This window comes from Polypterus senegalus, chromosome 13 (genome assembly GCF_016835505.1).
Source record: "Polypterus senegalus isolate Bchr_013 chromosome 13, ASM1683550v1, whole genome shotgun sequence".
Taxonomy (NCBI): domain Eukaryota; kingdom Metazoa; phylum Chordata; class Cladistia; order Polypteriformes; family Polypteridae; genus Polypterus; species Polypterus senegalus.
The window spans coordinates 67,594,747-67,666,835 of NC_053166.1; the positions used below are offsets into that span (position 1 = coordinate 67,594,747).

The window sequence follows — 72,089 nt, forward strand, 5'->3', positions numbered from 1 at the left end:
GGAAAAACCCTAGTAGGGAAAAAATGGAAGAAACCTTAGGAAAGGCAGTTCAAAGAGAGAGCTCATTCCGGGTAGGGTGGGCGTGCAGTGGGTGTCAAAGAGAAGGGGGTCAATACAACACAATACACAGAAGAGGACACAAGTAATCCTCAATACAGTATAATAGTGCAATAGAAATATTACAAGTACAGAACAGACTTTAACAGTAGATGATATCACATAATAGGATCTGGACTCTGACTCCCCAATTTATGGTACCTCTGACTCTGAATCCAATTCCGACTCCTTTCTTTGTAATTAGTCTAATATAAACTATTTACTATGTTGATTGAAAGCACACAAGATACAAGGCATTTCATCACTGACATCATGAATCATCAGACTACTTTTTAGCACCCTAACCTGTTAAAATTTGGGTTTAAAGGCTGTGGCTTTTTAATATTCATTTATTAAATACAAGTAAAATAAAAAAGAGGCTATATTTAAAAAAAATGGTTAGGAGAAAAAAATGGATTAATTGAATTAGTATAACTGAAATTGGAAATTGTAACACATTATATTGCAATTTACATTTAATTGGAGTTGGCACTTTTTTATTGACTCCAACTCCACAGCTGTGGTTGGAGAATCAATCTAATTACTTCCATATCCCTTTTTTCTGTAAATCAACAAGTAGTAGGAAATAGCAATAAAACAAACATAAATATAAATAGGTTAATAAGGGCATAATTGTATATATGAGTTTGCATGTTCTCCCCGTGTCTGCGTGGGTTTCCTCCCACTGTCCAAAGACATGCAGGTTAGGTGGATTGGCGATTCTAACTTGGCCCTAGTGTGTGCTTGTGGTGTGTTTGCGTTTGTCCTGTGGTGGGTTGGCACCTTGCCCGGGGTTGGTTCCTGCCTTGTGCCCTGTGTTGGCTGGGATTGGCTCCAGCAGACCCCCATGACCCTGTGTTTGGATTCAGCGGGTTGGAAAATGGATGGATGGATAATTGTATATATTGTACTACAGGCTTGCCATATTACATATTATATTTTATTTACACTTTACTCTGATCCTTGAATGTTAAAGTGGTGGCATTGTTAATAGAATAAACTCTAGTTTTGAAATAAACTGCTATAGTGTTCACATTGTGAGAATACGCATAATTTAGGCAACTTGTATCTCAGTTTATTATATTTTCTTAATTAAATGAAAAACCCTGAATGTGTGGTTCTGTCAAGACGTACTGTATATTTCAGCACTACTAGTGCCAAGTCCAGTGTTATTAAAAAACTTTCACTAAATTTAATCTAATGTTTCCTTGAGATAACATAACACTTACTTTCAACATAGGGATAATATTATAACCCAATACAAATAAACTCATTCTTGTACGTAAAGGCAACTTGGATTGTTTAGTTAATAGTCAATGTAATGAAAGGTTTTATCAAAACTTTTACAGGTTAGCTACACAAGAGAGTATACATTAATATAAGAGAGTGGATTTGATTTGACTTAACAGTCCAGGTTAGTTAATCATCCATGTCTAGGTTACTTGAACTTTGAACTAGCATAATTGTGTTGACTCAACAAGCCAAGATGGTTAAACCTATGTACCCAGGTTAGTTGAACTTGTACAATTGTGTTCATTTAACTCTACAATCCAATTGTATCTAGGTTAGTTAAACTTTTCTAAATGTGTTGACTTACTTTAAAACATGAAGTGAAGCAAGCTGCCTTGGAATTTTGAGCTAAATAAACACTTTTCTTTTTGTTCAGTGTGAAGAAGGCATTTCTGGAGGCTCCACATTCGCTATTCAGAGATTTTAAGAATAAAAACTAAATTATTGGCTGCTGTCAAGGATGTGCATGTTACATACAATACGAGAGCGTAAAGGTGCAGAGTGTCTCAGAAAGGCGTTTATTTCCGAACTACTAATCCCGCCAGATATGGAGGAATATTTCGGGCAAAATGAAATAAATAAATAAATGCGTAAATAAATAAAAGTACTGTGAAATGTGAGCATAAATAAATAAATGTCATGAAATGAGAGTCTTAATAAATAAATATGTCATGAAATTAGAGCATAAATAAATAAATGTGTCACGAAATATGTTTTTCGTTGCTTATTTATTTATTTCATTTTGTCCGTAACATTCCTGCAAACCGTCATGAAATACGGCTTGAAATAAAACTGTCACTTTCACTCGTCAAAGTTGAGAGGGTGGGCTCTAACACGCCCTCTGGTTACTGATTGGTGAATCGATAGCACAAGAATTAATTAGAAAAATGCTTACTACTGCCGATGAAATGGATTCTGAAGATATTACGTATTTCAGCCGCAGATGGGGCTTTACCTGTGGTGGGCTGGCGCCCTGCCCATGGTTTGTTTCCTGCCTTGCGCCCTGTGTTGGCTGGGATTGGCTCCAGCAGACCCCCGTGACCCTGTAGTTAGGATATAGCGGGTTGGATAATGGATGGATGGATGGAATTGAAGCCCTTTTAGACTCCGATATAGATGAAACTATTTTTGAAATTATCGAAAAACGGGTGGAACGGACTCTACTACACTCCAGTTCAGGTGACAAAGTTCGCTGCTCTGGCCGTCCATCCTTTGACATTCCAGCTGAGTCAATAGAACGCCTTCTGTTATGCGGTTTAAAAGTACAACAGATTGCAGATCTATATGATGTATCAGAGAAGACGATCACAAGGCGAATGAGCCAGTTTGATATACGGTAAGCTGCAACAGCTGTATTAGTTTAGGTACTTTGACATGGAATGTCCAAAGCAGCGCCAAGTAATATTTTGAACTGAACAACTTTACCACTGATCAGAGCTGTACAGTTGTTTGAAAAAGTAGCTTCGAATATGCAACTGACTTTATACTCGTAAAACAAGGGTCAAATACTGAGTTCTAAAAGGGCCGCCAACATTGTAATTTCTTCCGATAAATCTTTAATTCTCTCTGAAATACGTAATATCTTCGGCAGAATCCATTTCATCGGCAGTAGTAAGCATTTTACTAATTAATTCTTGTGCTATCGATTCACCAATCAGTAACTAGAGGGCGTGTTAGAGCCCACCCTCTCAACTTTGACGAGTGAAAGTGACAGTTTTATTTCAAGCCGTATTTCATGACGGTTTGCAGGAATGTTACGGACAAAATGAAATAAATACATAAGCAACGAAAAACATATTTCGTGACACATTTATTTATTTATGCTCTCATTTCATGACATATTTATTTATTAAGGCTCTCATTTCCTGACACATTTATTTATTTATGCTCACATTTCACAGTACTTTTATTTATTTACGCATTTATTTATTTATTTCATTTTGTCCGAAATATTCCTCCATACCCAGACACTCACCCTCTAACCCCCAACACTTTATGGCAAACAAGAACACACTGTCATAAAATGTACATATTGCAAACATAACATTTCCACCCACCCCCTCCAAATACAGTGACTCCCAGAAAAACATAACATAAGGCTTGAACATTCAGAAGTAATTGAATTTGTACAGAAGTCTTTTTTTTCTCTTTTGTGTGCTTCTTCCAAAACCCAAATGTCATTCTAAAGTATGCTTAACTTTATTATTTAAACTGTTACTTAAATCACATATAAAAGTATCTAATAAAAATGGAGAACAATTAGTGCTGAAACATTTAAGCTTAATTATCCTAAGTATTTAGCATACTAAATACTGTATGCAAACGTTAAAGACGCATACAGTGCCACCCCGCTGCCTGCGCTTGGGAAAGCAGATCATAACCTGGTTCTGCTTCAGCCTCACTACAAACCAAGAGTGAGGGCGCTACCTACAATCACACGATCATTCAGGAAGTGGTCCCCTGAGGCACAGCAGGCTCTGAGAGACTGCTTTGGAACTACAGACTGGGATATACTGTAAGGGTCACATAGTGAGAACATTGAAGAGGCTGTTGACTGCACAACTGATTACATCAACTTCTGTATGGACATTGTAGTTCCAGTAAGAACAGTACGCTGCTATGCTAACAACAAGCCATGGATTACAAGTGACATCAAGGGCCTTTTGAACCAGAAGAAAAGTGCTTTTAAAGGCGGTGATCAGCATGAGCTCAAGCGCATGCAGAAGGAACTCCGAGTCCAGCTCAGGGTGGCGAAGGAGCAGTACAGGAGAAAGCTGGAGCAGAAGTTGCAGAATAACAGCATGAAGGACGTGTGGGATGGGATGAAGATCATCACTGGCTGCAGCTTGAAGCGGGGTGCCACCATCGAGAGAGGCGTGAAGAGAGCAAACCAAATGAACAACTTCTTTAATAGGTTTGACCACCCTAACCCACTCTCACCTCGGAGTACTGCATCCTCCAATCATCCTTCTGCTGATTCCAGCATTGGTGAGACATCCCCACCCACAATTACAGCAGCGCAGGTGAGCAGAGAGCTGAGGAGACTTCGTGCCAGCAAAGCAGCGGGTCCAGATGGTGTATCGCCACAACTGGTAAAGGCATGTGCATTGGAACTGGGGAGTCCTCTACAGCGCATCTTTAACCTGAGCCTGGAACAGGGGAGAGTCCCGAGGCTTTGGAAAACATCTTGTAGCACCCCAGTCCCAAAGGTATCACATCCTAGTGACCTGAATGACTTCCGGCCTGTTGCTTTGACGTCACATGTAATGAAGACCATGGAGCGGCTGCTGCTTCACCACCTGAGGCCACAGGTCCGCCACGCCCTCGACCCTCTGCAGTTCGCATACCAGGAGAAGGTGGGAGCGGAGGATGCCATCATCTATATGCTACACCGGTCCCTCTTCCACTTGGACAGAGGCAGTGGTGCTGTAAGAATGTTTTTGGACTTCTCTAGTGCCTTCAACACCATCCAACCTCTGCTCCTTAGGGACAAGCTGACTGAGATAAGAGTAGACTCACACCTGGTGGCATGGATCGTGGACTATCTTACAGACAGACCTCAATATGTGCGTCTTGGGAACTGCAGGTCTGACATTGTGGTCAGCAGCACAGGAGCGCCGCAGGGGACTGTACTTTCTCCGGTCCTGTTCAGCCTATATACATCAGACTTCCAATACGACTCGGAGTCCTGCCACATGCAAAAGTTTGCTGATGACACTGCTATCGTGGGCTGCATCAGGAGTGGGCAGGAGGAGGAGTACAGGAAGCTAATCAAAGACTTTGTTAAATGGTGCAACTCAAACCACTTACACCTGAACACCAGCAAGACCAAGGAACTGGTGGTGGATTTTAGGAGGCCCAGGCCCCTCATGGACCCCGTGATCATCAGAGGAGACTGTGTGCAGAGGGTACAGACCTATAAATACCATGGGAGTGCAGCTGGATGGCAAATTGGACTGGACTGCCAATACTGATGCTCTGTGTAAGAAAGGTCAGAGCCGACTATACTTTCTTAGAAGGTTGGCGTCCTTCAACATCTGCAATAAGATGCTGCATATGTTCTACCAGACAGTTGTGGTGGGTGCCCTTTTCTACGCGATGGTGTGCTGGGAAGGCAGCATAAAGATGAAGGACGCCTCACGCCTGGACAAACTTGTTAAGAAGGCAGGCTCTATTGTAGGAGTAAAATTGGACAGTTTAACATCTGTGGAAGAGCGACAGGCACTAAGCAAACTCCTGTCAATCATGAAGAATCCACTACATCCACTGAACAGTGTCATTTACAGGCAGAGGAGTAGCTTCAGTGACAGACTGCTGTTACTGTTCTGCTCCACTGACAGACTAAGGAGATCGTTCCTCCCCCACACTATGCGACTCTTCAATTCCACCCGGGGGAGTAAATGCTAACATTACTCAAAGTTATTGTCTGCTTTTACATGCATTTTTATTACTCTTTAATTTAATATTGGTTTTTTTTTTGTATCAGTATACTGCTGCTGGATTATGTGAATTTCCCCTTGGGATTAATAAATTATCTATCTATCTAAACTAAATTAAACTGTATTTGCAAGGATAAAAGTGTAAACCTTTTGTGCTTTACCAAAAGTCCTTATTTGAAGTAAAACTGCATGAACATAAAACTGCTTTTTTTGCTTACCTCTGCCACTTTAAGAGACTGTTGAAATACATGATAGTCAAGTACTTTACATATTTCCCCATGAGGGACTCCGTTTTCAGCAAGTAGTGCTTTATACTTACTGATACTCCAGTCGGTGTCAGCTGAGGTCAGGTCAGGTTGGGGAGCATGCACTGCTACAGCATGTTGCCGCGCACACTACACAACGAAACAGCTCAGGATCCTGGTTGGCAACCCCCCAGGCAGACATGCAGTCCAGGCCCACCCCTTGAAAATGACCACCTACCTGCTGTAGCCAGGTGTTACATGGGCATCCCCTTGGCCTGGTCCAGCTGCTTGGGTCCTCAACAATGAAGATACTGCGAGCCAGATTAACCACTGGGAATAGCACCATATGGCCGTAGTATCATAACTGACGCTCCCTCACAATGCAGGTATTGTGCCTCATTTGGGACTTTGTGAGCAACAGCTCATTTGACACAAAGTCAAACCAGAGGTACCCAAGGATTCTGCAAAGAGACACAGTACCAGAGGAGTCCAGTGTTCGTCTTGGGTCACTGAATAGCGTCCATGTCTCACAAAACGGGAAGCACCAGGACTCTAAAGACTTGGACCTTCGTCCTTTTGCATAGATATTGGGAGCGCCACACACCCCTTTCCAGCGACCTCATGACCCCCCATGCTCTCCCAACCCATCTACTGACTTCATAGGAAGAGTCACCAGAGACATGAATGTCACTGCCAAGGTAAGTAAACCTCTCGACAAGGTCAACAATCTCTCCGCAAACAGACACACTGCTGATGGCTGTGCCCAAGAGGCCATTAAAGGCCTGGATCTTTTATCCAGGACACTCACAAGCCCAGACATTCACTCATCCTTCTCAGTTCTCAGTACAGACCAGAATTGCTATCAAGCTGTGAGCTGCAACTCTTTGTGATGATATCCAGGGTGCCCTGCGAGATGAAACTGAGCTCACTGGAAAATAAATATAAGGCAGAGCTAGTTCTGGAAATCTGCCTTTTCACCCCTTTTCAGTACTGTGATAGCTCTATAGATGGTGAGAAGGACTCCATGTAGGAGACACAATTTATGCTGCCCACTCCTCCCATAGCTCTGAGCAGGGGCCTACAGATTGGTATATGTGTGTCTTTTCATTGCTAGTGCCTGAATGGGGTCAAACACTAACTAATAGATACACATACTTTGTAGGGTGGACATCCGAGTGCTTTGAGAAGTTAGCAAAAGCCTGATTTAAAGGCATCATGAAGGTGATCCAGTATTTTTCTCCTTTGACACACGTTCATCTTATGTAAGTGCTCATCATGTTTAGAATCAAACCTGCATGTTTTTGGCTGTCCCACGTATTAAGTATAAGCCTGTATTCTCCATAATATTAAAGCAGAGTGATGGTGAGTTGCCTCCAAAGTGATTAATGCACTGACTAGTTTACAGCAGGGCTCAGAAATTTATGCCAGATTCAAATGCAGAGCAACTATCTTCTCATCCATCTGTTTCTAAGAGCCCAAGAATATTCTTGAGAGCCAGAGATGATGAGTCCTCAGCTATGAAAAAGCACTGCATAGAGTTATAGGTGCTCAGATTGAAACACAATGGCTTTAAACCAACTGTTTCATCTGGTGTACCCCTGTTTCATGTGGAACTTTGTTTTAGGTCCTCTATTTCATTGACAAAAATGCTAACTACCTTATTTTCCTTGCCAGCTTTGTGAAAAAAGCAGACTTCACCAAGATCACTAATGATACAACCTCACTGAAATACTTGTAATGCTGCTATGTCTCACCTATCAAACTGAGGCTGTGACACATAAATACAGCACATATTACGTGATCACTTTTAGGCATTATCCCCTTAAGCACCTAATTGCATGCTTTTATACAGTATGATGCATTTACAGTGACAAAAGCCCTCACATCATTGAGGTTGATGTAATTGTTGTGAAAGGAGCCTAGTATTGCTTGGGAGAAAGTTGATTAGTTGCAGCACTCAATGAAACTGAAATCTGCCATATACAGTAGTATTACGTCTGAACTTTTGGAAAAGGAAAAAAAATGGTTGATTGGTGTGTCCAGTCAATGATGTGTTGGCAGGCTTTGCAGAATAACTGATCATCTGATTCATTGTACTTGCTGGGGTACTGCTCAGCACAAACATTGGCTGTTAGTATCAAATTCCTATTTTTTTTGATGGCTTAAAAGGTTCAGATGTCTGTTGCTTTGACAAGTTTGTCACCTTTCTAAAAGAATTCAAATAAAATTGCAAAAAATGTGATTAGATACACTTAACTATTAAACCTACACTACTTCTAGCATAGCATGATTTGATTCACTAAAGCACATCAGCAAAACACACCTTTTTTTGGGTTTGTGATAAACGGTTTGATGATTTATTACGGCATAACAGGAGAAAATGTGTAATGCAATTCCATTTTCACTTGGAAATTTCATTTTCATGTGCAAATTCCTTAATTTCCTTTGTGATTCTACAAAAACGGGATCCATAGGGCCCTATATTGTTTTGAACAACCCTACCACTTTAGAAGCAATGCTGGACGTCTTCAACTGTGATGTGATTAAGTTCTCAATTCAGGGTTTGTCTTATGGTTGGAACGTCATCTTCTTTTTGATTTTTTGCCCATTCAGCTTATGACGAAATTAAGGTTGGGCTCAGACCTCAGACCCACACTTCTCAAGTTGCTCTTTTTTTCTACAATTTAATAAGTTGTCAGTTTGTACATTAAAAGCCACTGTACTGTAAAATGAAAACCCTCGGTGTCATCTCCAGACAGAGAAGCAGCTTCAGCGACAGACTGCTGTCACCATCCTGCTCCACTGACAGACTGAGGAGATCGTTCATCCCCCACACTATATGTGACTCTTCAATTCCACCCGGGGGGGTGTAAACACTAACATTACTCAAAGTTATTGTCTGCTTTTACCTGCATTTATTACTATTTAATTTAATATTGTTTTTTGTATCAGTATACTGCTGCTGGATTATGTGAATTTCCCCTTGGGATTAATAAAGTATCTATCTATCTATCTATCTATCTATCTAAAGAGAATATAACATTTTCATTGGCATTTGGCATTGAGGTGGAATTCAAAGGAAGGTTTTGAGTTTTGCCGTCCTTGTAAGCTCATCAATCAAAAACACCATCTTTGATCCATCCATTGCATTATTTCAAAAGCCGAGTAACTTCTTTCATCCCAGCACTTCACCACATAGCCATTTTAATCTCCTTTTATTAAAAGTACATCTCAGGATTTTGTATAGCATGCTCCCATGAATGATCCTATCAAGGCCCATAACAATTTCCCAAAAAGAGGTGAGTGTAAATTAATTGTTTTCCCTGAGGAATATTTTGAATTTTGATACCATGCATTTGGTTCAAGGTCTCATTATTTCTGTGATCATTTTCAGTGTTTTCAGATCCATTTAATCAAAATAATATGGAAAGCAAGAATGCAGCTATAGCAGATTAAGAATACTTTTTCACTTTACATACCTGCGTGTGAATTTGTTGATGTTTTTTTAGGATAACACATTTGAGAGAGCCAAGCAAAGCACACTCCAAAACAGTTTGACCGGTTGTGTTAACTTACAAGATCCATTGGTTCCAGTTTCTTGTTTTGTAGATCCCGAGGGTACATGCCAATGATTCATTCTAACTTTCAGCCAGATTTATCATTTTCATTGTCTGTTAGCTTTGACGTTATGGTAGTTAAGTTGCCGCCACCTTTTGATAAACAAGCATGTGTCATCAGAAGGGTCAATTTATTTAAGTTCTGCCTGAAGTTTTGTATTTGGGGGGGAAGCTGAAAAAATGTGCATAGACTTGAGTTTTACACAACAAACAAACTGCTAAGGCAACAAAGGAGTTGTTCGAAGCTAAAAAGTGGAACATTTTGGGATGGCCAAGGCAGTCGCCTGATTGAAATTCAATTGAGCATGCCTTCCAAATGCAGAAGAGAAAACATAAGGAGACAAGCCCCCAAAACAAGCAGGAGCTGAAGATGACTGCCTTAGCAGCTTGGCACTAGGCAGCTGTTGATGTCTATGAATCACAGACTTCAAGCAGTCATTGCATGCAAGGGTTATGCGACAAAGTACTAAATATGACTGCTTTAATATACCTGCCATTTAATAGACCTACCTTGCATCAAGTGCTCCACCGAAAATCACAGAAAATCCTTCCTCCCCACAGCCATCAGACTCTAAAAGTCCTCTTCCAGTTGCTCAACCACACAGTAAGCAGTTCCCTCTTTCCTTAATGGATCTCTCAGAACATTTTCCAGCTATTTAGATGTGCAATAACTTTTCTGTTGCTTCTCGAGTGAATAACTTTTTGGTTCTGGGAATGTGTAATATTTCACTTTTGTGCAGTATTATTATGTGAAATAGTTCCAGTTTCAATGTGTTATTACTTTTTACTAAACTAGGGATGTTGTAAGAGACTCAGATGCATACTATTTATTATATTTAATTCACTGTGAACCTGTAGAGCATAGAGAATGAGAACTTATCGTATATTTTGTATATTTATATTCTATTTTACATGCTTATTTGTTCTTCATGTTACTTGTGCTTTTGTCTGTTTGTACAGTTTAATATAAGTATTTTCCGTCGGGATTAATGAAGTTTTTCTGATTCTGATTATGTCCGAAACATTATAGTACCCCGAAATAGAAAAGGACTATGTATAAAACTTAATTTTGTACATTGTATGACTGAAATGTATGCAAAATCCGTTAAATTAAAGTATGCAATGTGTACTTTATAATCACGTCTGAATTGTATGATTTGTAATTTTAAACTGTGGTGCAGAAAGCAAGGTAACGTATCTTTGTACCAAATATTATTGAGGGCACTGTGTGTGTGTTTATATACAGTATATGCCATTCAGTCAAACAATACAAAGAGTACACGTCACGTGTTTCGTCCAAATTGGGGCCCTTCAGGTATAAGCACCTTCGCTTCGCTCGAACCACAGAAGTCGGTTGAGCCAAGACAGCTGGTTTGCTTAGTTGACAGGGTGAAATCTGCGGCTCTGTCTCACCCGCTGTAATACTCCGATCATCACCCTGTCAAGTAAGCGAACCAACCGCCATGGCGCAACGCTAGAGGTTCGGTCCTCGTAAGCGGAAGCAAAGGTGCGAATACCCGATGAGCCCCAATTTGGCGAAACACGTGTCGTGTACTCTTTGTATTATTTGGCAGGTACTGTACGGCATGCCTATGAGCTGCTTGTCGCAACAGAGAGGTTGTGGCGGGTGTTTGCCGACTGGCTGACCAATCACAAGCGTTGCCTGGTGATCAGATTGCGATATATATACCTAAAAAATAGCAAAGGAGCTTTTGGGAAGAATGTTATTACAAATAACAGAAATCGATTTCCTAAAGTATTTCTTTTTAGTTCTCATCCATAGCTTCTTATCACAGGGGATTTCGTCACCATGGTAATCTTAAATCTGGCAAACTGTGCACTAACCTCTCCTCTGTTACTCCTGATTTTAGAAATCATCCCGGGCAGTGGTTCCCAACATTTTCTATGTCCCACACCACTAGAAAATGTTGATGTTTGCACCACCTTCAAAAGTAGTATCATGTTTGAAGATGAATGCATTTCTAATTTTTGACCCATAAATTGAACCACATACGGTATTGTGGGTGAACAAATTGAACAAAAAAAAAAAGATTTTAAGACTGCATAAAATTTAAATATAAATTGATCAATTTAACCATATAAATCCTCAATAAATAAGCGTAAATGTGTCCCTCATGAAGCGTAGACGCGCAGTTGATGATCCGGGGTTTGGGGTATCGCACGAAAAATCAAGTGCCGCCAGGAAATGACACATGATCAACGATCAAGGGGTTTAGGTTATTGGAGACCCCCGTGAAGCAACAGGTGCCGGCGCAGTGCAAACCAATGAAACACAGTCAACAAGCCGTATATCCCCAAGTCACACTTGCATGGAGTTCAAAAACAGATGCACCACTGCACAGTTACAATTGTTGTGCTGCTGCTGCTTGGACCGCCAGCAGGAGAAATGGACCGAGTTTAATTAGCCGCTGTTGCATTCGATTCAGTTTAACTTTCTCCCTCCTGTCAAAAATGTTAAAATTCGAAACCATTGACGTTTCACTATTAAAGCGTACTGTACTGTATACCGAAGTCAATACTAGACCGCGCCCTTCTCTACAGAGTCTAGGAATTAACTCTTCAATTACTTACTGAGCACTAACAACTGATGGCACACTGCAGGACACCAAATGCACCCGAAGAAGTACGACAACTCACCTCCTCTTGGTCGCGCTCCCTGAAATGTCATCTGGCACCCCCTTACCTGAGGTATAAGAAACAATAACAAGAATATAGGAGCAATTTTGAAAAAAGAAAAACAAAATAGGTCGTTCCTATCAACACAGATTTTCAGTCTCATTCGCCTAACGTTTTAAAAATATAGCTTAGTCGAATTTGGAGGGTCCTTAAAGAAATAATGTCCAGTACACAACTTGAAAATTTACTCCACATTCCTCTGGCTATTTGTGTGAAGTAAAAGTTTCTAACAGTTGTGTGAAAATTGTCCTAGAGAAACTTTTACTTGTGCCCCGTGTTCTTGCTGATAAAGCATTTTAAATAATTCTCTTAATAATTTTTAATAATTCTAACATCCATCCATCCATTATCCAACCCGCTATACCCTAACTACATGTCTACGTTTAACCTTTGTTTGTGTTAGATCGAAAAGATGAATCACTTTTGTCATAAATCACACCCCACGGTTTTGGAATCAGCTTAGTTGCTGTTATCTTTTTTGTAATACAGAGATCGTAGCTGCAGACAATATTCCGGATGAAACATCACAAATGCACTATATTAAAAATAAATTCATTTGATTTGTGTTTGACACGTCATTGTACGATATCTCCTAGTATATCATTTTTGTCATTCTCTCCAGTGCCCTGCATGTAAAAAGCAATAAGTCCACTATGGTTCATAAATTGTTTTTCTGAGGTATATATTCAAGTTTCCGCCCATCCAATTTTGTGTACAGATCTAACATGTTTACTTGCTACGTACTACATAATGTACATTAAATTGTGTCTATTACACATTTGTCTAAATCAGAATCCTGTCCAACTCCATTTGCAACGATTCTTCTGAGTCATGAGTATCCTTGAGATTCCATCTAACTTATTGCTAGTTAATTACATTTTCATCAATACTATTCATATAAATTAAAAAAAGAACAGTCACCCCAGCTACAATCCCAGAGGGATACCAATTTTAACATCGACTATGCAAATTGATTAGCACATTCAACTAAGTATTTCCATGTATTATGTCCCTATGACTAGTATGAAAAAAATGGAAACGAATTATAAAGTGAGTATTTATGTAAGCAAGTAATGGAAGAGTTAATTGTAAAGCAGATCTGGGATCGCCGTACAGTATGATGTAATGTACTCTCACACTACGCATGCGCCCTCAAATCGGGTCGGCAATGCAGATCGAGAAGTGGGCAGATCGGGTAGTCATAACTCCGCCTTCTCTTCACTGTAGTTTCGTTTCTCGGCACTTGGGACTGCCGGGCGGAGGTTACATCTCTGGCGTCCTGATCTTGGGTGGCATTCGTAATCTTTGTGACGAACCTTTTTTCAGACTGACCAAAATAACGGTACGTTTATCTGCGTAACAGTTTATCCAAAGTGTTTGCATATTATTATTTAAAAAAAATTGATTCGACCATTGCTTGTATAAAAGTGAGGCATGGTGAAAAATTAAAGCAGAGCGTGAAATGCAGTGATAGTCTCCGTATAAATCCAAAATATTCTTCATGAAACATACTGTATATGTGTCCTGCAGCTGATCGCCGCATTGCAATGGCTGCCGACATACGTAGATGTGTGGCACATACATTAGGGGAAAATAAGATGTTTGCATTAAAAAACAACAACAGTTAAAATGCAGAGGAGTGAAGAATCACACAGCGAGAGAGGGAATTGTACACAATTTAAATTATACATATAATATCAAATTCAACGTTTCTGAACGCTATCCATAGTTTTAGGTTCAGAATCTACTGTAAAAAGTCAGTATCACTAACAGATCAGTTACCTCTTCTGCCTGACGTCGTTAAACTTGGATAAGAGAACACAAGCAAATTCCAGACCTTAGTAAAATTACAGGAAATCTTCCACTTCAAAAAAATTTCAGTAGTTAGTGTAGATTATTAAGCATTATGAAATTTTCTAGTTATCTACCTCATCTCTGACAAGCAAAAACATTGTGACATTTAAGAATAAGCAATCTGTTTTCCAGAATGTGTTGGACCTTTTTAAAAATTAGACTGGAGGAAATGTGGCAGCCCCATAGAATTTTCTTTCTTCTTTGAAAAAGTTAGAGATTTCCCTAACTTGTGGGTGGCTAAATATCTAAGTGAAACTCCAGTACATTGCCAGTTCAGGATGTGACTTTGGTTTGGTTTGTGTTTCCAAAATATTCAGTATATTCACATCTAGGGAACACGTGTTTGATCATAAATTTCTTTGGCATACAAGTAGAAATTAATTACACTAAATTATTAGCCTTGCTGTAAGGATAGTGGACAATCAAAACTGTGGACGTACTGCGGCATTATGATTCAATGCTGACTTTTCCAATGATAATTGTAATGAGCTCATTTGGCATTATTAGTTTGTATTTGTGGGTTTTTGTTTGGCGGTAAGATTGGACAAAGTGTGCAACTAGAAACATTTACTATAATGTGATAAGCTAAACATCTACCATATTTTTTGGAATTAATGAAACATTACAACACAACTGCGTGAAAATGTTTTAACATAAATCACGTTAATAAATGTTAAATGGCCCCTTTTCAATTCAGTTTATTTTTCTATTTTACAGTTCTGTTTACAGCATTACAGCCATATATACATTAACAAATAAAGCATACGTAAAATAGCTCGTAAAATACAATGCAACATAGTTGCACTTCACATCATACATATAATAAAATATACATATGAATAGTTAGATCATTTTGTTGTTTTTTAAATTTTTGTTAAAAAATTATGAGCACTGGAAATGTGTTCTGAATTGAAAAATTATTGATAAATAAAAGTGAATATCCTGTAATGGGTACAGCAGATCATTTTGTAATTAAAGTAATGTATACTCACTTATAACCCAGAAGCACTAAACGATTTCTCACTAGAAACGTGTTGATAGAGAGTTTTACCCTTCACTCCAGCGTCTATGTGCTTTGTGTTATGGTTTGGGTTGATTTTAAATTTTTATGTCTTTCTTCTGAACTTTTTTCAACACTTGTTTATTTTCCATTGTGGGTTTTTAGGGGTGCAGGTTACTCTAAAGACTTTTTTGTGTGTTTTCTTGCTTAGGATTCCCAATTTTGATAATTTTTGCTTTGGTTACTCTACAATTTGTAGGTTCTTAGCATTCTGGCTTCGATATTTGGTTTAACTGACATACTGGTTTTGACTTTGGCTGATTTTTAATTATGTTTTATCTTCTGGTCGCAAATGAAATCCAAGCTGTCTTCTGGTATACCTAGGAAGGACACTCTGAGAATTGTGTAGAAGTTCTGTTTACACTTTAGTTACATTGGGCTTCGTTTAGTTTGCTGGGAAGTTTAAAATACTATGTCAGGCTTTAAGACTCTTTTTCATTTAAAAACAGTAGCTCTGCATTTTTTAGACACTCTGAAGAGTATGCTGAGGGATTACCAGATGTTCCCTCCAGCCTCTTTTGTGGGTCTCTTTGGTCTCGTGACCTCTCTGTCTAAACAGTGAGAAATGGATTCAGCCAGTTGACTGAGCTGTTATCTAGTACTGGCTTGCTCTGCAGAAGGTGGCATTGCTTCTGTACAAGTGGATGCTTATTTTACTGCTGTCTGTGTTCTGATATCATTTGAATGAGACATGCGTCAGAACAAGAGGGAGCACCCAGAGCTTCGCAGTTGCAAAAACGCAAGTTTTGAAGTCCAAGGATGTGTTTTAAAGATTGAAATAAAATGAATTGTAGTGCTTAAAGTGACCAAAATTTTAGGGAAGACTGACAAAGCAGCATCTTTGTATTTGAAGTGCTCATAAGTTAATGTTCTCTAATGCAGTTCTTCCTCTAATTAGTAAAATGCCACTTCTGTTGTAGTTATTTATGGTAGTGGATGAAGAGAACTGGCACAATCTGATGTTACCCACAGTAGTTTCACTAAGCATGAAAATGTGAAGCAAATTTACAAACTTTTTCAATAATTTAGAAATTCTCTTTATATCTTTAAAACCATCTTGGCAAGACTGTACTCAGCATTTGTTATAAAATGCAAAAAAATGCTGAGGACTTCCCGATTGGTTATACTGAAATTGTACAAGAACAACTGACATTCAGTTAGTTTGCTGTTTGTCAACAGTGTCAATAGATATGTCAATTATATAAGTTAACCTGGCATTCTCTCTCTGTCCAGACGATCGTTATAATTTGTGTGTGTGTGTTATATCACAAATGATGTTATTTGGTAGGCTTTTAATTTAGTATTTTACTTGGTTTATTGTCTTTTATTCTATTTATTGCTTTTGTATATCCTGTATCTATTTATTTTAGTGTTCTATTCTGGAAATATTTGTATCCAATGTTACATATACGTGCTGTTTCTTTATGAGACTTTGTGAAGCACCTCGAGCATGAGATATGCACTATATAATTAAAATGTATTATTATTTTTATGATGATGATGTCTCAAATCATTTTCTTAAAAGCAGTGAAATTTTCCATAATATTCCTTACCCATGCTTGATTTGTTCAGAGCGGGAGTGAATGCAAGGCAAGTACTAACCTTGGACTGAGTGCCACCCTAACTGCTCGGTAAAATTCAAACACATGTCCAGAATCAGTCCTATTTGGCCAAATGACCTAAACACACACATCTTTGGGAAAACCAGAGTAACTGATCCATGTAGACACACATAAAATATACAAACTTCACAGAGAAACCAGAGCACGATTTGAGCCCAGACTCTTGAAGCTGTAAAGCAGCAGTAGCCAGTATGTCTCCTGCCTAAATTCTTCCAGTTTTTACAAAATCAAAGCCAATTAACCTAACCAACTGCTCTGTGGCAGGGATGATAGTTAAAGGAAACTAAAATTTTAGGTTATTAATTTTACCAGGCTTGGACAGTACAGAGTACAGTGGACCCTTGACTTATGAACTCAATTCATTCGTGAGGGCTGGTTGTAACTCAAGTTGGTTGTAAGTCAAGACTATTTTTCCCTAAGAAATAATGGAAATACCCATAATGCGCTCCGAACCTCCCACAGCAACACTTACTTAACCTTTTCATAATAAAAAGGGGTTGTATAATGTGCATAATTTACCAAAGCACCAATAATTTTTCTAATGTACTAACCAAAAAGTTATAAAAAGTGCCTAGCCTACCAGAAACAACAACTTCATACTGTACTCACCATTTAATTTGACATCTTTGGGCTGCAGGAAGGGAGGAGGAGGAGGATGAAACGGAAGGTGGTTATTGTTTAGAAGGAGCCTCCTTATGCAAATCTTTTCTTTGTAAAATTGTCGAGATGGTGGATTTCGACATGCTGTACATATTAGCGAGATCTGTCACATGAACACCACTCTCATATTTCCGCACAATTTCCTTCTTTGTTTCGATTGTGATCACTGTTTCTTAAGTTAATAATGACAGTAGTCGAGCACTCAGTTCAATGCTGGCCGTGTTGTGAACTGCTGTAATAATACACTCCAAAGCAAGCCAGTGCTGACTCAGCCTGATGACATCATCATGTGCCGCGCCAGCCCGCTAGCTAACATCCCTTAACAATCGCTTTCTTTACCTTCTCTTCCTTCCTTAGCAATTATGAGTCTTGCTTGCCATGGTCTTAGTGAATTATATATATAGATAAATCACTGCACTGACCGAAATTACGTCCACAAACACATGTATCTGGGCTCCGAATGACGCTTACGAACGCTCTCGGCTGTTTGTTTACAATCGCACAAGCGGATACACGTGACCGCATTCGGGTCGTAACGCAAGATGTTGGTCATAAATCAAAACAAAAAGTTTGGTCGTAAATCAAGTTGTTCACATATCAGGCTGGTCGTATGTCAAGGGTTGACTGTACTTATACAGTATTGTTAGGGAATATTTTGTGATATATAATGTCTCTGAGAATTGTGTAGAAGTTCTGTTTACACTTTAGTTACATTGGGCTTCGTTTAGTTTGTATTATCTTTGGGGAATCAAAAAATGTTGCTTTGTTTTGGGATTCTGCTGGCATTGTTGCCATAGAAAACATGTGCCGCATACTAACGTCATTCCTTTAGGGAATGATGGGAGCTTGTGTTTGCTTTTACCTGTGTGCAAGTTTAATACATTTGTAGTGCCTGCTGCTAAAACTTCATGTTGATTACCAATAACAGCCTGTGGAGTATTTTTTGTTATTTTTTCCCTGTGTAGAAAGTTGTTGTTTGCTGTGTTAAGCTTCTGATTTGGAGCAGCTGAAGACATTTTTTATTTACTTTGCATTTCAAACAGAACTGGGTGACAGAAGCAGAAGCAACCAGTAGGACGATAAAAAATGTGACCAAGAGAAGGAAAAACTTAAAAAGGTAAGGAGGTGAGTGATGGCCTAGAAACATTTGAAAGTTACAGAGTAGACTTTAAAACAAAGTCTAAGTATTAGAGGGGCAAAGACCAAGGTGTGCAATGATATTATTAACAGCTGATGTTATGTATTTTGATACATTCTTGTTTATCATGGAACCAGAAAGTGTTGACATGTTGCATTTTATTTAGATGTACTGTGCAAGTAAGGATTTCAATATATTTTGCACACATGGAACAACTGCTAATACTACTACTGGAAGAGGGCAAAAGGTGCTATCAGCTACTCTAGTTGCTTACAACTTGTATTTAAAATGTTAACTTAAATAGAGGTTAAACAGCTTCACCTCAAAATATTTTTAAAATATAACGTGTCAGTCTTGTATGATACTGAACTTTTGAGAAGCTTGCTACAGGAGATCTGCTTCTGCAAGAGACGCCAATAACCCCCGGAGTACAGGATCACTGAACTAAGAGGAGGAATTTGCTTGCCTCTATTACAACAGAAAACTGGATGGACTTGGCCAGTCGTCCTTTAGAGATAGAGAGAGAATATGCAGTTCTAAAATGGTATAGAAGGAGAACAGTCCAGTGGGGTAGAAACAGATGGGTCATAGTCAGGTGTAAGTGCAAGGTAAAATTTCCACACTGCCAAGGTACATCAACTCTAGAGCTGATGCCCCATGACAGTTCAAACATTATCAAGACCCAGTGAAGCAAGAGGGTAACTCTGATAACTTTGAAGTCATATGCAGGACTGAGGATTTCCAAAGCATCTCTTCTAACTAAGTCCCCAGCAACAGCAAAATAGAGATAGGAGACAGAGATATTTTGGGGTTTGACACACAGGTGTTTCTTCCATTGGTACAGTGTGTTGCTTCCTAGGTGTATAAGTTGGAGACATTTCCTGGATATGTTAATAGGCTGGGGTGTATGCAGCTGTGATTGTCTACATCGGAAAAATTCACATAAATAAGTCTAGACTGCCAGTTCTGCAAAAGAAATATGAAGAGTTAGGTGCTAAGATGAGAACCAAATTCTGACAAGATGTTCTTCTCTGAACTTCTGCTCATCTAGGTAAGATTAAAGAGAACAGGAGGTTTAACACAATTGCTCAGATGTTGGTGTAGGAGGAATGAAGCTTAGGGCAGGCCATAGTTTTAAAAGCTCATTTAATCAAATAAGCAGTCAAATAAATGAGAATATAAAGGTGACTTCTAAGCTACTAGCTCACTCACAATAATCTAATATATAAAGCTCAATATGTGTGTGTTCTTGTTCTTTATTCAAGTCAAGTGGCTTTTTTGTTATAAAATCCATACACCGTACAGAGAAATAAAATAATGTTCTCCAGGACCGTGATGTGATATAGACAAAGAGTTCAGGGTCCAAACATGTTGTTGAGCCTGGCAGAAATGGTTTGGATGCTACAGTACCTTCTGCCAGATGGAAGTGGGACAAAGAGACCAGAGGAGTGGTGGAAACAATCCCCTACAATGCTGTAGGGGTTGGAGAAGCAGTGCTTAATGGAGTTGTCTTTAATTGAGGGCAGAGAAGTCCCAATGATCTTTTTTTGTGTCCACTATCTGATGTTAAGCCTTATTGTAAGAGACAATGCAGTTCCCAAACCAAACAGTGATGCAGCTGGTCAAAATGCTCTCAACAACAACAATATTTATTTATATAGCACATTTTCTTACAAATGGTGTAGCTCAATGTACTTTACAAGATGAAGAAAGAAAAGTTCATATGACACTAGAATAAGATTAGGCAATTCCAAGTAATAAAAAATAAAGTAAGGTCAGATGGCCAGGAGGACAGAAAAACAACCAAAATATGCAGGGGTTCCAAGGCCATGAGACCGCCCAGTCCTCACTTGGCATTCTACCTACCATAAATGATCTAAAACAGTCCTCATGGTTTTCAGGCTTCATGTGAAAGAATTTGATGATGATGGTCATTGTACATCTGGGGTACTGCGTTCAATCCGTCAATGTAGGGACTGCATCATGTTTTGGTCACATGGTGGTGGCACAGATTGCCATCTCAGAAAAATCAGAAAAAGAACAGTAGAGAATAGTAGGGATTAGTACGGATTGTGGAGCCTTGATGTAAATGATAATTCAATACACAAATAGTTTAACAGGGATACACTAAAATGAACCTGTGAGAAAGCCATGTTAAAATAATGAGTTTATAGCAGTTTTTTTTTTAAATGCTCCACTGTATTAGCCTAGCAAATTTCTATAGGTAAACTATTCCAGATTTTAGGTGCATAACAGTAGAAGGCTGCCTCACCACTTCTTTTAGTTTAGCTCTTGGAATTAAAAGAAAACACTTATTCCAAGATCTAAGGTTACGAATTGGAGTGTAAGGTGACAAACATTCCAAAATACAGGATGGAAGAAGATTATTTAAGGCTTTGTAAGCCATAAGCAGTATTTAAAAGTCAATTCTGAATGGTATAGGTAACCAACGTAATGACATCAAAACAAGAGTGATCTGCTCAGATTTTCTTTTCCTAGTTAAGATTCTGGCAGCTGCATTCTGCAGTAGTTGCAACCAATTGATGTCTTTCTTGGGTAGTCCTGAGAGGAGTGCACTACAGTAATCTAGTTGACTAAACAAAAGTGTGAACTAGTTTTACAACATCTTGCAAAGTTATAAGGGATCTAACTTTTGCTATATTCTTTAAGTGAAAAGATGCTGTCCTGGTAATCTGATTAATATGTGGTTTAAATTTTATGTCAGAGTCAATAATTACCACTAAATTCTTTACCTCCTTGTTCACTTTTAAGCCTAATGGATCAAGTTTATTTCTAATACCCTCACTATATCGATTTTTGCCAATAACTAAGATTTCAGTTTTCTCCTTATTTAGTTTGAGAAAATTACTACTCATCTATTCGGAAACACAAGTAAGGCATTGAATTAGAGAACCAAGAGAGTCGGGATCATCAGGCTCTATTGATAAATACACTTGTGTGTCATCAGCATAACTGTGGTAGCTCACATTATGCCTTGAAATAATCTGACCTAATGGAAGCATGTAGATAGAAAAGAGCAGTGTACCCAGGATAGATCATTGTGGAACACCATTTACTACAACTAACAAAGAATTTTCTACCTGTTAAGTAAGACTCAGACCAATTTGAGACATTGCCAGAGAGGCTCACTTACTGATTAAGGCAATTTATAAGAATATTGTAATGAATGGTATCAAATGTTGCACTCAGATTAGAACAGATAAGCAAATAAGACAGATAAATGGCCTCTGTCCGCATTAACCCGCAGGTCATTTACTACTTTAAACAGTGTAGTTTCTGTACTGTAATTTGTTCTAAAGCCTGACTGAAATTTGTCAATAATAGTATGTTTATTCAAGTGATTATTTAGCTGTTTAATGACTGCCTTTACTAGAATTTTACTTAAGAAAGGCAGGTTAGAAATAGGTCTAAAATTGTCAAAAACAGAAGAGTCGAGGTTATTTTTGTTGAGCAGGTGTTTAACAACAGCAGTCTTAAGACAGTCTGGGAAGACCCCCATATGATGAGTTTACTGTGTCAAGCATATTATCAATTAGCACATTGGGTACTTCTTTGAAAAAGCTTGTTGGTATTGCATAACGGACACAGGCGGAGGGCTTCAGTTGAGAAATTATTCTACATTGATCAGGTAAATCTGTCCTGGTGAAAGAATTTAATTAGCATGAAATGGAATATCGGGATTTAATAGGATCAGCTTTGGTGGGGTGTACTCTATTATTTCTAATATCATTAATTTTGTGCTTAAAAAATACAGAAAAAGACTCACTAGTTTCACTGTTAGTTTTTTGGAGGCATTCCATTGAGTGACCTGGGTTTAGAAAACAATCAATAGTAGAGAATAAAACTTTTGGATTACCAGCATTATTATTTATAATTTTAAAGAAGTAGCACCACCTCTCCAGATGGACTATGTTGTTATATTCTGTTATTTTCACCTTGAATATTTCATAGTGAACTATCAATTTAGTTTTTCTCCATTTACGCTCAGCTCTCCAGCATGTTTTCTTTAAATCCATGGTATAATAGTGTTGGTGGATTTTTTCAGGAGCGAGCATGTCAGCGGCAACTCTCACTTTAGCATTAAAATTTTCCACCTTACCTATTTACATTATTATGACTATTGTGGTAAGCACTACAAACATACTGGTTGTTTAGAATGTTAGCAAACTTTCAAGCTGTAGATGTATCCAGCATTTAAATAGAATGTAGATGTAATAGCGTTTTTTTAACAATATGCTATCAGTATTTTTTACATTAAATAATATGAAAAAAATGGTATGACAAACCGATATGCAGGATCTGCCTCATATGAACTTTTAATCCTTTAGTAATCACTAAATCCAGCGTGTGCCCCAGTGTGTGGGCTAGCTAATGTGATGGCTCAGATCAAAAGAGTGCAGGTAGTTCATGAATTGTTTTGCTTTCACTGGTTATCAATTTGAAAATTTAAGTCACCAACAATCAGAAACCTATCATAGTTAGTTATTATAATTGACATTAAGTCTACAAATTCCTCAATGAAAGACACATTATATTTAGGAGGTCTACACACAGACAATGCTAGTGACTGAGAAACTCCTTGAATAACAATGGCTAGATACTCAAAAGACGCGAACATACTAAAGCCCTCATCATTACACTTTAACTTGCTCGAGTAAATACTCACTAAGATGCCACTTATTTTTATCTTGGCAAACCAAATAAGTAAAGCTGTAATTTGAAGGTGCAGATTCAATTAAAACAACTGCACGATCAGAGGTGAGCCACGCTTCATTTAATGTAAGAAAGTCAATTTTCCAAACACTAATAAGATCATTGATGTACTGTAATGTGTCTTGTGGGTTAACACTCTAACATTTAATAAGGCCATATTTAAGGTCTCGGAAGAATAGTGCTGAATTGGTGGAGTGTCACAGCTGTCAAAATCGTAATTAAGTTATTTGTGTTAATGCTGTTTGTGCAGATTTTTTTATTTAATCTATAGTCTGCTGTTATAGTTTTAATACAGTGGACATCTAGAGATGAAATGGCAATTAAATTATTCGCATTTATGCCTCATTCTCCAGGTTTTTACTTAGCCTGAGATTGGTTATTGTAGTGTTAATGCAGTGCACATTTGAGGAAGCGCTTGCTACAGTGTTATCATACCCTAGCAAGGCATTATGGAAAGAATTTGGAATAGTATTACATAGTTAGGAGAGACAGATTATCATACAGATGTTTTTGGAGAATACCTGGGTGCCAAATCTATTAGGATGCAGACCATCTCCCTGAAGAAATACGGCTTATCCCAGAAGAGATCCCAGTTGTCGATGAACCTGATGTTTTGTCCCTCATAGAAGCCTTTCAACCAGTTGTTCACTGCCAGCAGATGACTGTAGTATTCATCCAATCTTCTAGCCAGAAGTAAGGGACCCGAAATGATGATTCTCACAGCCAGGGTCCTCTCCTTCGTGGCATTAATAAGTGCTGCGAAATCCGCTTTGAGAACCTCAGACTGTTGGTATTGCACATTGTTTATTATGGCATGTATTACGAAGGTCCCTTCTCCCTGTCCTTTTGCCTCTTGAAGACTGTCGTGCTCTTCTTGTAATATTTCATAATGAGCACTGGCAAAACAAGAAACAAAAGATTTCTGTTTAGGGCAATACATTTTGAGGTTTCATACAATAGAATCTCCAATAATAAATACATCACTTGGGGCTATCAGAACAGTGGGGGAGTGGAGAGGGTTGAAAGAGTTGTGGATGGAGATGCTTGCCTGAGCCAGTGGAGGTGATCTAGTCTTAAACCCCCGCCCACAGAGCTGAAACATGCGGATTCCCTCTTTGCTGTCATCATCATTCCAAAGGGGAGCAGAGATACATCTCACTTGACCGTGAAAGTGAATGACATGGTGTGGAGTAAAAGTTGATGAATTGCATTGAATTGCAAAGATTTCAGCTGCTGAGGAGGACTCTTTCAGCAGGTGAGCCTTCAGTTCCCTCAGGTGCATCTATCTGGTCAGGAGTTGCTGAATCTGGTTCTCGAGGGCCCAGAGTTGTTCAACAGTGCACTTCATCACAATATTGGCTGCTTAATTTATCATAAAATACAAGACTAGTTATAATAAAATGTTAACTTCTTGGTATTGCAGCAGCAGGAATGTGACCCATTTCATTTCTGTTTCAATTGAAGTGCAGAGCGTAGGGCATTTTTGTGTTTGAGATCAAGATGGTACTGCCTTCCACTGACCATTGTAGGTGCACTAAGCTGTGCTGTGACACACTGTAATGGCACCCAACAAATATCATCTCTAGGTGGCCAATGGAAAGACTGTGCAGGATAGTTTGGATGCATGAAACATTTCAGGATGTCTGATTCCACTTCACTCTTTTCACAAATCACACCAATCCAACATTTTTCATCATACATGCACCCAACATAGCCTCCAATAGGACAGTGCCCTAATGTGAGGGACACATCTGATCCATCAGGAGTGTGATCGTGAGAGGGCAGGATCTCAGCTTGCTGCTTCATTGGTGAATATTCAGACTGTCGATTGACTGTCTTCATCAGACACCCGGCTGACTTTGAGTGTGTGGTGTTTTCGAGTACCAGGTACTCTTCTGGCCATGGAGAATTGCATTCTCTGTTCAGCAACATGAGATAAGACATTGTCATTTGATATGAAAAAAGTTTGACATTTTTGATAACCTAATGATTGAAAATTCAATGATTACCATTATTGACACATGGCACATTCAGTGTATGTTTAGGATGGAAAATAAACATGAAAGATTTGCATAAAAAAAGTAAGGTTTGTGTTTTGAGAAAGAAGGCACAATGTAGAATAAATTAAAAATATTTTAAAAACGATCTGCACATTGCTGTGGGCTGGCACCCTGCCTGGGGTTTGTTTCCTGCCTTGCGCCCTCTGTTGGCTGGGATTGGCTCCAGCAGACCCCCGTGACCCTGTAGTTAGGACATAGCGGGTTGGATAATGGACGGATGGATGGATGATTTGCACATTCCCACAATGCCGTAAGGGTGCTCTGAAATTGTAACCCAAAATGATTTTTAGGATTTGGAGGTCTGCTGTTCAAACCCTCATACAGTTACTTTTCTGTTTATTGCTTTTTTTGAAAGACTATATAGTTATCTGAATAAGGAAATAAAAAACATAAAAATTTTAGTCAATTTCAAATTAAATTTTAGTCAATTTCAAGGGCCTGCTTTGACCATGCAGGGTCATCTGGACCAAATGTTTTTAATTTAGTCACATACTATACCAATTAATGTTCCAGCGTACAAAGTCTGAGCCTTCTCGATGGTTTAGTTCTTGAGCTATGGACTTGTGAAATTTGGTGAAAAAATGAGGCTGGATGAAATCGACACTCCCCTCCCCTCGTTAAACTGTTTGTATCTTGGAAAGTATTGATCTTACATCACAAAATGTGTACAGAGTGTTTCCTGTCTAACATGGGTACACCTGGTAATTTTTCCAAAGTGCATGGGCTATTGGTTGATTTGTCATGGAATGACCCTATCCTAATTTGAGTAATGTGATGAACTGTCCTGGTATCATAGTAAACACAGGATGTTAATGTGACCACTTCTAAACACTGGCCCTACTGCAGTCCCTCGGTCATGAACTGCTAGTTTTCTTACGTATTATTGCCCCTTGTCGGATAGGTTTAAGTACTTGTTACCTTAGTTTTTAACTCCAAACCCTTCCTATTTTATGTGTTTTTTTGTTCAAAAAGTATATCAAAAATAAAATACAAAGGGTTATGGTGAGTGGTACTTTTTCCAGATTAGTCACTGGAACAGAGCACAGTGAAATCCTTACTTGTGCCAGTCAAAATGCTTAGTAGTTTTTAAAATTAGTATTATTAGGTAGAATTATTGTAAAAACCTATTATTATAGGTGGAATTTCAACAATACCCTAGACTTGGCAGAATCATTACAAATGGACTCAAGCAGAATTCACATTTAAGTATATATGTGGTCAACATAATTTAACGTAAATAAATGTAAAGTGTTGTATGTCTTACTGTAAGTAAGGATCTTAGATCTTGTTGATATGTGAAATTTTAATATACAAGTTGATAAATATTTTGTATGTCTTTATTTGTAACTTAGACAAAGCAATCTAATATTAGTGTTACATTATTGATAATAACAGCAATGGTTTGATGGTTTAAGGACTCCTTCTCACTATAGGACTGAGTCTCTTTGTAATTTTATGACAGGGTTGGGGGAAGTGCCTCAAATTAGTTCTGCTAATGTTTCTCTGCTGAAGTCTCTCAGTCAACCCCCCACAGGAAAGCCAGGCTGCCTAACTGCCAAGCTTTACCTTAACACATGGTTTGGAAGGCAAGTGTGAAGGTGTTCTATTCCCATATTGGTCTGAAGTATGGCTGTTTGGAACTTTCTTGTATCAGAAGCCTTTAAGCACCATGATGCCCTATTGGCTCTAAGGATTGGACAGAAAACCTATAAATCTACTTGCTTTAGCTCACCCTCTCTCTCTTACCAAACTGATGAAAGACCATCTCACACCATGAACTGAAAAGGACAACACAATGAAGAGCACAGCTCGTCAGCCATATTGAGACAGGCAGCCTGTTCTAAAGAAAGCTGACCACAAATGATGCCTTAACTAGAGACATTTTAAATAACTAACAAGTCTGTGTGCCGCCTGAAACTACACATCACCATTTATCAGGTTGTATGGTTGCCAATATTCAAATGTACTTTGCATATTGTTATTATCTATACAAATAAAAGGCAAAGCCCTCACTGACTCACTCACTCACTCACTGACTCATCACTAATTCTCCAACTTCCCCTGTAGGTGGAAGGCTGAAATTTGGCAGGCTCATTCCTTCTAGCTTACTTACAAAAGTTAGGCAGGTTTCATTTCGAAATTCTACGAGTAACGGTCATAACTGGAACCTATTTTCATCCATATATATGGCTATAGCCTGGAGCTTGGTCGCCGTGTGAGGCGGAGTTGTGCCTGCCCATATAAGACCGTCCGTCAGCAGCTATCCAATAGACACGCTGCTGCGAAATATTCGCGGGTGAAGGACTGTGCTTATGCAAATGAAGATGAGATGGTCAGGCACAAACTCAGCGAAAGTGTGAGAGAAACTGTTAAGTGCCGGGTCTTAGCTAACATTAAATAAAGCCGTGGACATGGCAAGATCGCACGATAGCACATGCACAGCTGAGAACCTTCGATGCATGTACTCCGAGCGGCTTACATGAACTGACTTTACAGGACTGGGAAAGGTAAACCCGTGCATGCAGTGTGTGATGTAACAACCCTCTGATGCTGAACAAGCCTTTTGTACACATATCAATAGGAAAGCAAGGTGTAAAGCTTAAGTTTAAATTATGTTCATAGACACGCTGCTGCTAAATATTCGCAGGCAAATCCACAACTTAATACTGGGAATGCCTGTTAAACATGTTAAATTCACAAGTACCAATTTGGGTAGTGATCACTTAGATGAATGAAACCTGTTCAAAAAACACATTACACAATTGAGAAGGCAGCAAAAGAATATGAAGCGAGTGACGCATACAAGCATATTCATAAGTGCAGCTACTGCGGAAACAAAGCACAGTGTAAACCTTAAGTTTAAATTAAGTTCATAGACAGGCTGCTGCTGGCGTTTGACATGCCTACAACGAATACGATATTCATGAGATACAAGTTTAATGAGAAGACGCAGGGTATAAACGAGACTTTTGATCACTTTGTAGCAGAGTTAAAATTGCTGTAACGGAGTTAAAATTGCTGCTGAAGGACTGTGCTTATGCAAATGAATAGGAAAGCAAGGTGTAAAGCTTAACTTTAAATTAGGTTCATAGACACGCTGCCGCGAGCATTTGTCATGCCTAAGACGAATATAATATTCGCGAGATAGATCGCACGAGAGAGCACAAGCACAGCTGAGAAACTTCAATGCATGTACTCCAAGCGGCTCACGTGAACTGACTTTGTTCTGGCTTTAACTACTGTGAAATAAACAGACATAAACTGGAAGCGTGAGTCTGTGCCTTTTAATAATCTCGAGAGAGAAACATGGTGGCAGCATAGATAACAGAACTGCGCCGAAAGTCACGTCAGTTTGCTGTTAAAAGTTCAGGACGCGGATACGCTCACACGAAAGGAAAATGGAGGGTCTGAGACCGCCGCTAAACATTAAGCCTTGATGCTAAAGACCTGTCGAAGTCATGGAGAACATGGAAGGACGAGTTCAGATTATTCAAAGAACTTGCAATGCCAGAGGCAGAGGAAAACACTAAGGTCAGAGTATTCCGTTATCTTATTGGAGAGAGCGGCAGAGAATTGTGTCAGGCGCTGACTGGTGATGTAAGACCTGATGAGTTAACCATGAGCTTGATGATACGTAAATTTAATGAACATTACAACCCGAAAATAAACGAAACTGTAGGAGGTACAGATTTTTTTCAAGAAATCAGGCAAGGGGAGAAAATATAGACGACTACGTCACAGATCTGAGAGTGTTAGCAGACACATGCAATTTCGGGGAGATTAAAAGTACCCTTTTCTTTTTCATAACTTCTTTAACACACTACTTCTCCGCTGCGAAGCACGGGTATTTTGCTAGTTTATGAATATTATCAATAATACATTATTTAAATTGTAACTTAACTCCTGCTTGTCTTTTACTACACGTAATTGCCTAAGGTTATAAATGTAGAAGGGAAGGTGGGGAGAAGTTATATGGTACAATACCTTATAAACAGTGGTAAGTCTGAGATTTGAGGCATTCTGACAAAGGCTACATATTAGTAATACAAAAGGGGAAAGTAGAGTAAAACATTACTCTACCAAGATGAAACAGATCTGAATACACAAATGGGGGTGATCTGAAACTTAAACACCTTATAAAATCAAATTAGGAATCATAGTGGACTTTTTGCTGTGAACATCAAGACAGTGTATTGGAGAGATTAAAAATGACAATAGAATCTATACTAATAAAAGGCAAAGCCCTCACTCACTCACTCACTCACTGACTTACTCACTCATCACTAATTCTCCAACTTCCCGTGTGGGTGGAAGGCTGAAATTTGGCAGGTTCATTCCTTACAGCTTCCTTACAAAAGTTTGGCAGGTTTTATATCGAAATTCTACGCGTAATGGTCATAACTGGAAGCAGTTTTTCTCCATTTACTGTAATGGAGATGAGCTTCAATGCCGTGGGGGCGGAGTTTCGTGTGACATCATCACGCCTCCCACGTAATCACGCAGTACATAGAAAACCAGGAAGACCTCAAAAAAGCGCTGAAGAAAACATGCATTATATAATTGAGAAGGCAGCGAAACAATAAGAAGCGAGTGAGTGACACATACAACCATATTCATGAGTTCTGCTACTTCGGAAACAAAGCACGATGTAAACCTACACTTTAAATTAATGTCATAGACAGGCTGCCGCTGGCGTTTGTAATTTAGTGCCTGCCCGTATAAGGCCGTCCGTCAGTGGCAATCCAATAGCAAACTGCCACGGGTAAATATTCACGGGTGAAGGACTGTGCTTATGGAGAGGAAGATGAGATGGTCAGGGTGGTGTTTGACACAAACTCAGCGAAACTGCGAGAGAAAGTTTTAAGTGCCAGGACTAAGGTAACATTAAATAAAGCTATGGACATAGCACGAGATGGCACCAGCACAGCTGGGAACCTTCGATGCAAGTACACCGAGTGGCTCACGTGAACTGATGCAGTGCACAGATAAAAAGCAACAGTTCCAAAGAGGCTGAACAAAACCGAATTACACAATTGAAAAGGCAGCAAAAATATGAAGAGTCTGATAAGCATATTCATAAATGCAGCTACTGTGGAAACAAAGCACACGGTGGAAAAAGTCAATGTCCCGCTAAAGGAAGACAGTGTAAAAAACCCGTGCATGCAGTGTGTCAGGTCTCAGATAAAGAAGAAGACGAGCTGTTTATTGATGCAGTAAGAAACGAATCGATGAATGAAACCTGTCATCTTTACAACGATTGACAAACACGGAATGTAACTTGAACACAACACATCCTACAAATACGAACCTGATTGAAAGAAATAATGATAATCAAATCCTTGATGACAGCAACACTCAGTAACACTCACAAAACAAATACTGTATATTGACAGTCATGTTACGTTATTTTTAAAATGTTCCCTTTTCTTTTCTACCTTTTTAACACACTACTTCTCGCTGCGATCGCAGGTATATATATATGTATATATATATATATATCCCGCCTACATACTCGAATAATGGATACTTTATTCGCCATCAATGATTGTTTTGGTAAAGCCATACTCAGTGTATTCATTAGATGAACGGTAAAAAGTAAGAGCGAGGGAGGATGACTCATTGAGGCATGCAGGCTGTAGTCGCGTCAACTCTATCTGAATTTGCGATCACATTTGAAAAATATATCTTTTCAAGTTCTATTTAGTCCATATGTGTCAAACTCAAGGGCCGGGCCACATCCGCCCGGCGTGTAATTATATCCGCCCCGAGATCATTTTATATACTGTATTATTGTTATTAATGGCCCGGTATATGAAGCGCTGGTAACACAATAAACTACAGATCCCATAATGCAGCGCTTCAGCTGCCTTGCCAACGCTTACCGCTTACTAGAGTTATTGCACTGAGTTTGCACGGCGCTTTGGTGACTTTGAAGAACAAAAAGTCCGTCTACATGCGCTCGAACCTTGTGCATGTTTGGTAGCACATATCTGTGTGAGAAGCTCTTCTCAGTGATAAAGACTAACAAAACAGCACACAGGAGTCGCCTCACTGATGAGCACCTGCAATCCATCCTGAGAATCTCCACAACACAGAACCTCACACCAAACAGAAACGAACTTGTGGCCAAAAAAGATGCCAGGCGTCCAGCTCTAAAATGACATATGAGCAAAGACAACTGAATGATTTGATTTGTTATTGCACGTAAGAGCGGAGTCAACGTTTTAACAAACAGCGTATTGCACTGATCTGAAATAGCTGTGTGTGTATATATGTAGATATGTATGTATATGTATATATATGTTTATATATGTGTGTGTGTGTATGTATGTATATATATATGTGTATTTGTGTGTATATATGTGTGTGTATGTATATGTGTGTATATATGTGTGTGTATATATGTAGATATATATGTATGTATATATGTGTATATGTATAGATATGTATATATGTTTATGTGTGTGTGTATAAATATATATATATATATATATATATATACATATATATTGTCACAAAACGAGACAAAGACAGAAAAAGGTTTGGGGCAGCCACCCATGTAATTTGGTATCCTGGCTGCAACTTCGTTTTCTTTCAAATACCAGCACTGAAGTGCTTACAACAGAGTCCAAAACAAGACTGACACAGAAGGGAAAAGGGAAGGCTTTTAAAGGGGAGACAGGAAGTGAGGTCATAAGGGTCGGGCACGTGTTCATGTTCATTGGTTTAGTCCCGGATGTGACATCAGGGGCCGGAGCTGGCAAGGTCTGTCTCCATTGGCTCGGTCCCAGAAGTGACGTCCAGAGAGACAGGTGGAACCTCCCGGGTTAGGTCTACAGGGAAGTGAGAAAGAGAGTTAGTGCGCTCTGCCACATCCCGCATGGCTCAGAACTGCCTTCACTCGAGCCCTTTAGCTGCCTCCCATGCGGCGTGTGTGACAAGGCCCCCTCAGCCCAGACCCCGGGTCGGGCGACCTTAACCGAGAGGTCGTAAACCGAGAGAGAGCATCGGCGTTGGCATGGAGAGCACCCGACGATGAACGAGCGAAAACTTGTACGGCTGCAGGTCAAGAAACCACCGGGTGACCCGCGGATTCGACTCCTTGTGCAGGGCCATCCACTGTAGAGGTGCATGGTCCGTGACAAGGGTGAACTCACGGCCCAACAGGTAGTACCTCAGCTGAGTGATCGCCCATTTAATCGCCAGAGCCTCCCTCTCCACCGCCGCATACCTGGTCTCCGGTCCAACAGTTTCCGCTCAGGAACATGACGGGTGTTCACACCATCGACACTTTGGCTCAGCACGGCTCCCAGGCCTGTGTCCGGCGTCCGCCTGGAGGATGAAAGGCAAAGAAAAGTTAGGTGCCATCAAAATAGGTGCGGACGTAAGGGCCTTCTTCAAGTCACCAAATGCAGTGTCTGTTTTGCAGTCCATACCACAATGTTCGGGCCCTCTTCTTTGTTAAATCAGTCAAGGCGCCTTTCTCCAAAACCGGGTACAAACCGGCGGTAGTACCCGCTAACCCGAAAGGCTTGGACCTGCCGCTTGGTTCATGGACGGGCCATTTCAGAATGGCATCAATTTTGGAGCACTGTGGCCTTACGGTACCCGACCCACCAGGTAGCCTAAATATTTGGCCTCGCTTAATCCAAAGAAACATTTCTTGGGATTAATCCGGAGCCCGGCCTCACCAAGTGTCCGTAATACCGCTTGGACATGCTGTAGGTGTTCCTTCCATGTGCTGGAATAGATGACCACGCCATCTAGGTAGGCAGCACTGTATGAGTTATGAGGCCGAAGCACTTTGTCCACCAGACGCTGAAAGGTTGCTGGAGCCCCGTGTAACCCAAATGGAAGGACACGATACTGCCAGTGTCCGCTAGGGGTACTAAACGCGTTTTTCCTTCGGAGTCCGTTAAAGGAACCTGCCAGTACCCTTTGTCATGTCAAGTGTGGTCAGGTATTGAGCCTGTCCAAGCCTCTCGAGGAGGTCGCCCACGCGTGGCATTGGATAGGCATCAAATTGGGAGACTTGGTTAAGCCGACGGAAGTCATTGCAGAACCTCCAACTCCGCCAGGCTTACCGACGAGCACAATGGGGCTGGACCAGGGACTATAACTCTCCTCAATTACACCTAGTTCCAGCATGCGCTTGATCTCAAGCTCCACTTCAGCCTTTTTTGCCTCGGGAAGACGGTACGGGCGTTCTCGGACAACAACCCCGGGCTCTGTCACAATGTTGTGCTCAATCAGAGAGGTCCTTCCGGGGTGTTCACTGACTACCTCTCGAACGGTCCGGATAACTGTTTCCAGCTCCTGCCGCTGCCTGGGTCTCAAGTCTGCGCCAAAGTTAAGGTCGTGTGTGTGAGCGAAGAGTGAGCGGGCTGGCCGGAGGAGGGATCGGGTCCCTGTCCTTCCACGGTTTCAGCAGGTTCACATGATATACCGCTCCTTTGGCCGGCGATTGGGTTGACTCACCAAATAGTCGACCAGTCCCTTCCTCTCCTTAACTTCGTAGGGGCCCTGCCAGTGGGCAAGCAACTTAGAGTGGGAGGTAGGCACTAGGACCATGACCCGATCTCCGGGTGGAACTCCCAAGAGGCGTGCAGCGGTTGTAGTAGCGAACCTGTGCTGCTTGAGCCTCCTCCATGTGACTTTTAAGGACAGGCGAATCTTTCCAAATCTATCGCAGAACTGCGCGATATACTCCAGTATGTTAGTGGTGGGAAGAGCCTCTTCTTCCCAGCCTTCTTTCAAAATATCCAATATGCCCCGAGGTTGTCGCCCATACAGTAGTTCAAAGGGGGAGAACCCCGTGGAGGCTTGTGGGACTTCCGATAGGCAAAAAGGACGAGGGGGAGGAGCTGATCCCAGTTCCTTCCATCCTCGCTGACCACCTTACGTAGCATTTGCTTGAGAGTTTGATTAAACCTCTCTACTAATCCGTCGGTTTGAGGATGATACACCGAGGTTTTTAAATGCTTTATTTTCAGTAATCTGGCAGTCTCCTTGAACGTCTCCGAGGTGAAGGGGTCCCCTGGTCTGTCAAGACTTCTTTGGGGATCCCCACGCGCGCGAATACCCTAGTAATTCCCGTGCGATGGCTTTAGAGGTAGCTGAGCGCAACGGAACAGCTTCGGGGTATCGTGTAGCATAATCCACGAGGACTAAAATGTACTTGTGTCCTCGGCTGAGGGCTCTAGAGGTCCCACCAGGTCGACCCGATTCTGTGGAAGGGAACGCCAATCAAGGGAATAGGAACAAGAGGAGCACGGTCCCTCCTAGGAATCTGTCGCAGTTGACACTCCGGGCAGGAAGCGCAAAAGCGGCTAACCTCCTCATTAATTCCTGGCCAGTAAAACCGGAGCTTGATCCGCTCCAGAGTTTTTTCGGTGCCCAGGTGGCCACCTAGGAGGTGGGCGTGTGCTAGCTCGCAGACCTGCCGCAGGAAGGTACGCGGGACTAGCAGCAGCCTCGCCTCCTGCCCGTCATGCATTGCTACACGGTAAAGGAGGTCATTATCTAACACAAAGTAGGGGCCCTGTGGCATCGACTGACTAGTGCGCTGGCCATTGACAAGGACCACTGCATTTTTTACAAACTTCAGGGAGTCGTCATTCCATTGCTCCCTTTGAAAGAAGCCGGCGCTTTTAAATTGAAACCGCAACACGGAGAGAGGGTCAGCGCCGACCTCAATGGGCGTGGTTTTCTCCCCCGCCGCGGCGTTGGTGGATGACGTGTCAGCCTGCGACGCCCGGAGTTGCCACGCCAGCCAGGACGGCTGCTTCACCTCTCTGCCGGCTGATTACACGGCGTGGAGGCAGCTTGAGACGGTTCATCTCCGCCCATAACGAGGCCCAACTTAACCCCGGAGGGGTATGTGTCTCACCGCTTTTAATGTCAGACCAGTCCCGCCCTAGTATCACCGGGTGTGGAGGATCAGGAAGGATTGCCACGGTTACTTTCTGGACTGATCCTCCGTAGCTAATGACACAGCGGCGGTGCTGTACCAGCGGTTTCCCCGTGGACACAGGTTATACTGGTCTTGAATTTTAGCCATTGTCGCGGTAGCACAAAACGGCGGGCAACAATGGAAATGTTGCTGCCGGAATCGAGCAGAGCGGAAGTTTTAAACCCGTTAACGATCACCACGTCTGTATGCGGGACCGCCAACGGGTTTGTCAGAGCACACCAAGCCCTCCTCCCTCCACCTGCATTCCTCCTCGCCTCCAAGCGGTTTGCGTGCCAGCGCCGGACGCCGATGCAAGCTCCGGGTTATACAGGGAGGGGCTAGGTCTTGGGACATACCCCGGCTGAGTTTGGCAGAAGGACGGTTCTGCTCTCCCAGAGTGTGAGGCCGCCCTCTGTGTTTCCAGAAGCTCTATGAGCCCTGACATGTTCTAAACTGCACGCCCCAGACCGGCTGGGTGAAGCCCTGGGGAAGTGCTTTCAGGAGCAGATAGCACGCTACCTGCTCAATGACCTGGTAGGGCTTGTTTTCCAAGGGCCGTAGCCACTGCCATACTTTTGCCCATAAGGACCAGGCTTGTTTACTGGTCGGCCACTCAGGGTCCAACCTCCACTTGTTATTTTACTCACCTGCCAGTCTGGGGCACCCCAAGGTGGTAAAGGGGCTGTGGTTTCACTGGGGGCAGGCACTCTCCCCAAGAGAGCATACTGAGTCCCTCTTGTCTCCCCCTCCAGGGCAGCCCAATTGGTGAGCCCCACCCGCACACTCCCTGGCCTCTAGATGGCCTAGTTCTGCGTGCTGGGAGCGGAGCCCGCACCGGTCTCGCCAACCACGGGCACCCTCCCGCCTGAATACTCGGCCCGATGCGCTCCCACCTGGGTGTTTTGCAGGTCCTGTCCCCTTCTCTTCTGGGACTTCTCCATCCTGCCGCTACGCCACTGTCACAAAACGAGACAAAGACAGAAAAGGTTTGGGGCAGCCACCCATGTAATTTGGTATCCTGGCTGCAACTTGTTTTCTTTTAAATACCAGCACTGAAGTGCTTACAACAGAGTCCAAAACAAGACTGACACAGAAGGGAAAAGGGAAGGCTTTTAAAGGGGAGACAGGAAGTGAGGTCATAAGGGTGGGCACGTGTTCATCATTCATTGGTTTAGTCCCGGATGTGACATCAGGGGCCGGAGCTGGCAAGGTCTGTCTCCATTGGCTCGGTCCCAGAAGTGACGTCCAGAGAGACAGGTGGAACCTCCCGGGTTAGGTCTACAGGGAAGTGAGAAAGAGAGTTAGTGCGCTCTGCCACATCCCGGCATGGCTCAGAACTGCCTTCACTCGAGCCCTTTAGCTGCCTCCCATGCGCGTGTGTGACAATATATATATATATATATATATATATATATATATATATATCAACAACACTCATCACTCACAACAGTGACAAAACAATTACATTGACAATCAGGTTACGTTATTTTCAAAATGTTTCCTTTTCTTTTCATTGCTTCTTTAACACACTACTTCTCCGCTGTGAAGCGCGGGTATTTTGCTAGTAATAGATATTACAGAACTGTTTGTCAAGTACAAATTAAAGGAAGTTATTCTTAAGATTAGTGAGGCCTCGTCTGAAATATTGTGTGCACCATGGAAGACCCAAAGAGTGTCTGATCTAAACAGAACATGCTGGAGAGCTGAGCGTTAATAGAGAAAAACTAAACTGATTGTCCACTATGAGATACTGAAGGCTAAAATAACAGAATACAACAAAACAGTCCATCTTGAGAGGCAGTGCTATTTCTCTAGAATTATAAATAACAATGCTAGTAATCTCAGTCTTATTCTCTACAATTGATCGTCTGTTAAACCCAGATCACTCAATAGAATGCCTCCAAAAATCTCCCAGTTAAACTTGTGAGGCTTTTACTATATTTTTAATCACAAAATTAATGATATTAGAAATAATATTGTACATCTCCCCAATACAGATAATCTTAAACCCTGGTACTCCAATGTAAACAAATCAAATTCTTTCACCAGGATAGATTTACCTGATTTATATAAAATAATTTCTCAACTGAGACCCTCCACCTGTGTCCTTGACCCAATACCAACAAGTTTTTTCAAAGAAGTATCAGGCATGCTAATTGATATTATTCTTGACATAGTAAACTTGTCATTAGATACGGGGGTCTTCCCAGACTGTCATAAGACTGCTGTGGTTAAACCCCTGCTCAAAAAAAATAATCTCAAATCCTCTGCTTTTGAAAATTTTAGACCTATTTTTAACCTGCCTTTCTTAAGTAAAATTCTAGAGAAGGCAGTCATTATGCAGCTAAATGAGTACTTGAATAAACATGCTATTCTTGATAAGTTTCAGTCAGGTTTTAGAACAAATCACAGTACAGAAACTGCACGCGTTAAAGTAGTAAATGACTTGCGGGTAAATGCAGACAGAGGCCGTTTATCTGTTCTCATCCTGTTAGACCTGAGTGCCGCATTTGATACCATTGATCGTAATATTCTTAGAAATCACCTTAGTCAATGGGTGGGCCTCTCTGGCAGTGTCTTAAATTGGTTTGAATCCTACCTGGCAGGTAGAAAATTCTTTGTTAGTTGTAGTAATCATACTTTGAAGACACATGATATTCCACAAGCATCTATCCTGTGTTTGCTGCTCTTTTCGATCTACATGCTTCCATTTGGTCAGATTATCTGAAGGCATAACGTGAGCTACCACAGCTATGCTGATGACATGCAGCTGTATTTATCAATAGTGCCTGATGACCCCGACCCTCTTAGTTCACTGACACAAAGTCTCTCATGTGTTTCTGAATGGATGAGTAGTAATTTTCTCAAACTAAATAAGGAGAAAACAGACATTTTAGTGATTGGCAAAAATGGATATAATGAGGGCATTAGAAATAAACTTGATGCATTAGGATTATAAATCAAGACGGAGGTAAAGAAGTTAGGAGAAATTTTTGACTCTGACCTAAATTTTAAATCACATATTAATCAGATCACTAGGACAGCATTTTTTCACTTAAGAAATATAGCAAAAGTTAGACCTCTTATAACATTGCAAGATGCTGAGAAATTAGATCACACTTTTGTTTTCAGTCGACTAGATTACTGTAACACACTCCTCTCAGGACAACCCAAAAAAACATCAATTGATTGCAGAATGCAGCTGCTAGAATCTTAACTAGGAAAAGAAAATCCAAGCATATCTCTCCAGTTTTGATGTCACTACACTGGTTACCTGTATTCAGAATTGACTTTAAATACTGCTTATGGTTTACAAAGCCTTAAATAATCTCACACCATCCTATATTTCAGAATGCCTCTGACCTTACACTCCAAATGTTAACCTCAGACCTTCAAATGAGTGTCTACTCATACAGTAATTCCAAGAGCTAAACTTAAAGAAGTGGTGAGGCGGTCTTCTGCTGTTATGCATCTAAAATCTGGAATAGTTTACCAATAGAAATTCGGCAGGTTAATACAGTGGAGCATTTAAAAAATTGCTATAACCTCATTATTTTAACATGGCTTTCTCATAGGTTAATTTTAGTTTAACCCTAATATTCTGTACATGCATTTACTATAATTATCATTAACATTCATGGTGGCTCCGATATCCATACTAACCCCTATTTTCTCTGCTGTTCTTCTTTCGGTTTTCTGTGGTGGCGAGCGGCGCCACCACTACCCGATCAAAGCACCGTGCAGTCCTTACATTGATGGATTGAAGGCCAGAGGTCCACATGACCATCATCATCAAGTTCTTCCATGTGACGTCTGAAAACCATAAGGATTTATTGAGGTCATTCATGTTAGGTAGAATGCCTAGAGGGGGTTGGGTGGTCTTGTGGCCTAGGGACCCCTGCAGATTTTGTTTTTTTCTTCAGCCATCTGGAGTTTTTTTTTCTCCTCTCGCCATCGGACCTTACATTTATTCTGTCTTAATTAGTATTACCTAATTTTATTTTTATATTTTGTCTTTTTTTTTCTCTTCATCCTGAATAGCACTTTGAGCTACATCATTTGTATGAAAATGTGCTATATAAAGAAATATTCTTGTTGTTGTTGATGATGCAGTTCTGTTCTCTGTAATACCAAAAAAATACAACCCCTAGAAAAATGCAAGAAAAGAGCAACGAAGTTGATTCCAAAACTTCTGGGTGTAACTTATAAGTAAATATCTAAAGAGATTGTATAAATGCTGGTTAAGAGTAGTTATGATAGAATTATGAAAGAAATTAGTAAAGTGGTTACTTTAAAATGATTCATCAATAACATCATGGGGACACAAGTGGAAGCTATTTAAAGGTAATTTTCTAGCAAACTTTAGGATGTTTTTTTATGTGGAATAAATTAGTGTGGTAGACATAGTTCATTAAGGACCTTCAAAGCTCAACTAGATGATATTTTATAAAGGATAGGTAAATGGGATTCACAGGCTGTGTTAGGCTGGGTGACCAGCTTTGATCAAAACTGTTTGTATGTTTTCGCAGTTGTTTATTCTGTCCTAAGTAATTTATAAAATCAGGAGACATAGAGGACAGTTTAGTGTACAGTTAACAATCATCTTGAATCATCCATAAGGAACCAATTCAAGTCTCCCATTAATTCAACATGCACATCTTTAGAATGTGGAAAAAAAAAGTTTAGAGAAAAAACAATACTAGCAAACATAGTCAGTGGCCAGACAAAAATTAAAACCTGTCTCCTGGTGCCTGAGGAGGCAGATGTGATTACTAATAATGACAAATACTAATTATAAATTGAAGTAACCCATCTCACCAGAATATGGAAAGTGTGAAATGATTTACTTGTGATCTTTAAAATTAGCAATTAAATTTTTGCAGATACAGCAGACCTTATGAAATACCTGATAAATTGTATGTGTGTGGTTGCAAGTTTTATTATATGTAATAGTTTTTTAGCATTTATATAAATAATGCTGCAATAACAGTTTTTAGGCATTGTAACCAGAAACTAAGAGTGTGTGTTGTCTCCATCTGTACATTTTGTTAAATTTTGTTTTCACATAAATTTTCTATAGTTGATATTGAATGCCAACAGCATTGTATGCCATTGTTTGGTTTAATACTGTTGCTGGTTTATTTTTCTAGGAGTATTAATTTTGGGAACAACTGATGTGGATTACTGTTTGATATATAGCATCATATACAATTTACACTACTTGGAAAATGGGTAAGTGAAGTCCTTTATTTTACAATATTCTGGCTAAGAAAATAAAGAGAATACAGTTGATATTTGTGGGCTTTAGGTTTCTCAGTTGGTAGTATATCTAAATGTGAAAATAATCACAGCCACCTATTACGTTTATTTTTTTCACTAATTTTTATCAACATATATACAGTATGTGATTTCTAAATCTGCATTCATCACATTGAACAGAGGCTGCTCAGCTGTTTGAAAGAGGTAAAGGGGTGAAGTTAAATTGCATTCCTCTTATTCTTCATAATCTTTATTGGCTTCTGGGGAAAATCTAGCTCCATCTTTACCAGACTAATAGCAGTTTTTTAAACGTGTTTAAAAGTTACACACAACTTAAAGAAACTGTTACAAACAAATGTGGAACAGCTCTGGAAAATGTATGAGGGTAAATACAAAAGGCATCAGCATATTTTTCAAATTCTAATATGTATAGCTACTTAGAAGTAAAAGCTTAACAAAAACTGTGTTTTAGTGGTTTAGATATGGTGTTAAAAAACAAACAGACTTTTTTAGTACAGTAATACTGAGTGGTGCAACATCAATGGGCAAAGCTGAGCATAGTATACACTTACTGTGGTGGAGAAAGAGACAGCAGACCAAGAAGTGGTTGCAGTTTGCCAGGAGGGGCTGATTCACTAGGATTGCTATTCCTTAAGTTCCCGCAGTTAGTATAGTACTACTATTATTGTATATTATTACTAATAATACTATAATCATTTTGGTTTCTGTTTGTGAAGAGGTGGCCCATAAGTACAAAACAGAATTCCTTACCGAGAGTCCAAAATAAGTAGTTATGTTTCCACCATTAGGTTCCAATTCCATATTCTTTATAACTGTTAACTTTCTATGGTATAGAGGGTCCGTGGCTTAGCAATAGGTAGCTAGTTTTATATAAATAATTGTTTTGCAGGGCTCCATTCAGGGAAGGTATGTGCAGGCACATTTCACTCATGGATACTTGGGGTACTTGGCCGATCCCACTGCATGCACATGTGGAAACAGATGGATCAGTCAGGTGGCTCAATTGAGGTATCCCCTTGTTGCATCAGCACCCATTTAGAGAGGCAGTATAAAGAGGAACCTGCACGGGACAAAGTGAAATAGGAAGAAGATCAAGAAGAAAAGGAGGTTAAAGAAAGGAGAGGGAGCAGCATGCAGGAAGGCAAAGCAAGCGAACAAATGAGAGAAAGAGAGAGAGAACAAGCATGCATGGAGAGGCAGACAACTGGAAGGACAGCCCCTCGGGAGAGCATGCAGGCGACACTCAGGGGGCTGAAGATGGCCACTCCTGCTGAGTGATGAGTGAGTTGGAGTGACCCAGGTACCGCTCCTGTGTAAGTCCAGGAAAGCAGCAGGAGTTGGGGATACTCGGGTGGGGGGCCCTGCTTGGGGCCAAAGATGGCTGCCGGGACCTGAGCATTGATAGAAGAGGTTCAGATAGGGTGCCCTAATAGGAGCCATGAAGCAGTAAGGACCCAAACATGGAAATGAAGGATGGCTGTGACTATCGGTTGAGTGTCTCCTCCTCCTGAAAGGTCCTGTTGGGTTAAAGGGAGGAGATGCCAGGATAAAGGGACACACCAAGATTTTTAAAAGGACACTTTTCTGCCTTGATCGGTTTTAGTCTTAGGATTATTTATTTATGCACTGCACTATTTATTTTAATCACTGTTTTTAAGAACTTGTTTTAATAAAAGCTCTGAGTACCTTTGTACATTTATGCATTGTCTGCAATGTATGTGTCCTTATCTGCTCGGCTCATTTTGGTTAGGGTATCAATGGTTGAGGTTTCAAGGGGTTCCCAAAGAAGAGTGAGAGCAATCCTGCACCATCACACTTTCCCAAAAAAATGAATGCTGTGTTTTACAATATGTACATCTTCCTGTTACATAATATTTCCTGCTTAAAAACTAATTCTTGTTCTGTTTATTTTAGAGGACTACAAGGAAATACCAATTGATGAATGGTCTGAAGTGCATGTTGCTGCCTGGCTTAAAGAAATAGGAGTGAAACAGCAATATATTACCAAGTTTCAGGAGAAGGAAGTTACAGGTCCGGTTCTAAAACGTGTACAAGAAGCCTTTCTGAAAGACAAGATTGGGATGCAAGATGGACAAATTGATCTTGTTTTAAGTGAAAGAAAGGAATTGCTTGATTCTAGTAAAAAGCAAAAGTCCAGTAAACAGACTGCTATAAAGAAGGTGGGCAAAAACAGTACACCTACGCAAGAAAGCGAACAAGTGTGCAGATCACTTGAGCACAACACTGTAGAGGTGAATGCCAGACGTGATCAAGAACCTCATAAAGTACAAAATGAAAATCTAAATGAAAGTTCATCATTGCCACAGAGTGAAATGCGTCCTTTTGATATGGAGGATATCAATTTTAAATATGTGAAACACACCGTTCTTCTCCCAGAATCAGGAAGTAAAAATTTAATAATTCCTTGCCATGAATATAAAGCATTTACTACAGCTGCAGTATTGGATAGAATGCGTCTGCAATCCAAATTTGCATATGAAGTGATCAGATTTGGTTCTGGCTGCATGAATGTTCGTACAAATGGCACAATACACTTTGGAGTTGTGGATAATGTAGAAAATTCTGAAAATTGCCATGGAGAAATAGTTGGAATCCCTGTTGAAAGTAAAGACATATATGTTGATGCTTTGGATTACATAGAAAGATGTTTCAAAAATGATCAGCGAGAGGATGCGCGGCACTGCATAAGGCCTCCAAAATTTATTGAGGTAATAGGAAAGGGCTGCCAAGAGACAAGGTGGATTGTTGAAGTAGACATTGTTTCACCTATAAGTATTGTCAAAGGCAAACGCTACACAGTTTCTTTGCCAAAGTATAATGAAAAAAACAATAAGATTGAGCTTGGAAAGAAATCTGTCTTCCGCAGAATTGGTGCCAAAACAGAACCCATTACCAGTGAAGAGGAATTAGATGACTTTATTATCAGCATGGCAGACCGAGACAGAAGGAGAGAAGAAGCTGAAGCTTCAGATGCCTGCTACCCTGCAGAAGAAACTGAAGATCTGGGAAGAAAATTGCACATCCTATTGACGTGCGGCAGAAAACTTCTTGATGATTCCCTTTGGTACATTCTTGTTACAAACAAGTGGAACAGTGAAAGTTTGGAATACATGAACTTTTTGCTACACATGAAAATCTTCTGTGTGTTTGATTTTGATCCTGATTCAAAAACATCAGGTTTCTGTAACCGTTACCAGGAACACCATGCTGTAAATGCACATTTCTTGCAAAACTACATGAATGATAGTGGGCTAAGTACAAGTGATTTTATTAAACACTTGCAGCTTGTTGACAAAACAAGCTGGATATTCTGCAATGGACGAAATGATTACCATGGGGATGAAAAATCATGTGACGAGAAGCTATGGATGAGAACGAAAAAGAAATATCTCAAAAAAGCTATTTCCGTTATCTGTAATGAAATTCTTCCCAAAAGTTCCTTTGTTGTTATTTTTTTGTTAATGTCCCAGATTGAACAGCCAATTGTAGAGGCCTTTCATGAGTTTCATTCTGAATTGACTGGCAGTGAATATCTTGTGTGTGTTTCTGAATCAAAAAAGATCTTTACCAAATGGGCCAACCTTGCCCAAACATCATGCAGCATTGACGCCTTAAATCAGATGAGCATTGTTGGAATGAAGATGAGCCATGTAGATGAAACCGTTCAAAGCATCCAGCCAATCACTGTTCGGGTCACAAAGCATCTTGCTGTCCACACTGGGGGTCTGTGTTTACTGAGAGCTGTGGACGAGGAAAAAATGGTTTCCCTGGAAGTCCTGAGTGTTGATGAATGTGAAAACATAAATCCTAAATCTCTTGATAAGGAGGAAATCAAAAATACTGAGCGGTATTTTTATCATGGAGGAAAAGTGAATTGGAAACTATTGTGGCTAGCTGATAACAAACATTGTGGTGACATCATTCAGCGTGAAGCTTATGGAGAAACTGCTAAGTTGCTAGATGATACTTTAAAATCACATGGCCATAGAAGAGCTGTGACACGGATTAATATGTACCATCATCCAGGAAGTGGGGGGAGCACAATTGCAAGGCAGATTCTTTGGAACTATCGAAAAAAGTTGAGGTGCGCAGTGGTTAAACAATCTCACAGTGTCACTAGCGTCTGTGAGAATGCAATCCTTCTGAGGGAATATGAAGAAAAAGATATCAGCAATTGTGTTCCAGTGCTTTTGTTAGTGGAGGACTGTGATGAAGAGTATCTTGACGATTTAAAACACGAACTAGGGGAAGCAATGTCCTGTAAAAAGACAAGCCCATCTGTAGTTTCTTTCATATTACTTAGCTGTAAAAGATCTCATGACCCGGAGAAAATGTGTAAAATCTCACCTTCGCAAACTGTTGCAGTTACACATAAGCTGACAGATAAAGAAAAGGTATTGTTTCGAAGAAAGTGTGAGGAGCTTGAGCAAGAATATGAACCCTATTTTGTTTTAACCTTTGTGTTGATGAGTAAAGAATTTGAGGAAAAGTACATTAAAGACTTTGTGCAACATTTGTTACAAGGTATTGATCATTCATCTCTTGTCACTTACCTGATCAGGTATGTTGCCCTCCTTAATTGTTACCTTGAGAACTCGTATATTTCAGTATCCCACTGCATAGCCTTTCTTGGGATAGGTGTGGAGCAACAACAGTTCTACCTGCATGCTTTTGAAAATTCATTAGGGGAACAAGGAAGACTAGTCTTCATCCACTTAAGAGAAAGCACAACGCACATCTCATCTATACGCATTATTCATCCTTTGGTGGCAAAGGAAATTCTACGTCAACTCTCTGATAACCAGCCCCAGAGTACAATTGCAGTGAGTCTTTTGCAGGAGAAAGTTCTTTTTGAGCATCGCTTTGGCCGAGATGACTATGTAAAGTTTTTAAGGAACCTGTTTATAAAAAGACATAGAAAAAGTAGAGGTGATGACACAGATACCTTTTTCGCTCCTTTGATCATGCATATTCTCGATGAAGAAAAAAATCCACAAAAAGCCATAGAGTTGTTAATTATGGCTTATTTACTTTTTGGCGAGGATGCTTTTTTTGCTCAGCAGTTAGCCCGCCTACATTACACATACAACCAGTTTGAGGAGGCCAAGCAATGGGCTGAAAAGGCAAAATCTAAGCTTCCAAATGATTCGATTATTCTGCACACAGAAGGTCAGGTTTATAGGAAGTGGTTCAATTTCCTATACCCTTCAACAAAGGGGGACATTACTGCTGAAAATACCGCTGAAATAATCCAGATTGCATTGAAGGCAATGGAATGTTTTCGAGCTTCAGAGAAAGCTGACAAAGCTGAAATGGACCACATGAATAATACTGCTTACTTTGGGGAGGTTGATGTGGGATGCCGTTTGTTACAACTGATTGAAAATGTGGACATATTTACAGAAAAAAATGGACGTTCTGAATTACAGCGCTATTTACTCACAGATTACATTCCTGTAAAAATAGAGAAACATTGGCAAACTTTACACGGTCATTTAAAAGGACTACAAAGATGCATTTATGAAGCTCTGGAATGGATTTCTGAAGATTTAAGTTACTTTCAAACGGATAAAACTGTGGAGGAAGAGGAACAGCAGAGCAGAGAGCTGGAACATGTGTACAATCCAAGAAACTGGTTGTTGCGGAAAGCTCAAATCTATGCACGTTTTTTCAGCTTTTCCTCAAATATAAAATTTGAGACAGAACCTAAGAATAAGTTGACCCCTCTGATGAAACGCATGCTTATTTATCATAACGGGGGTGGCAACATAACTACCATACTGTCAATGCTAACCGACAATGAAAATGATAAATCTGGCCAGAATCTAGAAAAAATCATCAGCATCTACCCCAAGGATCTACAAAAGGAGAAACTGGACCCACTGGATCTTGTAAATTATATAACCAGTCAGATTGCTCTGGGGTGTGCTTTGCCTCGTTCTGCCAAACGTGTCACCCTAGAAAAACTTCAACAAATCTGCATGCAGTTGCGTAAACTGAAAAACTATGCTTACCCTCCTACAGCGGCATTCTTGCTTTCCATATTATTTTGGCCAGATGGATTTGAAAGCAATGAAAATAATCGTAGGAATAATGAAATATTACTGTCTGCAATTGATACCTTGAAACGGCTGTATGGTATCAAAATTAAAAATATTCCTCCTAGGAAAAAAAGAATTTACACTCACTTCTTTTTGGGAAATGGAAAAGGCCTTGATAGGATCATACATAGGAGCAAGGTAGAAAAAATCCTGAAATGCACTTTTAATGAAAGGAGATTAAAATGGCTAAGTGGTGAAGTGTGGGAGATGAAAGAAGTTAGGCAGCTTTTGAAACAGTGCAAAGGATGGACAGAAGATGGTGGTGTTTTTGTTCGAGGAGCTCAAAAGGACAGCAAAATTCAAATCCTTCCTATGAATTCCGCCTCAATGCCAAATGCCAATGAAAATGTTACATTCTACTTAGGATTTTCATTTTATGGTCCAGTTGCTTTTAATGTACAGATTGACAAATGATTAGAATGAGGATTGTTAAAATCCAAGAAGTTTGGTAAAGGTTTTATATAAAGAATAAAATCATGTACTGTAAATGTGGACACAGATATCTGAACTTATTAATGTCGAATTACAGTAACTCAGAATTGACAGATTTAATGTCTGTCACTAATTGGTTTAAACATTTAAACATTTTTTACTCACATCCCTAACTAGAATGTACGATATTAAGAATTCCTGATGTACCAATCTAAAACTTCAAATAAGCACCATGGGTTGAATGGTTGAAATGGATTATACTGAAAGTTTCATATCATCAGGAAAGTAAGAAAGGCATAAGGGAGCTTATTGTTTTTATGTTAAAAGTGTACGTAGAACCTACTGTACCTACATACATCAAAAATGGCAATCACAGTAGTATCAGCAAAGATTGTGTGATGTTCTACATTCAATAAAATACACATTTTTACTCTCAAAGCAAATGTACATGGTCTTTGTGTGTATAAATATTTATAATGTACAAAATGTATACTGTGTCTAAATAGTGTCTAAAAACCAGAAATTTTAACATTGTAGTAATTATAGTGCAGGGTTTGTAATATTGAGGGGTTTCCAATGAGGAAATTATTCAATTATATTATGATCACTGAGGCCAATGAATCATCCTTATTGTGAGGATTATAGTTATTTCATATGTTACTTACCCCATTTAGTTTTTACTGATGGATAAAAGAGCTTTGAGTTGTAGACCTGCTTCTTGTCATTACGTTTATATTCATAGTAGTGAGCCACAACTTGAGTACCTCAGGATTATTGAACAGCAGTCTGTGAAACCGCATGGGGTGAACTTACCTTCTGCTTGTTGAAGCATCTCAGATATGTACAAGTATGAGGCATATTTTCTTCCTACTAATGTTTCACTGGCTTTTGTTTAACTTTTAATATTAATTTTACACGTCTGCCAGTGTGCACTTTTGATGATATCATATGAAGCCAAATGTTAGCCAATGAGTAAGCTGTTACTGGGCTGGACCCCTGACCAAATGAATAAGACAGAGAAGCATGGGTCTGAGTGAGATCCATTTTCATTTTCCGGAGTGTTTTACTGTAGCATTGAAGCATTTATTTCACAATATTTTGTTAAAAAATACATGTGTTTGGTATGTTGCAAGCATACTACTGGATGACTTGACCAGTTAATTATGCAACATGAGGAACATGAGATATTTTCATTGACTTTTTGATTATTTTCGATTTTGCCCAGCATTGAAATATATAGATGTCTTTTATATCAGAAATGTTATCTATGTTCTGCATTAATCCATGAGATTACATTTTTTTCTTGCCAAACGCTGCAAACATAAGGTAAGTCACATTTAAAAAGAGTATGTTTGAGTGGTGTATTCCTACACACATTTTCTAAAATCTAAACCTTTTTGTAGACCGTAATTTAAAATCTGTCTTTGATGAGACAATAGAGAGACACCTCCAGCTGGCTGTTCTTCATCCAGTATGCATGTCCCTTGGAGTCTATGATGTATGGAGAACTCTTCAACCTGACACTAAGCAATGTGTATGGTGTACTAAAGATTTAACCAAACAATCCAGAATCAAGTATTGGTTCATGTTTAATATTATACAAGAAAAGGTTTAAGTGTCTACTCAACCTTCTGCAGTAACAGGTCCATCCATTTGTCCATTTTCAAACACGCTTATCCTGAGCAGGGTCATGTGGAAATGGGAGCCTATCCCAGCAATCATCAACCACTAGGCAACAACAGCTCCTGGACAGGGCTATAGACCTTGCTTTCGACTTGGAAATTAGTGTTCTAAGCAATGTTAATAAAAGCTACAGAAAATGTAATAATAAATACTGCATTCAGCACAGACATTAGGAATATTCCAGCAAAATGGAATTTTGTGCTTTCTAACCAAATGTTGGGAATTAGTGAAATGAGGAAGCTTGCCGTATGAAGGGTGAAAGAAATTGCTTAGGTTAGGAAGATTACAGAAATGGAAATTACTAAGAAAACTGTTTCCATAGCAACTGTAAACAATTATATAAATGATGTGGTTGCTACCATGTGGTAACCAAAAGTAGCAACATATGACAATATTACCATGGCAGTATAAAGGTTGGGGTCACACACTTGCAGGTTGTCCGAGATTCTGGACATTCCAAAAAAAGTCCTAGTACTAGTGAGTGATTTTTGTTTTGATTTTAGGTTTAACATTTTGGCTTTGCTGTTCTAGGAGTGATTACTGGTAAAGGACCCTGTACATCTCCTGCTTCAAACTTTCAGTTCTTGCATGGCAGTATTTTCATTTTGTATGGGTGATGGGGTTAATCTTGATGACGAATCTGGCAAACAGTCCAGTCTAAAATGTTTAAAGCTGCCAGCTGATATCCTGCTGAATGTCAAAGCCTGATCTATAGCCTGCCTCACCCTTTTGATATTTTCTGCTGCTCTTACCAGTTCTCGATGGCTTACCAAGCATATCCTTCACACTATCAGTAGATTAAAATGATTAAACCATGGTCTTCAGAGAAGGAATTTATCGAGGCACTTTAAGATTAATACAAAATCTTTTTTGCAACTCAATTATAGATTTAGATTCAATGGATATCATAACGGTGCACACGCAATGAGGCACTGACCAGTTGTAAATGACCACTAAAACAGTTTTATTTGGCATAAAACACAGCCACGATACAATATATACCCTCACCATATTGACTCATCCCCCACAACACCACATGCTGGTCCAAGTCCTTCACCAGTTCTTTTTATTTCACATTTCAAATTGGTGCCATGGCCTCCTCAACTCAAGTGCTCGTTTGTGTCTTCCCCGCCTCTCTCTCCCTTTCTTACTTGTGCCTTTGCTTGTCAGTCATCTAAGTTTGACAGTTTCACAGGTTGGTGTCATGAAAAATACTTGCATATATAAAATATTTTCTCACCATACCAGTGAAAGAACTTTAAGGAGAGCTCACCCCTTCATGTATGGAGTGAGGGTACTTTTACTTTCATAAACGGTGCCCAGCGGGTAACAGCACCCATTCAGAATCAGTCAGTCCCCTCAGTGTCCGGAGAGCATGCCCCTTCACTTTTCTTAAATAGTGCTCCTCTGATGATGGTGCTTTAGGTATGGGAAGTATTTTCTGCAAACAAGTTAATGAAAATTAAAATCCTAAACTTAAAATGTAATGACCTTACTGACATAACCTGACTGGAGCACATAGCGAAAAAAGATGAATGCACATTACATTATAGCAACAGTAGTGCAGGTAACATGTCTATGCATTTCCAATGATGTAAAGAAATCTCACATTTTAATAACCTAATGCAACTATGCAACCTGGTTTAACAGAGTTATAATTCCATAAATGTATGTTTGTGGAAGGCATTGGGTTTTGGGGTGGGTAATCTGTTAAAACACACGTGAATATGAGAACAAAATTCAAATGTATTAAAAAAGTTAAATACCTATAGGAGCCTGAAAGTGAGAGGTAACAGCACTGGCCATGATCAGTCACATTGTAATTGTCAATCATGTAATGATCTTTTTATCCCTTTTTTACACATATGAGACAATAAATCAGAAGTTGAAAACTTGTGTTGTATTAAATGGGCATTTTAATGCTCGTCTATACATATAAAGGAGAGTTGGGATCCGAGAGACTGTGTTTGTGTGTTTGTGGAGGGATGGAGAGTTAAGGCGGGTGGGGGAGTCACGTGATCATCTCCCCTCCCATTCACGTCATTTCATTCACTTCATTTCGCTCCGAGCTGAGCTCCGCAGCAGACGTAGTCTTACCGGTCTTTTTACTTACTGTTTAGTCCTCTCTCCTTTACTGATTTACTGTTTACTAGACGCAGTACTTACTGAATAGTATTTTTCCTTTAGTGTTTCTACTTAGTGTTTCTTACTGTTTAGTAGACGCGGTGTGCCGGTGTTCCCGGCGGTGTTGCGGTTTTTCCTGTTTCTATTTTTTATGTCGCATGTTCACGAATTAGTCATAGAGAAAATTTATATATTTTGGCTTCAGGAGGACAAACCAAAAATGTTGTATATAAAGAAGCTCTATAAGTCGCATGTAGATACATAATTATTACAACTACAGCGACTACAGCGAAGCGCACATGGTCTGCTAGTATAAAATACAATCTCGTGTGTTATATTTATTCTTATTACTTTCTGATGCTGACAATATCATCTATCCATCAATCTTCCAAACCATGAAAGCATATTTGTCAGTAATTTCTTACTGATTCTTACAATTCTACTAACATAATACTGCTGTGAAATAATGAAATAATTATTGCAAAATAACACTTTTTATTGAAAGCTTCTGCTGTTTGTCTTGAAATAACGGTGTGTGTTTAACTTAATTTGGATTGTCTCCTAAGTGCATATTATGTATAATGTTATGATATTTTATCTAATAATATGTATGATGACCAATATCTAGCCCACAAATGCTCAGAAATTACTGAATGTAATATATATTTTTACCACAAATGCCTGTTCTGGAAAAAACGTCTCGTGATATGTGCTGAATGAAGAGTTTATTATGTTACAGACTATACCTATTTTTTCTAGTGTTTCATTTTTGAGTGAACTCCAACATGCCTCTATAAAATAGCCAATGAAGAAAAAAAAAAAACAATGCAACTGCACCTTTAATGATAATGATAATAAAAACAGTTTTGGCAGTGCCAAGTAAGTAATAATTCAATGCCTATAAAAAGTAGCTGGGACTTTTTATCACTGGTCAACTAAAAGACCAATAGCCGGAGCTTAATTACAAATTAAAATATTCAGTAATTTATTCTATATTTTATCATAGCCATTTAGTTTTTATTTGGCAGAATCATATAAAGTACCAATCACAGCTCTGAGACTACAGCCTGTTGTACTGTTTTCTATTATGTACTGACAGTACTGGATGACAATAGTTTTATGATCCTAATTTACCTGACACCAAAAGCAATTGTGGGTAGAAGTATTTTTTAGGCTCTGAATTTTAAATAATTTGTACGTTTTTCATTTCTTATATCACTAGCATGACTTATGTTTTAAAAATAATAGCATCTGCAAAATTCATATCACAATTTGACAATTTGTTAATATGCTGGTATCATTTTTTAATAGGCCAAACCAAAGTGCTTTTATGTGACCAAATGAAGATACAAGGTAATAATGAGGACAATTCAATTAAAACACAATATAAAGGATGGTTAATTTGCAGCACTTTAACATTGGGCTAGAAATCAGATTACTATGCGTATTTGTTATTCCACCACTGTTCTTCTCTTTATTTTAAACCTGGCCTGGCCTAAACTTCCTGGCCCACAATCACTAATGTAACAATAAAGATCACAAGACATTGTGAAGGTTTGGGGCAGCCACCTGTATACTTGTTCCTGGCTGCAAAACTTCTTAATAATCAGATCCATGTTCACACTATTCAGTCCAAAACAGAACTAACTCAATATTAACAAGATGGCAGCTTTAAAGGCCATTACAGGAAGTGATGTCAGCAGGACCGGAGCCGGAAGTGACGTCGTTGGCTGCCCCAGAGCCGGGCGGGATTTCCCTAGAATGGCCTGTAAGAGATCAAGAAGGAGAATTAGTGCACTTCGCCACCCCCTGGTCCGGAGTGGAATTACATGAATTCGAGCCCTTTATTTGCCTCCTAAACATGCGTGTGTGACACTGACTAGACTAATCATATGGTTCCCCAATATACTGGCACCCCTTCTGTTCAAATGTAACCCAAAAACCTATACCTTTTTATCCTACTGCAAGATTTGTGCCATGCGTTAAATGCTTTAATCTTCTCAGTCTTACCAGGGCAGCTGTGTGGCACAGGAAGACATTGAGAGACTGCCTTGTCAATTCTATACCTCAGTTTGGCACTCAACTCTTTAAACTTTGACTGCAAAACTGATTACCTGCCTTAATTTATGTCATTTTTTCCAATATAGACAATGACCTCAAGATCCACCCACACTCTTGCCAAGAGCCCATCCACCCTTCTCGGCAGTTCCCCCACCTGTGGACCCAGAAGAAAATACACAAGAGTATCTGCTCCTGGAGTGAACCTGCATTTCAATATCTCTACAGAGCAAGCCCACCACTATCACTACCTGTCGTTCTTTTTGTGGACATGTTTTGAGATGACCCATTGATTCATCATGACTGCCTACCACCTCAGAGTTTTCAAAGTTCACCATCCAGTTCTACAAAGTACTGGAAATGGTTTGACATTTCCAATAGTGGGGTTAATGCCTCAGAACAGAGTGCATTATTTACCTGTGTCTACATGACTTAGCTAGTTCTACCTCAATGGTGTAGTGGTTAAGGTTTTGGACCTTAAAACTTGAGGTTTTGGGTTCAAATCCACCTACTGACATTGTGTGACCTTAGACAAGTAATTTTACATGGCTATGGTCCAATTGGAAAACTAAAAAAAAATATAACCAATTGTATCATAAATGGTGTAAGCTTCCCTGGATAAAGGCACCGCCTAATAAGTAAATGCCAACTCAAAAAAGACTAATTCATCCAAGCTACACAACAAAAGCTCCAACATCAAATAGAACCTGCATTAAATTGACTTCATTATCAAAATTTGTATTAGTAAATTTATCAGTTCTATTTTTATTAAAGTGTAAATTATTTAAATTACATTATTTAAAAATGTAAATACTGGTTTAAATGAACTATTTCAGTTATTTAACACCTGTAATATGCTCATTCCTTGACTGCCAGTGTCTTTATTTATAATTGTTTTCTCTTTCCCCCAATTGTCTACCTAGGTGACTGCTTTCCTAACACGATGCCTCTTTTTAGTTTCACACCCGGTTCTGCCAAAATGTCCCTCGTTATGAATGAATATTTATGCTCTCGGTCTTAAACCAGCCTTTCCCTATAACTGATGTGTAGTGCTTCATCTAAATATTATTTTTACACCCTAATTCCATCTCACAAAGGGAAAGTGCCCGTTCTTATTAGTCTTTAGGAGGCTTGTTATGTCTAGCTGTCCTAAAGTTTCTTACTGTTTGCGCTTCTCCTCGTCCCCAACAAGCTACAAAATCTGAACCCAATTCTCTGTTCAGGATACAGTGGAGAAAAAAATTATAATAATAAAAGCAAAAACATTTCAGGGGAACATTGGTCTGGACAAACGAAACAATACGGTAACCTGCTGTGACCCGCTTTATTTTCTTTGATTTTTGTTTTGCGTTTTATTTAATTGCAAACATTACATATTGCGGTTGAATGTTGTTTGAATTCGGGAGAGAAAAAAAATATACTGTATATTATAACAGTACCTGCACTTGCGTTAGTAATGAGCCCTGCATATTGTAATGAGCTTTCTGTGCCATTAGAGGGCCCATACGGCGCTTCAGCCTGGTGATCTATGGAGTCTGTGATGTGTAACCGGTAGTCGAGGCAAACCATTGCTCCGTGAGAGGGTGCCACTGTCCTGCGATACTGTCCCCTCAGTGTGTGCCAGTAACAATATTGTACACTCTGTTGTCTACCTTCTGATAAGAATATTCTGTAAGGTTTTCCACCTGCAAAGAAGCAGGGCGGCGTACAACTAGAGTCCCACCATCTGGTGTAGAATGGTAAATCATAAAAAATGAGAGAGACGATTGTAAAAGTGTCTACTAATAACCGTTATATGAACCCGTAGCGTTTAAAATTTGCTTCTCAGTTACATCGCATATATAGAATTCCCCCATTGCAATTCAAATATATAAGATTACCAAAAGCAATATAGTATTTAAATACTGTATTGCGATAACTACTTCCGTAGTTAACTGTCACGCCTGTAGAGAACCAATGAACGCATTTTGGAGGCGAGTACCTTAAAATTGTGCTTGTTTCTCATAGCCAATCCTCGTCCTCAGCGTTTTAGATGTGGCATGTGACTGGGTCATGTGACTGTCTCGAGTCATCCGTATTGAGGAAGATAGTCACTGCAGGGGAGAAACTGAAGATGGCGAAAATGGAGCTGGGATGTCACTTGGGGATGGGTTTATTTAGCCTTTTATTTGGACTCTTTGGTTTGAGCTGTTGTACTGATCAAGTTCCCGTACTTATCTGGTCCACAGAAAGGTAAGAGTGATTAAAAATGCATTCTTGTTGAGGTTTCCCCTTGTCATGTATTTTCTGCCTGTATCCTTTACTGCATGCTTGTCATTCAGACATTTTTTAGGATCTAAAACGTCGTTAGTTGGTCTTCTAAAATACAAAACGTTACGTAATGGTAGTTCAATGTTTATGCAATTATTGTAACTGCAGGGGATAGTACCATTTTCATCACAAAATTGCACAATTTACTCGCATTCGCGAGTACTTCGTATCTATATATTTCAGCCGGGGAGTAAATTACATTTTAGGATCCAGTTGTGAACGTATCCGAGTACTAGGGTTTTAACTCTTTTCCCCCGGTTTCCTGTGCAGCAGTTTCCATGTAAAGTGTTTTTTTTTTCCTGGTCGTTTCCTAATAAATCCATTAAGTTGACTGATCTTTCAGGGTTTTCTTTTCCCGTTGGGTCGAGCCAGCCGCCACCGTAGCAACAATAAAGAGTACCACACTAAGAATAAAGGTTTTCGAATTCGTTTTCATGAGAACAGAAATTAATTTTGTTTAAAACATTAAATGAATCAAAATACCCACCTGTTTAGCCCTTTTCAAACTAACAACTACAAAACGAATTTATAATAACGATGTCGTTTTCTCCGTTTCCCTCGTCACGCCTGCAGAATAATCTAAAAGCATCCATTCTCCTCCAAGATATAACAGGAAAGGTATAGTTTTTGACTGCACTTCATAACAGGGTGCTTTACAAATAAACAAGATTGTTTTGTCAGATGCATACACGCTTGTTAAATACGGTTAAAGCTAGGGAAGTAGAACAAAAGTACAGTTCGCGAACAGTCAAATTAACTTTGGGGGGAAACTAGACATCAAGAACAGATCCATGGTGGAAACCTTAAAATCAGCTTTATCAAATGACCGAGTGCTCAGTGAAATACAACCGAGAACCAGCCTTAGAGGCTTATTACTAAATTTGATAAATGAGAGCAGACCATTCAGTCCATAGCTGAGCTGTCCTGATATCTCATGCAGATATATTTTTAAAAGTTGTCAAGGTTTCTGCTTCATCTAAATGTTTCAGTAGTTTGTTCCAAATTCCCTCAACTCTTTGCATAATTAAGTGCTTCCTGGCTCAACGTGGTTCACTCTTTAAGCTGAAATAATACCGCTGGAAATAAGGTGGGAAGGCAAGTGTTCATTTCTTTTATATAATAAAACAAAGGTTATACAGTTTTGTTCTGATGCTTAGACTCCAACAAATCACCATAATCCCACAGTAAATTATTTTGAAATGCTTCAATGTGCAATTTCATTCTTTAATTATTTGTTACAGAGAAAAAAGTCCGATCACCAGCATGAATTTTCCTTTAGCAAAGTAAACCCACTTTCACATTATAATGTGCTCTGCTTAAGTCTTATCACACTCATTTAAGGTTTAGCTTATATTGGGTGAAAATTACTTTTTTTTTCTTTCTTCCACTGAAGGTGTTTAAATCAAATTTTACCCCTGACTTGTCTACATAGGTTTTAGTCAGGCAGCATGGCTTTGTAGCACCATGTGATCCTTAGCGTGCATGTGAAGCTCTCCTGGAGAAATCTGCAACAGTTATGCTGTACGTGCATTAGCCTTTGATCTGGATTTCAATGTGAAATGTACAAAATAATAACGAAGTTTCATTATTTCTTTCAGCTCGCTGTGGCAATCACAAGACACCCCTAGTGTGGGACATGTGGTGTCCGGCTCCCAGCTTCTTTCTTACCTGAACTGTGCATTCAATAATGGGCCACACAGTGTGCTACTGTTCCTACAAGACAAGGTACTTGATGTCAAATAAAAACTTGACAGTGTCATTTGGCACTTAAACTTTAGCTTCACATAAACGTATAGATTATGGGTAAAAGTATAATTCAAAAATTGAAGGCCTGGTTTTCTTGCTAAGTTATTTTGATAAAAGTAACATTACAAATGAATTTATTGATTTGTTTAAAATTCTATCATCCAGTAATAAGAAGCACTGTATATTTCAGGTACAATATGCACATATTTGGCAGCTGCCTATACCCATGTTTGCGTTTTTGGCATTTTGGGTAATGGCTTCTTGGGGGGAATGGTGAATCTTACGTATTTGAATATGCTGTGCTTTGAATAACTGAAATAGCTCTGGCTCAAAATTAAAATCAGTTCAGAGGAGGAGGTGTTAAAAATGACTGTCAAATTATGCTTCTTGTACTAAATCTCTAGTTATCTACTTGTATTTTGTAATATAATAAAGTTGCTAATTCTAGTCTGCGAGAGCAGTAGTAAGCATTTCCACATTCTGTTTTATGGGAAATGCTTACACAATACAATGTTTGAGAAAAAAATGTATTAAAGCTTGTTTAACTTCTGTTTCTCGTCTAAAGATTGTTTTTATGTTTTCATCAAGTGCATTTCACTCTTGTTTTATTATTGATGGATTGTTTGGCTGTGCTGGTGTTAATGTACGGTGAAGTTTTTCCCTAACCTGCCCAGCAAACAGTTTCTTTGAGTTTTGGATGTTCCTGTAGAGTACATGCAAATAAGTAAATTCATTATTATTTACTATTTATGCAGTCCTAGCAACATATTAATAAAACAGATAGTCTGTGCGTAGTTATTAATTCTTTTAATTGATATTCATTGGAGTCTTTACTAGTAGATATCAATTAAAGAGATAATTAGGATTAAATGGGGTTCAGAATGTTATGTTCTGTTATCAATTATAACTCTTTGAACATATTTCACTGGTGCTGATATTATACAGTGGTTCTTGCCAGCTATTCGTGGTAAATTTGCCATTGATAATACACATTTTAGGATTTGGGTTGGGTTGAGTCTTTTAACTTGTCTTGGGCACATACAGTGGCTCTTCCAATTTCAGTTAACCACTTTATCCCAGTGTGGAGATATTCTTTTTCCCATATCTCTGCATATCTTGATGATTTTTTTTTTTTTTTGCACTTTGTCGCCCATGATGATGCCTGCGTTTTTCCATTTAGACCGGGACAGTTTTCATCTCCTCATAGCTGGTTTAAGAATTTTGGTATTTTACAGAACCTTGAATCATCCCAGTTCTCCTAACTGTAAATAGGATTTTTTCCTACCTGTCATTTGAGGGGATGTGGAGCACTGTCAGAGGTTTTGCTTCTGGAAAAAGTTATGAGTAAACACAATTTGAACTGTTAACTTGAATAAAGGAAAAACTCCAATGTACAAAGCCTATGGAAAATATTCAGAGATTTAATGAGTAGCAATAAAGAATAGGGATACATAATACAAAATACCGTGTCATCAGCACAGAGAGAGATGCCTTTTTTGTTTAGACTCTTCACTAGTAATTAATTTTACTTCTGCATGTTATGGGTTGAATAACCATTGCAATAGTAACATTTGGATAAAATGTTGATGGCAATAGATAGCCCTGTCTGGTTTTGTATTGCAATTTATACAGTTTATGTGAACAGAGCCAACTGGATTGGAATATGAAAATTTGATGCAGATACATATGCTGATCCAATTTTTTGTAGTACAGGGAACAGACCGTCCCCATTCAACTTTATCAAAACTACTTTCTGCAAGCAGAGATTATAGGACCTCTCAAAACTCGGATACTGCAGACGTATGTATTCAATTTAACAGCTGCTTACATTTTTAATAAGTTCATTTTGATTATGTGATGTTTTAAGAAAGGGAGCACTTTCCCTTTTCTTTTAGTTCAAATCTTTGCCAGGGTCCTAAAGAAATACTCCACACAAAAATGGTGTTTTATTTACGTGTAACTTACCACATGTAGTTTATAGTGATGGCTGAAAAAAAATATAATCTTGTGTTTTCATGCAGAACAAAACTGAAGTTTTTGATACAATGCACTGTAAGTCTGTGGTAAGCATAACATTTATGGTCCTATAATTCACATGTATTCCTTCAGTCGTATTCGCACAGCGCCCCAAGCACATGATTTTTTACTAAAAAATTGTTAAATAAATCACTATCATGAACTAAAACGAAATGTGAACTGGAATTTGATTTGTGGACTTTTCTCCTGTCATTGCGTTTACTTTCATATCCACAACTGGAGTACCTTGGAATTATCTCGTGGCAGGCTGTGAAACAAATTGAACTTCTACTTCTTGAATGATCTTGGAAATGCATAAGTCCAAGTGTATTCACTTCCTGATAATGTTACTATTTGCTTTCTTAACGTTTAGTTTTTAGCTGTTCATGTCTGTCTGTGAACTTTGCATTACTGATGTCACCTGAAACACAGTGTTAGCCAGTGAGTAAGCTGCTACTGGACTAGACTCGTGGCCAGGGGGTGGTTTTTATACCCTGACTACAAAGAACGTGTTGTGAGGAACATATAAACAACTAGCAACTACTATTTTTGTTGGAGTATTCCTTTAACTTCATTAATTAGTAGTGAGATTGGATACATACTCGAGTTAGTTTTCTTTCTTTCTTTTTCTTATTGATGAAATCATTGATATAAGTGTCACTTTCTTTACACTTAGATGGGTAGAAAATCTTATTATTAAATATGTTAATAATTGGTGTACACTAACTTTAGTTTCAATTTATTGTTAATTTCTGCAGTACATTCTGAATTCTTTGTTTTTTTTTTTTTTGTTGAAAGTACCATTTTGTAGAACATGGTACTGGACAGTTTTTTGTGTTTTCTTGTTAATTTTATTTACAAATATTAATAATTAGTTTTGCTGTTTTTCAGATTTCCCATTTTTTATTTGAGGCATGTACAATGTTTTATTACATCAGATTCTTTGTTTATGGGGTACACCCACAGATATCTCTTCAAATGTGTTAAGATCTGTGAAAACCTCCAAACCTAACTTAGTGCCAATATTATATTGATAAAATCTTAATCAACTTCTAATTATAGATAATAGATTTATTATGAATTGGATCAGTGGAGGTAGGTAGAGTTCAGAGATAACAATGATGTCATTGCTGCATAATTTTAAAGATGACAGTAAACTATCAGTAATAGTAATTAGACAAAATTTTGTTGTATTGATTTGCAATACAAAATACTTCCAATATAAAATGTTGTCTTGTATCGTATATTATCACATGAAACACAAAGGCAAGCAATAATGTCTTTCATTGTAGACATTGTTAACCAGATTACAGTTAAGGATTTTGCTGTTTGCTCATCTCGCTTGCTCTCTGTTCACCTCGATATGCCTTTGCTTGTAACATGCTATAGCCACAGGTAAGAGCATCTACAAGATCAATTTTGGGTGATCCTGTTTTTACTTGAAATAGTCTGTTTCAGTATTTCAAAAATCAATAAATTTATGTTAATGAGTTGAGCGTACAGGACAATCTCAGGGAGCTGTGTTGTGGGTTATGCATTAAAAGTGACTTGCCTTGTGTAGTCAAATTACTTTTTAAAGTAGCAAGTAACCTAACATAATACATATTGATTTTATGAGGTACAAATTCCTAAATATTATCATTAAGTATTATTCCAGCAGCAGTTCCTTAGAATTTTTTTGTACTATTTTTCAGCTCCTTTTCAGGGCTTAATTGCCCAGCCAAGCAGAAAAGTGTGCTGCATGCAATCCTGTAACAAATATATTAATAAGGTGTCAGTTTATTTGTCTGTTATTTACTTCACAGCACCTGATGAACTAAACACTTGTATACAACACTAGAAAATTACCACATGCTCCATGCTTGTTTTTGGATTTTATGATAGCCCATTCTAACATTTAACACTTTTGTTTCCCTTCTTTTATGCAATTTAATAACGTTGCGTAATATATATATATATATATATATATATATATAAGTTAGAACTCCAGAAGTGTACATGCTCATGTAAATGCGGATTTTTAAGAAACAAAGTTTCTGCCTTAACCTGGGTTACTCAGCTTATCCTATTTTTTTGCCTGCATGTAAATGCATTGGTTGAAAAACAAGGAGCTGCACTTTGGCAGAACATTTATACACTGTATTATAATGTGAAAGTTATTGATGCAGAAAATGAACATTGCTGTATCTGAATATGGGCTTGGACTGCAGGTTTAGTGATATGCATACAAACTTAATTTAGTCAGTCGCATCCTCAAATGTGTACAGTGAATTGCAAAATTGTTTAATAAATGCACCATTGCATCAACAGGCTTGTTTTCAATTGGAATTCTTTTGGGACCAGCAGAACTTGGACCAGCGAGCTGTACTTACTGCTGGTCCCATAAGCTGTGGATGTAAGAATACCAGCTTAAGACTGGTGTTACTGTCAACAGCAGTCCTTTAGCATGGTAGAGAGAGGGAGAAAGCAGCCAAAGTAACAAAGTTTGACTTTCTGGTCAAATCACACGTCTGTCACTGCTACATCTGTACCCAGTGAATGTGTCAGTATTTCAATTATATGAGATGTTGTCACAGTGGTGAGGTCTTGGCTTGATTAGAGTGATGACATTCTCATTTCACTTAAAGGGAAATACAACATTTTAAGTTCTTCACAAATCCAGTTCGGTCCAACAGCTAATAGGTCAGTTAGGCATTTAAAAAGGAAATAAAAAGAAGCCATTGTTGAGCAGTGTTTAATGTTAACTCAGAAAAAAGGTACATTTAGATTTGGATATTGTACCACTTCAGTAACATTCTATTATATTATACAGTAGGTGTATAGGGTCATTATTTCATGTGTATAAAGTACAATAAAATTCATGCTTATTACCTGATTAACATGCAACATATCTTATGTTACTGATATTTTATTTCAGTTTATTTAGAGAAATGGATAGAAGAGTCATGTAAAGTTTTAATTTATTTTAATTTTAAAGGTAAATGTTCAACATATAGTGGTGTTAATATTTTACATGGAACTTTATTTTAATTATTATATTTTTAATATGCAAGCTCAATGAAAATAATTGTTGCTTTGTTTGCTTTCTGTAAACGTGATGCAAGTTAGTTTAATGACTCTAAACTGTGCCGATATGAGTCTGGCCATTAACAGACTTGACCCACCCCGGGTTTGTTTCTGTTTTGTGTGTGATGCTAATGGCAGATTATGTGACCCTGAACCAGATAAGTTTAAGAAAATGAATGGAATGAAGAATTCTTGTTTCAGTGTACCAAGAGATGGTTGATCATGTGTTTGCCTCAAATAGTATTTCAGCCACATGTGTGTGACTCATGATGTTTTTCCAGACAGTATTTTTTTTCTTCTTGCAGTAAATGTCCACCGGTTATATTTGTAGACACATAATCATATTGGGGAGGGCACTGGGTGCTGTTATACTTGTAACATAGGCAGGAAGTGAGCAAAGAAACTTCCACTAATCCAGAAAACTCTGCATTGCGTTAAACATCCTGATTTTGTAAACCTAGTTCCTTTAGGAAAGCCGTGCTTGCTTGAAGAGTGGTGTTCTCTAGCTTTCGATTTAAAATTAATTGTATTCTAGTTTTTGCAAAGTGTATTTCATTAATATGGTTATTGCTCTATCTTGATGCAGAATAATATAAAGTACAGAAACTTAAGTTGCTGTTAATTGATTTTTTCAAAGAAAGTATGTGTTAACACAGGATGATGATTTAACTAGGTGAGTGATGTCAGACTTGGATCCTGAAGAGCTGCAACCCCTGCAGCTTTACATTATTAATTATTACTGCTAATGGAACATACTTTTTTTTGCCTTAAGTTTAATTGACTTGCTTTTTAATATTCATCACTCCTAAATGTTTGTTTTATCCTTGACCAGTAGCCAAACAGTATTGAAATCCAAAATGACCCAAAAAATGAACATCTAACACTGGGTTTCCAACTTGCTTCTTGAAGGCCACCATTCTCACTCCAGTCAGTTCTTTAATTAGAAGCCAACCCTCGCTGTTATTGAAAAACATTCGTTAATTCTATGTCTTTTTAATGAAAAACCTTAAGCTGCTACAGCCCTCCCAGATCTAAATTTGACTCTCCCATCTTTGTCTCCTGCCTTTTTGTCTAATTTCCTTTAATATCAATTCTTAGATTTTACATGATCTCTCCAGTTCTTTACTTCAGTATGTCCAGTTGCCCAGAAACCTGTAATTTATAAAAGTAATATTTTAGATGTTACACGCACCTTTAAAAGACTCTGCCCAATAAAAAATCCTTATTATTCTTTTAAATTTAAAATAAAGCATAAAAAGTATCATATGATTACAAATATTATTTGTAGTTTTGCCAGCTAATATTTCAAAGGTACAGGACTATGTTGCTTACAGAAGATACTGTTGAATAATTTTGTGTATTTTTTGTTAAGAAAAATCCTATCAAGTCATGTGAAAGATGTCCATTTTTGAAACAAGAGTACGCACAAAGTTTCGAAAGTAGGTCAGAATCACCTTTTCTGCATACCCATTTGGTTTTGGGTTGTGTTTGTTGTGGATAGATGGGTGTGTTTGTTCTGACCAACTGCATAGCCAAATCTATGATTTAACATTGATTCAGGAAGAAGTTTGAGTAGATTTTATAATGGTCAGTATTTCATGTTGTTTTCCAGGCAGGAAAAAAATCTTTGACTAGCTGGAGCTGGCCTACATTCTATATGTTGTGCACACCTGTTATTAAAAAAGTCTTCGAACAAAATGATATGTTTCTATAATACATGCATTCTCTGTTATCCAGCTGAGCCTTGATGACTTTACAGTGTACGGAGGGGCATTTGGAAATCAACAAGACAATGCATTTCCCAACCTAGAGGTAAGCAAATGCTGAAAATAAAGGGTAAAATCATGTTTTCCCATGTCAGTTTAATTGAAAAATAGATAATGGTTGTGCTATTATTTACACATGAATTCCTCTTTTGAGCAACAGTTTCCTGATGTTTCAAAATACATCAAGTTGTCTAATCCATTATTAAACCATTAGTCACTAGAGTGTTTCATTTTGTCTGGCATTAAAAGCAGAAGTAGTTGCTGGTGGTTAAGACATCCTCCTATATATAGGAATTAACAGTGTTACCCACTAGCTAATGTGATAGTTACTATAGTGCATTTTGTAATTCTGTTGGAATCAAATGGTATCCTTAGTGAAGTTATTTCTGACAGTTCTATTGCAGCTATAGGGATCTTTTTCTGTGGTTATAACTAGCTAGCTATGTTACCTTTTAGGATGTATTAGCTTTCTTTTACCAGCTCATTGATTTTAATATTTGTTTTGTAATGCGCACATGTTCTTTCTACCGTTTATGAGTCATAGCCAACATAGATGGAAGCAATAATCCAATCTCTAAAATTTTATTTTAATTAACTGTTTCCATATTTAGTGTGCATTGTTTTCAGTAACTCCTCTCAATTGTGTTTACCTGTCATGGGACCTGTAATAATTTAATATGTACCTGGTTCTTCCACAGAAACGCTATTAATGTCAATAGGTGCGTGAAATTCTCCAAAGCCTCCTTATTTCCACAAGCACCTCCTATGTTTGGCTGGTTAGCAGGCAGTGTGGTGTAGTGGTTAAGGCATTGGACCGCATACCCTGAGGTTGTGGGTTTGAATCCTGCTACTGACACTGTGTGACCATGAGCAGAACTAAAAGAAATGAAATTTGTATCATAAATATAAGTCGCCTTGACATCGGCCAAATCATTAATGTAATGGTTTTTTGCGGAGCAGTTGTTGTTATTACACCATTCACAGTCAGAAGTTTAGCCTCCTCTCTATGAACTTCTTCAAAAACTTGATAACCAAGTTGTTGTCATGTTTGGAAAAGAGCAGGGGGCTTACCACACAGCGCTAAGAGAGTCTGGTGTTCTAAGTGTTACTGTTAGATGTGAATCTCCCTAAGCCTGATAGTCTGAGATGTACAAGTCAGGGAGCCCTATTTCAAGTTTCATAGAGTGATATTCAGTCCAAAAATCAGAAGAGATTAAGGTGTTGCTGATAATAAATAAATTTGATTAACAGCATTTAAACACTTTTTTTCTGTGTAGTGGACAGATACTGTTAAATGCTACATTGCTCAAGGATTAAAACTGTGAAATATCTGATGCTTTTTCAAATGTACATGTGGTCTATTTTGTGGTGCATTTATTTTTAATTTTTCAGAATGCTTTAGAGTCCGCACTGTCCACACTTGTTTTACCATCAGTGGATTGGCAAGCATCAAGTGCTTTGCCAGCCTTGCTACAGGAGAAGTTGGCTACCAGCCCTCTTTATATCGAGCCATCAACCCTAAGTCAGCTGCGACTTAATGAAACTATTGCATCTCTACTAGTGCTTCGTCTTCCTTATAGTACAAGGTAATTGGATGTTCAACCTGATAATAAGAAGAATAGTATTTAATATTTAACAGGAAGAAAGTTACGGTGTACAGATCCTGTGATTCTTTTATCCTCACTGGCAATTCACATGGTGTGAATTTATTTTTACCAGGGCATAGATAATGGATGTTAAAATTAATAATGTAATTGATGTTCAATAATTGGTTGGCTATACCAGGATCTCAGCATTTCTAAAAACATGGAGAAAAATATGAAAAATCCAAAAGTATGAAGTTCCTATACCATTTGCACGCCTTTTTTTTTATTGGTTTACCATGTACCCAGGAGTTCAGTTTAAGTATACGAAATACAATAAACTACAGAACCTTTAAAAGTTTTCCACTCTTAATTTTCTTTATATTTGATTGCCTCTGGTTTTTCGATTTGAAATTGATTCATTTAGATGGTGTCCTCTGTGATCTGCAAAATTTTGAGCACCCTGTCAAACTGAAAATATATTGGTATAATTTTTCACAAAATGAAAATGTTTATGACTATTACAAGTTGCTTATCTGTCAAATATTAAATCAATATAGAGTACAGTTTGCTGAGATGTTCTGTCTGTATAAGAGAGTTAGCTGGTCCCATCCCTCTCCCGACCACTTTTTAACAATGCAAAAACTGTTTCAGCTTAAATTTGAAATATTTAGCAGTTTAAGTGTGCATTATTTAATCTGCTTTGCTTGTTTAAAATAATCACTGTTTACCCTCTCTGGTTCAATTTATTTATATACTGTTAATGGATTCTTATATTGTGCATCTCCCTTTACATGCTGCTTGCATATTTAGCTAATATTTGACTAAAAAGAGAAAGATGAATAAGGCACAAGATAGAGAAACTCTCATTAAAATGCATCTGTATGAGAGAAATCTGAAAATGATGAAAATGTTCCCCATGGAGGTATAATAATCTAAATCACACTAGCATAGTAGTGCGAGTTGTATAATGTGGTGTATTTAAATGAAGACCATAGGAGTCCCTGCTTAGTCCGGTTAGTTCCATTGGAGATCATACTTTCTGCTCATCACTATTCCCCTAATATCTTGGCAAAGCTAAAGTTCTAGAAGGACTAAACAAATTGTGCTATATTACAATAAGTAGAGTTTTATTAAAAAAGATTAAAGGTGGTAAGTTAAAAACTGAAAAAGATGACTTTGCAGTAGTTTTTGTTTACTGTTTTGTTTTAGGGATGAGACCATAGAGTAAGAATTTGTGACTTGTGTGTTAAATTTCACAGTCCAATGCGGACCTGAGCATTGTGTAGCCCCTGGGCTACATCTGTCACTTTAGCAGTCCCTGACCAGCCTGCATTAGGCCAGTGGGAAATTAGGAATCACACGTGATATTTGCCCATCATGCATGTTATGGTGCATGCAATACAACAGCATTGTTTCTTACTTTGAAGGCGACTATATACAGTGGTGTGAAAAACTATTTGCCCCCTTCCTGATTTCTTATTCTTTTGCATGTTTGTCACACAAAATGTTTCTGATCATCAAACACATTTAACCATTAGTCAAATATAACACAAGTAAACACAAAATGCAGTTTTTAAATGATGGTGTTTATTATTTAGGGAGAAAAAAAATCCAAACCTACATGGCCCTGTGTGAAAAAGTAATTGCCCCTTGTTAAAAATAACCTAACTGTGGTGTATCACACCTGAGTTCAATTTCCGTAGCCACCCCCAGGCCTGATTACTGCCACACCTGTTTCAATCAAGAAATCACTTAAATAGGAGCTGCCTGACACAGAGAAGTAGATCAAAAGCACCTCAAAAGCTAGACATCATGCCAAGATCCAAAGAAATTCAGGAACAAATGAGAACAGAAGTAATTGAGATCTATCAGTCTGGTAAAGGTTATAAAGCCATTTCTAAAGCTTTGGGACTCCAGCGAACCACAGTGAGAGCCATTATCCACAAATGGCAAAAACATGGAACAGTGGTGAACCTTCTTAGGAGTGGCCGGCCGACCAAAATTACCCCAAGAGCGCAGAGACGACTCATCCGAGAGGTCACAAAAGACCCCAGGACAACGTCTAAAGAACTGCAGGCCTCACTTGCCTCAATTAAGGTCAGTGTTCACGACTCCACCATAAGAAAGAAACTGGGCAAAAACGGCCTGCATGGCAGATTTCCAAGACACAAACCACTGTTAAGCAAAAAGAACATTAGGGCTCGTCTCAATTTTGCTCAGAAACATCTCAATGATTGCCAAGACTTTTAGGAAAATACCTTGTGGACTGATGAGACAAAAGTTGAACTTTTTGGAAGGCAAATGTCCGTTACATCTGGCGTAAAAGGAACACAGCATTTCAGAAAAGAACATCATACCAACAGTAAAATATGGTGGTGGTAGTGTGGTGGTCTGGGGTTGTTTTGCTGCTTCAGGACCTGGAAGGCTTGCTGTGATAGATGGAACCATGAATTCTACTGTCTACCAAAAAATCCTGAAGGAGAATGTCCGGCCATCTGTTCAACTCAAGCTGAAGCGATCTTGGGTGCTGCAACAGGACAATGACCCAAAACACACCAGCAAATCCACCTCTGAATGGCTGAAGAAAAACAAAATGAAGACTTTGGAGTGGCCTAGTCAAAGTCCTGACCTGAATCCAATTGAGATGCTATGGCATGACCTTAAAAAGGCGGTTCATGCTAGAAAACCCTCAAATAAAGCTGAATTACAACAATTCTGCAAAGATGAGTGGGCCAAAATTCCTCCAGAGTGCTGTAAAAGTCTCATTGCAAGTTATCGCAAACGCTTGATTGCAGTTATTGCTGCTAAGGGTGGCAACCAGTTATTAGGTTCAGGGGCAATTACTTTTTCACACAGGGCCATGTAGGTTTGGATTTTTTCTCCTAAATAATAAAACCATCATTTAAAAACTGCATTTTGTGTTTACTTGTGTTATATTTGACTAATGGTTAAATGTGTTTGATGATCAGAAACATTTTGTGTGACAAACATGCAAAAGAATAAGAAATCAGGAAGGGGGCAAATACTTTTTTACACCACTGTATATATATATTTTTTTTACATAATTAATTTACATACGTTCCTGTGTATGTATGCGCACGTGCAAGCTTATGCAACTTCACTGTAATGTTTTGCCGAACAGGCATTTTTGAGAAAATGTGAGTTAGCTGTTAGTGCTCAAAAATGTCAGGTAATGTTAAGAATGATTGATAAAGTATGTGGAGTTTTTAACTAGACGTGGACTACTGAGTATTTATTTACTGAAGTCAAAGGTAAAGCCGTGTGCTTAGTTTGTAGAGAACAGATAACTTTTTTTTAAGGATTGCAATTTCAATTGCCATTATGACATGTAAACACATAGAGAAATATAAGAACTTGATTGATATACAGTAGACCAGGCACGGACATTTGAAACTTTGCTACCTAAGCTGCAAAAGCAACATGGACTTTTTACCAAGCTTTCCACATCCATAGATGGAGCAGTCGAGACCAGTAAGCAAACGGTAAGCCATTCTCTGATAGGGAGTTTATTAAAGAGTGTTTTTGTTGGACTGTGCAGCGCTAATACAACCAGAGAAAAAAAGAAGCATTTGAGAGTGTGCCCCTCTCCTGGAAAACCTTAACGAGGAGGTCAAGGACATTGCAGGAAAGCTGGAGCTTCAGCTGCAAAACAAAGCAAACAATTTTGAGTTTTTCTCCTTGGCTCTGAATGAGAACTGTGATGTCCGTGACACAGCCCAGATGAAATTCATCTTTTTACGTGGAATAAGGAAGGACTTTGAGATTACAGAGGAGCTGGCAGCAATACAGTCAGTGAAAGAGATAACAGCAGGGGAGTGATTTGATCTTATAGGCAAACAAATGCTTTGAGCAGCTGGAACTGAAATCGGACAAAAAGACAGGTGTTAAAACCAATGGTTGTCCAAATCTGACAGGAAAAAATGTTGGACTTTTGTGTTGTGTGAAGAAAAACAATGACATCCCAGTGCTCTGATGCCAAATGTTTAGAAGATCTTGCATTTGCTACTGATGTGACTGCATTAATAAATAATCCAAATACCAAACTGCAAGGAAATTACCTGAAATGTACATCCTGAAGAAGGCTTTCATAAGGAAAATTGCAGTTTCTTTAAGCAATTTGGAGAGCAACATTCTCACACACAAGCCACCACTGAAACAAGCCACACTGCCACAGATACATATCCATGTTAGGAGCCCAGCATAGTGAGTTTTCAAGGTGATCTGAAGACTTCAAAACAGTTGAAAGTGAAATGCACATGATTTCTTCTCCCTTTACTTGCATTGTGGATAATACGCCCAGTGAAGTTCATCTCAAACTCGTTGGGCTGCAGTCTGATACACTACTGGCAGGGCACTTTTAAGTCTGTATCATTGCTGGAATTTTATTCTGTCAAAAAATTGAGTTCTCAAAAATGAGAACTTTGCACACGAGGAGGCATGCTCAGCAGATTTTGCTTCTCTTTGGATCTACCTACAAGTGTGAACAAACATTCACAGTGATGAAATTTAGCAATTCCAGATAGAGATCTTCTTTCACTGACAATAACTGCTGTCCTTTGCATATCCACCCAAGACATTCAGCCTGACTTTAGTGCACATGTGCAAGCTCAAGATACACTAGCTTTCTCTCCCTGAACAAAAAAAATATATATATACAAAAACAGATGAGGTGATTTGACTATAACAAATTGCAATAACACTTACTAGTTTATTTTTTGTATAAAGTCAATTTAGTGCTGGTCTTTGAAATACTGCGAAAACTTCAATTTTCAAAATGGTTTTTGTGAATGTTGATTAAATAGTGATACAATGTGGGTGTTTTTACTTTGCCTGTTCCACATTTTCATAGCCTAATCATAACATCTACTCTTACCAGTAGCAGCTATATAAATAAAATGCATTATTATTATTATTATTATTATTATTATTATTAAGCAAAACCATACAATTTACTGCTTTTTTATAAAGAGCTAAAATGAATCTGGAGCAGAATTGAGTTCAGCCTATTGGTCCCGCCCTCCAAAACAGTCGCAGTTTCTCATGTGGCCTCTTGGGAGAATTAATTGCCTCTTCCCCCTAGTCTAATGTGTCAATATCCTATAGCACTGTGTAGGTGTACATTTATGAACTCTACTTTTCTCTGTGATCCTGATTTGGATTGAATGAGTTGGAGAATTGGAGTGTTATGTATGGTATGTGTATCAGTGTGATTGCTGAGCAGTTTATGATCAAAGACTTAATAATGGTTAGTAAAATGTTTGAAAACTATTGTACATTCATTCAGACTCTGTAACAGCGGAAACTGCTTTTCATAAATAGTCTTATTTGGAATTAGAATAATTGCAAAAATGTTTGTTTTGCATTTTAGCATGCATCTGATGTCTGCACGAGATGTTCTTCATGGAAATGGTAGGTTTCTTCCAGCTGATTTAAATGCATGCCATGTACTTTTATGATCAAATAATCTAGTGTAGTGTTAGCAAATATATAAACTTTGTAGACTATCTTGTGAGATTTTTTTGTGTGTCATAAATTTTACTTGGCTGATTTGTTTTAAGACATAATGAAAACGTTTTGCGCCTAATACACTCCATATGCTATTTAAATATTATATGCAAGGGTTTAAGAAATCTACGAAATAAACATGTAGATTGGAGCACATAGTAACACCCCCAATGACATTACATACAATAACTTAGTTTGTTTCAAAAATACACTGTAGAGTGCAGCATTATTTTATTAGATCTTAAATATTTGGTTAAGTTCATATGGAAGGAAAGCATGGTCAGAAATACTGAAACAGTCAATCTAAAAATTTCCGAAGTGAACGGCTAGTAAAGTTCCCAGGCGTTGTTTAGGTTGTCTGTCTGCATTATACTGTATATAAAGCTGCAGAAATACATGGGGAAAAGGTGTGCAACACATTTCTGCATCCTTATATATGGTCTAACATTCATGCCAATAAACCAGTCATAACAGACTTGGGCAGCATTCTTGATAATTTTTTAGAATTTTAATTATTTTCTTGGGTAAGCCAGTTGGGAAGATAAAAGAATATTGATTTAAAGAAATGCTGCTCTTTTTCCTAGACAAGCAGAAAACTGTTGAGTCCAGTTGCCATCAGACATATTTAGGCACCTCTTGTTTTGCAGATGCTGGTTTTTACTTGTGAAACAATTCTAGCTTCAACAAAGTAGTGGAGGAGGGCATATGTTGGAAACTAATACTTCTACTGCTTTGCCTAACTGTAAAATGCAGAAGAATCCATATTTGGACCTTTTCTGCTTTGTTTTTGGCTCTCCTGTACTTCAATTTTCCATCCATTTTTATGCTTAGGTATTAATTATTGCGTCATATATGTCTTTGTGTGTGTGTGTGTGTGTATCAATCAATCAATCAACATTTATTTATATAG

At 38.7% G+C, this 72,089-nt stretch overlaps 2 protein-coding genes across 3 annotated transcripts in view; both read left to right on the plus strand.

Moving 5' to 3' along the window:
* The first annotated feature begins 13,598 nt into the window (after positions 1-13,598).
* On the plus strand, positions 13,599-47,736 carry samd9l (sterile alpha motif domain containing 9 like). Of its 2 annotated transcripts, none has more exons than XM_039774528.1 (4): positions 13,599-13,726; positions 18,624-18,705; positions 40,615-40,696; positions 42,659-47,736. In XM_039774528.1, exons 3-4 carry the CDS (start codon positions 40,693-40,695, stop codon positions 47,278-47,280), a joined length of 4,626 nt encoding a protein of 1,541 aa, XP_039630462.1. In that variant the 5' UTR covers positions 13,599-13,726; positions 18,624-18,705; positions 40,615-40,692; the 3' UTR covers positions 47,281-47,736. The 2 variants fall into 2 exon arrangements, with proteins under 2 accessions (XP_039630462.1, XP_039630461.1); XM_039774527.1 differs by having other exon boundaries at positions 18,624-18,697.
* A 7,497-nt stretch (positions 47,737-55,233) lies between these two features.
* atp6ap1a (ATPase H+ transporting accessory protein 1a) overlaps positions 55,234-72,089 on the plus strand; it is a 22,641-nt gene continuing 5,785 nt past the window's right edge. Inside the window, exons 1-5 of the mRNA XM_039774227.1 lie at positions 55,234-55,395; positions 57,072-57,198; positions 64,039-64,113; positions 65,460-65,653; positions 71,043-71,083. Coding sequence (XP_039630161.1) covers positions 55,277-55,395; positions 57,072-57,198; positions 64,039-64,113; positions 65,460-65,653; positions 71,043-71,083 — 556 coding nt within the window. The 5' untranslated portion in view covers positions 55,234-55,276. The remainder of the gene's footprint in view (positions 55,396-57,071; positions 57,199-64,038; positions 64,114-65,459; positions 65,654-71,042; positions 71,084-72,089) is intronic.